General features: G+C 47.3%; 23 non-coding genes and 1 pseudogene across 23 annotated transcripts; 15 read left to right on the forward strand and 9 right to left on the reverse strand.

Moving 5' to 3' along the window:
- Positions 1–829: 829 nt before the first annotated feature.
- Positions 830–903, reverse strand: trnat-agu (transfer RNA threonine (anticodon AGU)). The gene has a single exon. It is a non-coding gene; the product is annotated as a tRNA-Thr (tRNA).
- Positions 904–2,581: 1,678 nt separating this feature from the next.
- trnal-aag (transfer RNA leucine (anticodon AAG)) lies at positions 2,582–2,663 on the forward strand. The gene has a single exon. It is a non-coding gene; the product is annotated as a tRNA-Leu (tRNA).
- A 1,011-nt stretch (positions 2,664–3,674) lies between these two features.
- Positions 3,675–3,748, reverse strand: trnat-agu (transfer RNA threonine (anticodon AGU)). Its single transcript has one exon. It is a non-coding gene; the product is annotated as a tRNA-Thr (tRNA).
- Positions 3,749–5,426: 1,678 nt separating this feature from the next.
- trnal-aag (transfer RNA leucine (anticodon AAG)) lies at positions 5,427–5,508 on the forward strand. Its single transcript has one exon. It is a non-coding gene; the product is annotated as a tRNA-Leu (tRNA).
- Positions 5,509–6,520: 1,012 nt separating this feature from the next.
- On the reverse strand, positions 6,521–6,594 carry trnat-agu (transfer RNA threonine (anticodon AGU)). Its single transcript has one exon. It is a non-coding gene; the product is annotated as a tRNA-Thr (tRNA).
- Positions 6,595–8,271: 1,677 nt separating this feature from the next.
- On the forward strand, positions 8,272–8,353 carry trnal-aag (transfer RNA leucine (anticodon AAG)). Its single transcript has one exon. It is a non-coding gene; the product is annotated as a tRNA-Leu (tRNA).
- A 1,012-nt stretch (positions 8,354–9,365) lies between these two features.
- trnat-agu (transfer RNA threonine (anticodon AGU)) lies at positions 9,366–9,439 on the reverse strand. The gene has a single exon. It is a non-coding gene; the product is annotated as a tRNA-Thr (tRNA).
- Positions 9,440–16,324: 6,885 nt separating this feature from the next.
- trnae-uuc (transfer RNA glutamic acid (anticodon UUC)) lies at positions 16,325–16,396 on the forward strand. The gene has a single exon. It is a non-coding gene; the product is annotated as a tRNA-Glu (tRNA).
- A 445-nt stretch (positions 16,397–16,841) lies between these two features.
- Positions 16,842–16,914, forward strand: trnav-cac (transfer RNA valine (anticodon CAC)). The gene has a single exon. It is a non-coding gene; the product is annotated as a tRNA-Val (tRNA).
- Positions 16,915–18,620: 1,706 nt separating this feature from the next.
- trnaf-gaa (transfer RNA phenylalanine (anticodon GAA)) lies at positions 18,621–18,693 on the forward strand. Its single transcript has one exon. It is a non-coding gene; the product is annotated as a tRNA-Phe (tRNA).
- Positions 18,694–18,802: 109 nt separating this feature from the next.
- Positions 18,803–18,875, forward strand: trnav-aac (transfer RNA valine (anticodon AAC)). The gene has a single exon. It is a non-coding gene; the product is annotated as a tRNA-Val (tRNA).
- A 458-nt stretch (positions 18,876–19,333) lies between these two features.
- Positions 19,334–19,405, reverse strand: trnad-guc (transfer RNA aspartic acid (anticodon GUC)). Its single transcript has one exon. It is a non-coding gene; the product is annotated as a tRNA-Asp (tRNA).
- Positions 19,406–30,263: 10,858 nt separating this feature from the next.
- Positions 30,264–30,336, forward strand: trnav-cac (transfer RNA valine (anticodon CAC)). The gene has a single exon. It is a non-coding gene; the product is annotated as a tRNA-Val (tRNA).
- A 3,447-nt stretch (positions 30,337–33,783) lies between these two features.
- On the forward strand, positions 33,784–33,855 carry trnap-agg (transfer RNA proline (anticodon AGG)). The gene has a single exon. It is a non-coding gene; the product is annotated as a tRNA-Pro (tRNA).
- A 758-nt stretch (positions 33,856–34,613) lies between these two features.
- On the reverse strand, positions 34,614–34,686 carry trnaa-agc (transfer RNA alanine (anticodon AGC)). Its single transcript has one exon. It is a non-coding gene; the product is annotated as a tRNA-Ala (tRNA).
- A 1,286-nt stretch (positions 34,687–35,972) lies between these two features.
- Positions 35,973–36,044, forward strand: trnap-agg (transfer RNA proline (anticodon AGG)). Its single transcript has one exon. It is a non-coding gene; the product is annotated as a tRNA-Pro (tRNA).
- A 758-nt stretch (positions 36,045–36,802) lies between these two features.
- Positions 36,803–36,875, reverse strand: trnaa-agc (transfer RNA alanine (anticodon AGC)). The gene has a single exon. It is a non-coding gene; the product is annotated as a tRNA-Ala (tRNA).
- A 1,286-nt stretch (positions 36,876–38,161) lies between these two features.
- Positions 38,162–38,233, forward strand: trnap-agg (transfer RNA proline (anticodon AGG)). The gene has a single exon. It is a non-coding gene; the product is annotated as a tRNA-Pro (tRNA).
- A 2,109-nt stretch (positions 38,234–40,342) lies between these two features.
- On the forward strand, positions 40,343–40,414 carry trnap-agg (transfer RNA proline (anticodon AGG)). The gene has a single exon. It is a non-coding gene; the product is annotated as a tRNA-Pro (tRNA).
- A 2,117-nt stretch (positions 40,415–42,531) lies between these two features.
- Positions 42,532–42,603, forward strand: trnap-agg (transfer RNA proline (anticodon AGG)). The gene has a single exon. It is a non-coding gene; the product is annotated as a tRNA-Pro (tRNA).
- Positions 42,604–44,720: 2,117 nt separating this feature from the next.
- On the forward strand, positions 44,721–44,792 carry trnap-agg (transfer RNA proline (anticodon AGG)). Its single transcript has one exon. It is a non-coding gene; the product is annotated as a tRNA-Pro (tRNA).
- A 2,116-nt stretch (positions 44,793–46,908) lies between these two features.
- Positions 46,909–46,980, forward strand: trnap-agg (transfer RNA proline (anticodon AGG)). The gene has a single exon. It is a non-coding gene; the product is annotated as a tRNA-Pro (tRNA).
- A 758-nt stretch (positions 46,981–47,738) lies between these two features.
- On the reverse strand, positions 47,739–47,811 carry trnaa-agc (transfer RNA alanine (anticodon AGC)). The gene has a single exon. It is a non-coding gene; the product is annotated as a tRNA-Ala (tRNA).
- A 5,941-nt stretch (positions 47,812–53,752) lies between these two features.
- On the reverse strand, positions 53,753–53,871 carry LOC148638329 (5S ribosomal RNA; annotated as a pseudogene).
- Positions 53,872–62,363: the final 8,492 nt, after the last annotated feature.

Here is a 62,363-nt window from a genome sequence, read left to right on the forward strand (position 1 = left end):
TGCAGGGAACGATGTCTGCCCAGATCACTTTTGTGTCAATGCAAATCGTAGTGTGCCCTCCGTTTTAATGTTGGCTGTGCTGGCGTGCTGCTTCTGTCTGTGAAACTTGAATGTTCTGCTTCTTCACACCAAATCGTCGGCGGGGGTTGAGCTTGTTAAATCTTTGCGCATAGCGCTCCCTTGGAAGTACTTTGTCCAAGTTCAAAAGCAATCGTGGGATTTACTTCATGCGTGCAAAAAGCATGCCTCGCACGACAGATTTAAATGGGGAATGGAGCCTGCTTCTTGCTGTTTTTCCTGTGGTTGCAGTTACAAAGTTGATCGTGCTTTCACATTCTGTTAACAGTATGCACTGGCTGAGCTTTATCAGTTGGTTCGTAAAGGAATCTCTGCTTCGGTTCCAGAAAAGTCATCTGTAGTGTGTTTTTTTCCGTGCCCATGGCAGTCTTTTAAAGCTGGTAGTAATGGCGGCGAAGTTAATTTTTTATCCTCTTTAAAAGAATAAGGACGGGCTGGGGCGAGCTCCATTTACCACTCTTTCAGCTAACCGCCGAACTCACGAACTGATTACACTGCAGAGCCACAGGCGCCTCGCTTTTCTCCATTCTCTGGGTTAGGGTGAAAAAAATTTTTTCCTGGTATTAGCTGGCCTGCTGGGAGTACCTCTTCTTCACTGATAAGCAAGATTTGTGTTTCATCTTTCGCAAGCTGTATAGATTTCTTTCAAAACAAGTTGTTCCAGAAAGGAAACGGACACTTGCATTCACCTGAATTAAAAGGCATGGGATTTGCCCATAAGGATAAATTCTGTACAGTAAGACAGGAAGAAAGGCACCGCTGGGAATCGGACCCAGGATCTCCTGTTTACTAGACAGGCGCTTTAGCCAACTAAGCCACGGCGCCGGCAAAGTGCTGTCCTTTGACAGCCACTTGGACACGTCTCTACTGCTCTGAGACATCTGCGTTCGGTGTGCACCGAGCCTGCTCGCCTTGCAAGTTGCCTCATTTACATGCGATAGTTCCACCACTAAGAGAAAGGATGAGAAATGGCTTTTATCTGTCACTTTTCATGTCAGAGGATCTTAATCTGCTTTCCCTGTACAAGAGGATGTCCAACTCATGTAGCTAAAGACGTAGACGACAGTGCTCCACTGAAATCTTGATCTCACAACCCTCGGCATGACTCCGCTGTGTTCCGCTTTAGACAAAGGGGGGAAAAGACTTCTTTCATCACACGTTTTGCACTGTTTACGGTGTTTGCAGTGCTCTTTCTTAAATGAAAACCAGGAATCGGCACCATATGAGGTGAGACTAGATAATATTGGAACAAGTAGCCTCGCCATTCCATGCGTGACGTGAGCAAAGTGTAATTCCTGTCTTTATAGTGTGCTTGTTAGAGACATAGCTGGCACCCAGAGCGCTTTAAATCCGGGAGTCAGCAGCCCAAGACAAGAGACTTTCCTTCGTCTATGTTTTTTGCGTGAAGGGGGAAACCATGCGTGTGCTGCAAACGATCTTAGTATCGAAGTGCCGTCCCACATAACCGATCCGAACAATCTGCTTTACAGAGGAGCACTGCCGGAGCTTATCGTTGGCAAACTGAAGACCAGGCTGACCTCTTCTGTGACTCTTGAACACTGAGTCTCAAGGTTGTGAATTCAAGCTCCACGCTGGCGGGAAATTCCATAGGTAATGATCACATTTTCTTGCATGCTAATCAAAAGAAATATTAAGAAACTTTTCCCGATACCAGTTTTTTACAAAAGTAAAGGCACACGGCACATGTGTGCCACATCACGTCCGAGTTTAGTGACAACTACCACAGAGATTGTAAGCTGGGTAGTCTCAGATCAGATCACTTTTTTTATCAAAGGTTCAAGCAAACCCAAATACTTTTGCAAGAGACATTTCAGAATCCCAGACAAATCCGGTACGATTGCTGGATCCCTTGAATTCGACTGAACTATAGCACAGATCTGCAGTCCACCATTAGAATACTGTGGGTGTGCTGTATAAGCCATACCGCCCAAAATAGTTCTAAAACAGGAGAAGCATCCTCGTTTAGGAATGTGGTATAAAGTGAAATGGTCTGGGAAGAGTCCTACATTTGAACAGTTCAAAATAGACGTAAAGGGGTATTTACGGACTCTTTCGAAATGTAAGAACAAGCTGTGCGGACCTTATCTTTATTTACTTTGTGTAATCATTTTTCATAAAGTGTCATTGTATTATAGCATGTGCCCCTGACGATTTTCTTGATACGTTATATGTGCTCTTGTTTGTATTGTAAGTAGTTTTGTTGTTCAAATAAAACGTAAAAGACACAACTTTCCGGATGCAGCTGCTGTAAAAATAAAATGACATCAAGGGTGCTGTACGCAGAGGTCTGAAACCTGCTCAACAGAAGATCTTTATCAAGAGGTGTTAAAGAAGTAGAGATCTCGCCATGAGAGGGGAAGCATCTCAGAAAAAGCAGGTGCAGTCGGTTCCACGGTCATAACGCCACTAATTCGGGCGACAAGAGCAAAACCCACCCGGCTTCCTCCGGGCAAGTAATGAGACAAAGAGACAGTGCACAGCGGGTAGCGTGGCCGAGCGGTCTAAGGCGCTGGATTAAGGCTCCAGTCTCTGCAGGGGCGTGGGTTCAAATCCCACCGCTGCCAGGTTCTTCTGTCGAGACCCCCTTTCAGCTGGCTTCAGACGAAAGGGAGGGAACTGCTTTTTGGCAGTCTCTCGAGAAACTAAGCAAAGTGTTTAAAGATACTTTCTCAGCTTGACATCAAGGCACAAAACAAAAACCTTCTTGCGTCCTCTCAACCCAAAAGCGCTTTGGCACTTTTTGCGTTATGCAGGGAACGATGTCTGCCCAGATCACTTTTGTGTCAATGCAAATCGTAGTGTGCCCTCCGTTTTAATGTTGGCTGTGCTGGCGTGCTGCTTCTGTCTGTGAAACTTGAATGTTCTGCTTCTTCACACCAAATCGTCGGCGGGGGTTGAGCTTGTTAAATCTTTGCGCATAGCGCTCCCTTGGAAGTACTTTGTCCAAGTTCAAAAGCAATCGTGGGATTTACTTCATGCGTGCAAAAAGCATGCCTCGCACGACAGATTTAAATGGGGAATGGAGCCTGCTTCTTGCTGTTTTTCCTGTGGTTGCAGTTACAAAGTTGATCGTGCTTTCACATTCTGTTAACAGTATTCACTGGCTGAGCTTTATCAGTTGGTTCGTAAAGGAATCTCTGCTTCGGTTCCAGAAAAGTCATCTGTGGTGTGTTTTTTTCCGTGCCCATGGCAGTCTTTTAAAGCTGGTAGTAGTGGCGGCGAAGTTAATTTTTTATCCTCTTTAAAAGAATAAGGACGGGCTGGGGCGAGCTCCATTTACCACTCTTTCAGCTAACCGCCGAACTCCCGAACTGATTACACTGCAGAGCCACAGGCGCCTCGCTTTTCTCCATTCTCTGGGTCAGGGTGAAAAAAAACTTGCTGGTATTAGCTGGCCTGCTGGGAGCACCTCTTCTTCACTGATAAGCAAGATTTGTGTTTCATCTTTCTCAAGCTGTATAGATTTCTTTCAAAACAAGTTGTTCCAGAAAGGAAACGAACACTTGCATTCACCTGAATTAAAAGGCATGGGATTTGCCCGTAAGGATAAATTCTGTACAGTAAGACAGGAAGAAAGGCACCGCTGGGAATCGGACCCAGGATCTCCTGTTTACTAGACAGGCGCTTTAGCCAACTAAGCCACGGCGCCGGCAAAGTGCTGTCCTTTGACAGCCACATGGACACGTCTCAACTGCTCTGAGACATCTGCATTCGGTGTGCACCGAGCCTGCTCGCCTTGCAAGTTTCCTCATTTACATGCGATAGCTCCACCACTAAGAGAAAGGATGAGAAATGGCTTTTATCTGGCACTTTTCATGTCAGAGGATCTCAATCTGCTTTCCGTGTACAAGAGGATGTCCAACTCATGTAGCTAAAGACGTAGACGACAGTGCTCCACTGAAATCTTGATCTCACAACCCTCGGCATGACTCCTCTGTGTTCTGCTTTAGACAAAGGGGGGAAAAGACTACTTTCATCACACGTTTTGCACTGTTTACGGTGTTTGCAGTGCTCTTTCTTAAATGAAAACCAGGAATCGGCACCATATGAGGTGAGACTAGATAATATTGGATCAAGTAGCCTCGCCATTCCATGCGTGACGTGCGCAAAGTGTAATTCCTGTCTTTATAGTGTGCTTGGTAGAGACTTAGCTGGCACATAGAGCGCTTTAAATCCGGGAGTCAGCAGCTCAAGACAATAGAGCTTCCTTCGTCTATGTTTTTTGCTTGAAGGGGGAAACCATGCGTGTGCTGCAAACGATCTTAGTATCGAAGTGCCGTCCCACATAACCGATCCGAACAATCTGCTTTACAGAGGAGCACTGCCGGAGCTTATCGTTGGCAAACTGAAGACCAGGCTGACCTCTTCTGTGACTCTTGAACACTGAGTCTCAAGGTTGTGAATTCAAGCTCCACGCTGGCGGGAAATTCCATAGGTAATGATCACATTTTCTTGCATGCTAATCAAAAGAAATATTAAGAAACTTTTCCCGATACCAGTTTTTTACAAAAGTAAAGGCACACGGCACATGTGTGCCACATCACGTCCGAGTTTAGTGACAACTACCTCAGAGATTGTAAGCTGGGTAGTTTCAGATCAGATCACTTTTTGTATCAAAGGTTCAAGCAAACCCGAATACTTTTGCAAGAGACATTTCAGAATCCCAGTCAAATCCAGTACGATTGCTGGATCCTTTGAATTCGACTGAACTATAGCACAGATCTGCAGTCCACCATTAGAATACTGTGGGTGTGCTGTATAAGCCATACCGCCCAAAATAGTTCTAAAACAGGAGAAGCATCCTCGTTTAGGAATGTGGTATAAAGTGAAATGGTCTGGGAAGAGTCCTACGTTTGAACAGTTCAAAATAGACGTCAAGGGGTATTTACGGACTCTTTCGAAATGTAAGAACAAGCTGTGCGGACCTTATCTTTATTTACCTTGTGTAATCGTTTTTCATAAAGTGTAATTGTATTATAGCATGTGCCCCTGACGATTTTCTTGATACGTTATATGTGCTCTTGTTTGTATTGTATGTAGTTTTGTTGTTCAAATAAAACGTAAAAGACACAACTTTCCGGATGCGGCTGCTGTAAAAATAAAATGACATCAAGGGTGCTGTACGCAGAGGTCTGAAACCTGCTCCACAGAAGATCTTTATCCAGAGGTGTTAAAGAAGTCGAGATCTCGCCATGAGAGGGGAAGCATCTCAGAAAAAGCAGGTGCAGTCTGTTCCACGGTCATAACGCCACTAAGTCGGGCGACAAGAGCAAAACCCACCCGGCTTCCTCCGGGCAAGTAATGAGACAAAGAAACAACGCACAGCAGGTAGCGTGGCCGAGCGGTCTAAGACGCTGGATTAAGGCTCCAGTCTCTTCGGGGGCGTGGGTTTGAATCCCACCGCTGCCAGGTGCTTCTGTCGAGACCCCCTTTCAGCTGGCTTCAGACGAAAGGGAGGGAACTGCTTTTTGGCAGTCTCTCGAGAAACTAAGCAAAGTGTTTAAAGATACTTTCTCAGCTTGACATCAAGGCACAAAACAAAAACCTTCTTGCGTCCTCTCAACCCAAAAGCGCTTTGCCACTTTTTGCGTTATGCAGGGAACGACGTCTGCCCAGATCACTTTTATGTCAATGCAAATCGTAGTGTGCCCTCCGTTTTAATGTTGGCTGTGCTGGCGTGCTGCTTCTGTCTGTGAAACTTGAATGTTCTGCTTCTTCACACCAAATCATCGGCGGGGGTTGAGCTTGTTAAATCTTTGCGCATAGCGCTCCTTTGGAAGTACTTTGTCCAAGTTCAAAAGCGATCGTGGGATTTACTTCATGCGTGCCAAAAAGCATGCCTCGCACGACAGATTTAAATGGGGAATGGAGCCTGCTTCTTGCTGTTTTTCCTGTGGTTGCAGTTACAAAGTTGATCGTGCTTTCACATTCTGTTAACAGTATTCACTGGCTGAGCTTTATCAGTTGGTTCGTAAAGGAATCTCTGCTTCGGTTCCAGAAAAGTCATCTGTGGTGTGTTTTTTTCCGTGCCCATGGCAGTCTTTTAAAGCTGGTAGTAGTGGCGGCGAAGTTAATTTTTTATCCTCTTTAAAAGAATAAGGACGGGCTGGGGCGAGCTCCATTTACCACTCTTTCAGCTAACCGCCGAACTCCCGAACTGATTACACTGCAGAGCCACAGGCGCCTCGCTTTTCTCCATTCTCTGGGTCAGGGTGAAAAAAAACTTGCTGGTATTAGCTGGCCTGCTGGGAGCACCTCTTCTTCACTGATAAGCAAGATTTGTGTTTCATCTTTCTCAAGCTGTATAGATTTCTTTCAAAACAAGTTGTTCCAGAAAGGAAACGAACACTTGCATTCACCTGAATTAAAAGGCATGGGATTTGCCCGTAAGGATAAATTCTGTACAGTAAGACAGGAAGAAAGGCACCGCTGGGAATCGGACCCAGGATCTCCTGTTTACTAGACAGGCGCTTTAGCCAACTAAGCCACGGCGCCGGCAAAGTGCTGTCCTTTGACAGCCACATGGACACGTCTCAACTGCTCTGAGACATCTGCATTCGGTGTGCACCGAGCCTGCTCGCCTTGCAAGTTTCCTCATTTACATGCGATAGCTCCACCACTAAGAGAAAGGATGAGAAATGGCTTTTATCTGGCACTTTTCATGTCAGAGGATCTCAATCTGCTTTCCGTGTACAAGAGGATGTCCAACTCATGTAGCTAAAGATGTAGACGACAGTGCTCCACTGAAATCTTGATCTCACAACCCTCGGCATGACTCCTCTGTGTTCTGCTTTAGACAAAGGGGGGAAAAGACTACTTTCATCACACGTTTTGCACTGTTTACGGTGTTTGCAGTGCTCTTTCTTAAATGAAAACCAGGAATCGGCACCATATGAGGTGAGACTAGATAATATTGGATCAAGTAGCCTCGCCATTCCATGCGTGACGTGCGCAAAGTGTAATTCCTGTCTTTATAGTGTGCTTGGTAGAGACTTAGCTGGCACATAGAGCGCTTTAAATCCGGGAGTCAGCAGCTCAAGACAATAGAGCTTCCTTCGTCTATGTTTTTTGCGTGAAGGGGGAAACCATGCGTGTGCTGCAAACGATCTTAGTATCAAAGTGCCGTCCCACATAACCGATCCGAACAATCTGCTTTACAGAGGAGCACTGCCGGAGCTTATCGTTGGCAAACTGAAGACCAGGCTGACCTCTTCTGTGACTCTTGAACACTGAGTCTCAAGGTTGTGAATTCAAGCTCCAGGCTGGCGGGAAATTCCATAGGTAATGATCACATTTTCTTGCATGCTAATCAAAAGAAATATTAAGAAACTTTTCCCGATACCAGTTTTTTACAAAAGTAAAGGCACACGGCACATGTGTGCCACATCACGTCCGAGTTTAGTGACAACTACCTCAGAGATTGTAAGCTGGGTAGTTTCAGATCAGATCACTTTTTGTATCAAAGGTTCAAGCAAACCCGAATACTTTTGCAAGAGACATTTCAGAATCCCAGTCAAATCCAGTACGATTGCTGGATCCTTTGAATTCGACTGAACTATAGCACAGATCTGCAGTCCACCATTAGAATACTGTGGGTGTGTTGTATAAGCCAAACCGCCCAAAATAGTTCTAAAACAGGAGAAGCATCCTCGTTTAGGAATGTGGTATAAAGTGAAATGGTCTGGGAAGAGTCCTACGTTTGAACAGTTCAAAATAGACGTCAAGGGTATTTACGGACTCTTTTGAAATGTAAGAACAAGCTGTGCGGACCTTATCTTTATTTACCTTGTGTAATCGTTTTTCATAAAGTGTAATTGTATTATAGCATGTGCCCCTGACGATTTTCTTGATACGTTATATGTGCTCTTGTTTGTATTGTATGTAGTTTTGTTGTTCAAATAAAACGTAAAAGACACAACTTTCCGGATGCGGCTGCTGTAAAAATAAAATGACATCAAGGGTGCTGTACGCAGAGGTCTGAAACCTGCTCCACAGAAGATCTTTATCCAGAGGTGTTAAAGAAGTCGAGATCTCGCCATGAGAGGGGAAGCATCTCAGAAAAAGCAGGTGCAGTCGGTTCCACGGTCATAACGCCACTAAGTCGGGCGACAAGAGCAAAACCCACCCGGCTTCCTCCGGGCAAGTAATGAGACAAAGAGACAACACACAGCGGGTAGCATGGCCGAGCGGTCTAAGGCGCTGGATTAAGGCTCCAGTCTCTTCGGGGGCGTGGGTTCAAATCCCACTGCTGCCAGGTGCTTCTGTCAAGACCCCCTTTCAGCTGGCTTCAGACGAAAGGGAGGGAACTGCTTTTTGGCAGTCTCTCGAGAAACTAAGCAAAGTGTTTAAAGATACTTTCTCAGCTTGACATCAAGGCACAAAACAAAAACCTTCTTGCGTCCTCTCAACCCAAAAGCGCTTTGCCACTTTTTGCGTTATGCAGGGAACGACGTCTGCCCAGATCACTTTTGTGTCAATGCAAATCGTAGTGTGCCCTCCGTTTTAATGTTGGCTGTGCTGGCGTGCTGCTTCTGTCTGGGAAACTTGAATGTTCTGCTTCTTCACACCAAATCATCGGTGGGGGTTGAGCTTGTTAAATCTTTGTGCATAGCGCTCCTTTGGAAGTACTTTGTCCAAGTTCAAAAGCGATCGTGGGATTTACTTCATGCGTGCCAAAAAGCATGCCTCGCACGACAGATTTAAATGGGGAATGGAGCCTGCTTCTTGCTGTTTTTCCTGTGGTTGCAGTTACAAAGTTGATCGTGCTTTCACATTCTGTTAATAGTATTCACTGGCTGAGCTTTATCAGTTGGTTCGTAAAGGAATCTCTGCTTCGGTTCCAGAAAAGTCATCTGTGGTGTGTTTTTTTCCGTGCCCATGGCAGTCTTTTAAAGCTGGTAGTAGTGGCGGCGAAGTTAATTTTTTATCCTCTTTAAAAGAATAAGGACGGGCTGGGGCGAGCTCCATTTACCACTCTTTCAGCTAACCGCCGAACTCCCAAACTGATTACACTGCAGAGCCACAGGCGCCTCGCTTTTCTCCATTCTCTGGGTCAGGGTGAAAAAAAACTTGCTGGTATTAGCTGGCCTGCTGGGAGCACCTCTTCTTCACTGATAAGCAAGATTTGTGTTTCATCTTTCTCAAGCTGTATAGATTTCTTTCAAAACAAGTTGTTCCAGAAAGGAAACGAACACTTGCATTCACCTGAATTAAAAGGCATGGGATTTGCCCGTAAGGATAAATTCTGTACAGTAAGACAGGAAGAAAGGCACCGCTGGGAATCGGACCCAGGATCTCCTGTTTACTAGACAGGCGCTTTAGCCAACTAAGCCACGGCGCCGGCAAAGTGCTGTCCTTTGACAGCCACATGGACACGTCTCAACTGCTCTGAGACATCTGCATTCGGTGTGCACCGAGCCTGCTCGCCTTGCAAGTTTCCTCATTTACATGCGATAGCTCCACCACTAAGAGAAAGGATGAGAAATGGCTTTTATCTGGCACTTTTCATGTCAGAGGATCTCAATCTGCTTTCCATGTACAAGAGGATGTCCAACTCATGTAGCTAAAGACGTAGACGACAGTGCTCCACTGAAATCTTGATCTCACAACCCTCGGCATGACTCCTCTGTGTTCTGCTTTAGACAAAGGGGGGAAAAGACTACTTTCATCACACGTTTTGCACTGTTTACGGTGTTTGCAGTGCTCTTTCTTAAATGAAAACCAGGAATCGGCACCATATGAGGTGAGACTAGATAATATTGGATCAAGTAGCCTCGCCATTCCATGCGTGACGTGCGCAAAGTGTAATTCCTGTCTTTATAGTGTGCTTGGTAGAGACTTAGCTGGCACATAGAGCGCTTTAAATCCGGGAGTCAGCAGCTCAAGACAATAGAGCTTCCTTCGTCTATGTTTTTTGCTTGAAGGGGGAAACCATGCGTGTGCTGCAAACGATCTTAGTATCGAAGTGCCGTCCCACATAACCGATCCGAACAATCTGCTTTACAGAGGAGCACTGCCGGAGCTTATCGTTGGCAAACTGAAGACCAGGCTGACCTCTTCTGTGACTCTTGAACACTGAGTCTCAAGGTTGTGAATTCAAGCTCCACGCTGGCGGGAAATTCCACCTCTACATACCCGACCACCACTGCATCACACAGCTGCCAGCGCACCTCACCGTGCCAGACCACCACTGCGTCACATAGCTGCAAGCGCACCTCACCGTGCCAAGCCACCACTGCATCATACAGCTGCCAGGGCACCTCACCGTGTCAGGCCACCACTGCGTCACACATATTTCAGCGCCATATATTTCATGGATATTATGGAATATAATGGATGGATATCTTAGTTATCTTTCTAGTTCACAGGTTTGCATGCATAATTTAATTTTGAAAGCCACTGAGACATCAAGTACTACTTTTGTATTTATGAAAAAGAAACAAAACAAAAAACATACTAACAACTGTGCCATCCTACTCCTTAGTTAATACATTTTATTATTCATAAACAGTTAACATTGTTAGCAAAATATTTTGAATTATATTTAACCCTATTTTTTCTTTAGTTTTGTATTTAACTTATTATATGATAGTCAGACTTAATGTATATTGGAACAATGAAAATATATTTTTACAAGATTTTACATTAAGCACTTAAAATTAATATGGTTAATAATAGTAAACTGTAACATGCTGTAACAAGATCGGTTAAACTGCGAAGAAAATGCTTTCAGAGAAAATGTTTCAGGTGTGAAGAACATAGATTTCCAATGCAATTTCAACCAAACCTGTTCCCACACACCCTGCCCCCACTACCATTAGAATATACACAAACATTTTAGCGTTTCATTCTGAGCAGAAGACCCTCACACCTGAAGAGTGCTGGCTGTGACGAATTAAACCGGTTTTACAGGTCTCAATCACAGACCATGTGACATGGGAGTCAGTAAACTAACACACAGCGCCACCGGATTTGATAACACTATAAAAACGCTATAAAATAATGTGACTTGGCACAGAACAAGTTTACAGCACAGTACAAAAATAAATGCTGACCATGACTTTAGAAGCATAAATTGCCTTACACTCAATTTAAACACAAGCTGTCTTTAGCCCTCTAAACTGGTTCATACAGAAATGTAGAGATCCAGGCTCAGAACACACAGCTTCATTAGCGAATACATATGCAGGACAACTAGAGAAGACGTTTTACAGAGAATGGATTTTTAGAAACATCCCATCAGTGACATCACTGAAGTCAACTCCTAGGTACTGTAACTGTCGTGTGGATAGTTTCACAAGAATCAGACAAAGGTTTAAGCATCGCTTGTTCTAGATAAAACTGCAAAAAAAAAACCAACAACCAATAATTAACTTCTTTGCGGCTCTGTTTGCCCAAATCATATATTCACAACGTGAAATCTAGAAAATAATATTACGTAACCAAAATCCGCAATATGGAAACAGAACCTGTGTAATTGTTGATAGATGATGTACTCGTAACATTTTTTTCAAGACGAACTACAACATTTAAAAAATGACTTGTATGTACTTGATATCTCTAATCAATCCACGGGTCCCAGCACAAAATGAAACTAAAACACATACCGTTTCGCGCTTCTTATTAGTTGCTCAAAAGTAATTTGACCGTATGGAATGCATAATATAAACCTAGAAACATGAGCAGTGTTTGTGAGCAGTATTTAAGCAGTATTTGAGCAGTATTTAAGCACTGTAGTATCGGTGTTAAGACATACCGTTCAAATACTGTAAATCAAGTTAAAAATATCTCAAGACCGATTTTTGTCATAATGAAACCATGTTTCGTGTATGTTTTCTTTTTCATCTTGAAATAACTCATTTCTAAATAGCTTTTTCACTGTTAACATCTTGCAGCAACTCTGCAACAAAATATACACTCTGACAGTTCATCCTGCTACCAACATTAAATAAGATTTAAATAAGATTTCTATATTTATGTCTTTATTTAGTGGTTTCATTAGTGACAAAGGCTAAACTTTCTTCGAAAAATGTATTTTATGTGTTGCGGAAAAAACTGACTTGCTTTAACAAAATATGTTTACAAATCCTTTCACCTGGCATTTTCGTAGTTAGAAATTATGCAACGCTCTGTTAAAAGCAAGGGAGTTTTTATGTCCATTGCAGTTCTTTTGCAACATGAATTTAATTATATCGTTATTAATTTCTTGAGATACGCGATTCCATATTATATTCCCTTTTAATCAAATTCTAAAAGTATGCTTGTTGTCTCCGGTATCACGTTAGTTAAAGACTTCGAAGCTTACAATGTTTAGGGAGAAATGGAATACTGGTGTGTATTTTTTTCTTTAAAGTACCGAGACCAGCCATATACTGTATGTTTATGTTCCAAAATTAATATAGTTTATGGCCTTCACACGCGTTACAGTATGCTCCTATTCTTTTTATGCTCAGCTACTAAGATTTCCCTTCAGTGGTAAAATTAGATATGAATATTCAATACTTAACCGGGCACAGTTAAGACATTAAATATACATATACATACTGTATACAGTACAGTTTGCATACGGTAATATGTTTATGTTACGTGATTAAAAAATAAATAAATACAAATGAAAAGTCCAGCACCAGCTGGATTTGAACACACAACCTGCCAGTTGGTAGTCACGCACCTAGACCAGTAGGTTACAAGACAGCGCGCATGAACAGCCAGGCGAAACAGCCCTACAGAGCCCTGTCGCAGTACATGGATATAATCATACCGTTATTAAATTCTTGAGATACGCGATTCCATATTATATTCCCTTTTAATCAAATTCTAAAAGTATGCTTGTTGACTCCGGTATCACGTTAGTTAAAGACTTCGAAGCTTACAATGTTTAGGGAGGAATGGAATACTGGTGTGTATTTTTTTCTTTAAAGTACCAAGACCAGCTATATACTGTATGTTTATGTTCCAAAATTAATATCGTTTATGGCCTTCACACGTGTTACAGTATGCTCCTATTCTTTTTATGCTCAGCTACTAAGATTTCCCTTCAGTGGTAAAATTCAATATCTACAACGGGCACAGTAAAGACGTTTACAGTAAGTCTTTCTACGACAGACCAACGGACCACGAGTGCCCCTGTCGGTCAACCAATCACGCACCGCGGTATTTTGCGTCATCGCGTGTCACGATGCACGAAGCCGTAGCCAATTACCTCCGGTACATGTCTGTACCGCGCACTTTGAATGGCTGCATCTGTAAGGAGATTGGAAAATATAAGAGTGTCTGAAACGTATAAGTACAGTACAGGTGGACGTAAAAGTAGTTAGATAAACAGTTTTTGTATTTTTATACAATTAGTTGCAATAGTGGAAACAATTTGGATTTTTTCGAATGTCTCGAAACCAGACATGCTGAAACGCTGTAGGTTTAGAATCGAGACTGGGGAGAATAACGTCTTGTGAGAAGATCTGTTTACCTAACGATTAGATCCTGTAAATCCCTTGTAGCCTCCCAGTCCCAGTGTCTGTCCCAGTCCAGTGGATAAAAATGTACTGTTAATGGAGTGTTGGTTTCTCTGTTAGGGGATACTGGAGCACTACTGTCATGCTTGTTTCACTCCTCTGTTCAACAGTGTGCTATAGAGTAATGTATATGGGGAGACGGCAGGAGGCCACAGGAGTATTGGGGCAGCAAGTTTTACTTGCCGAGTACCAGATTTTAATGGGTGGTTTTATCCCAGATCTATTGGGTTGGAATATTATGCATTACAAAGAATGACTATCCAGAACAGGGTATCACATGGCTTCAACTGACTGTGATCACGCAGTATGTTGATAGTATTCTGAGTTCTTCCCCTGACGAGGAAACCCACAAGTCTGAGTTGCTTCAGCTTTAGAGTGTCTAATATTAAGCAGTTATAATAAGGCCCTTTTGTGTCGAGCATTGTGGAATATTAACAGGGCCAGGGTGCAATGTTTTTACGGGGTGAGCACAACTTTTAACAGATCTGCTTAAGGGGGGAGTGCAGTACAAGGACAAGATTGCCTTGGTTCCAGCAGCAAAAGCCGCCTGTAATAATTTGAAACAAGCTCTCTTACAGGTGCTGAGACTGGGGTTTCCTCAGATGGATCAACCATTCCTTTATATGTAAGTGTGGACAAAGGGTTACTGTATATGTATATAATGTATGTATTTGTTGCATGTAGGCAACAATTCTGGATGGCTATGGAGAAATAGGATTCTCTCACAACGGCAGGGACTCCAGTTAAGAATACTGGGCTTGTCTCTGAACTGATTTGTAGTTTTACAGCTGCCGACAGAAGCAGCTTGAGTAAGGTGTAAATAACACAATAAATAAAGAATTCCAGTAACTCAAGGTAACAACCATGCAGATGCAGATGCCAGACGAGCGGCACTGGGAGAGCGAGAGTCTGAGACCCCTGTGAAACCTCTATTGGGGAAAGGGGAGAATTCAGGTTGAGGGCTTTAATAGATGTTTAATAGTGGTTAGAACAAATGTGTAAAAATGTGGGGTTGTATAATGATGGGATGTGGGCTGGCACATACCCAAGTGTATGACAAAGATGATCCCGTGGTACGGACTGCCCTTCCCCTTGGATACTGATCTAGGGGCATACTACACTGGGAAGGTGTGCCAGGCTGTAATTGCCTCACTAGGGGTAAGTTAGAAGTCACATTGCCCCCATCACCCACAGTCTGAAAGACCAACTAAGGAAATATCAACTGAAGGAACACCGTGGGTAGATGCTCTACCTGCAGTCCTGTGCGGTTTGCGGGCTGGAGCAAACAGAACTGTGAGACTGAGCCCATTTGAGATCATCACAGGCAGCCAAAGAAACTCCCTGGAGGCCAAGTTTGGCTAACGCACTGATGAATTAACTAACTCTCTATTAAAGTATTTTAGGTTTGTTAACTGAAGCAGTGCACAGGGCTCGTGAACAGGTGCCGGACGCTTGGGGACCTCCAGTAGAGGGGAGACACGACCGGATACCTGGCGAGTGGGTGTAGGTGAAGAAGAGATACCCTGCCAGACGTTGCAATCCTGCTGGGAGGGACCATATCAAGTGCCACCAACTACTGACTGTGCCATCTGAGTGACAGGATGAGATCGCTGGATCCGCGTATCGCACTTTCACCGACCCACGGCACCAGAGACTGAGTGAACAGAAAGAAGGATGTTGTTACCGTTTCTGTGTCTGATGTTTCCTAAGACCAACAGTGTGCTTGTTAGGCCTGAGGAGCATTTCTGGGGATATGGTATCAATACATTCCGGGTGTTGGCATATCAATAAGCCAAAAAATTATAATCGGAGTTGGATCAGTATTGCTGTTCCAAGATCCTGACGATAGATCTCCACATGGCTGAGGTCTGCGTTTGGGTCCTGGAGTAGGACTTTATGTATTTGTAGGATTAGGGTTGTTTTATATGTATAATTGTAACTATCACTTGTACAAAAACATCAATAACATCTTGTTGTAACTGTGGAACACACAATGTCATGGTAATGCATGCCTGTACATTTTAAAAAGGAAAGATCTGCCCTGACATTGTATGTGTAAAAATAGGCAGTCCTGACGTATGCCTTAAGTCAGTTCTGCCTGAAAATTAGACTTCTAAGCAACAGGGGTTTATGGCACGAAAGGGGGTTAACTGATAAGGATTCCAGATGCGAACAAGGAACCCCCTGGGGGCATAATCTTAAACTGACCATTTGGGCCTCTTAACTGGCCAAATACCATTACCCCCCCCCTTACCATAACATTGAATGACGTCTGAAGCAGCAAGCAAGGACTATATAACCTAAAAGTTTGTACCGGCACATCGAACAATACTTCGGTTTTGTTGTTTCTTGCGGGAAACAAGACTTCAGCTTTATTGTTCCTTGCATGCAATAAACTCATCTGTTTTACTTCATCTTGGGATCAAGAACCTTATTCCTTCTGTTACAACAGTACCAAATGCACGTTTCTTCTGTAACCGGAGCCGATCATTTGCAATTGGGCTGTGCCGACAGACCAGGACGAGCTCTGTCGGCTCAAAAGCAGCGCAGGACCTGCAAGTACAACAGACATAATTCGGAAAAGTCCTGACGTTGCATTTCAACTGAGCCCCAGTATACATCGACCCTTCGACACTCTGAGTGACAACTCTCTTGCGTGTTCTCATATTTATGTAGTTTGCTTGCATGATGCCCGGAACAGCAGGGTTGTGTGCTCCCATATGGTTTAGTGGTTAGGATTCCTGGTTTTCACCCAGGCAGCCCGGGTTCGACTCCCAGTATGGGAATGTGTCAGTTTTGCCACCTGCTTTCCAAAAGATCAGCACCTTGTACGAAGGAGCCGCATTAAAACTACTCGAACGTGCAAAACGTGCGAGAAGAGGGGGAGCTTGTTTACAGCCGAAACTTCTCGCGTGTGAGACGAGCTGATCATCGCTGTGGGAGGGTTACTCTGGTAGACAGGGCTGAACTTCGGCAATAGGATTTATAGTCTCCAAGATGATATTTGCACTTTCTGGAGAGGCGATTTTCTCCACTTCAGTAGCCCAATTTCGTCGATTGCGTGGAGAGGGCTGTAGAATGTGGCGCCGCCTTTCCTGCTCCGTCCATGACAGGCGTGCTGGTCTCTGGAGAGAGAGCACGGTCCATCAGCGCACTCCAATAAAGGCACTGGAAGCAGCTGAATCGCATTGGCGAAGCTCAGCGCTGGGCCGCTGGGCATGTCTTACCACTGTTTCCGTAGTGTAGTGGTTATCACGTTTGCCTCACACGCGAAAGGTCCCCGGTTCGAAACCGGGCGGAAACAGACATCTTTTGTCGCCAGGCACAAAAGGGGATTGGGGATTCGTCTAGCGCTGTGATCGAACAGACCCACTCACCTCTTAGTGTGGCGAGATCTGCACAGTGCATGTCACAGCGCATCCTGCTTTCACTTCAATGCGCGTCCTGATGTACCCCAGTCTCCCGCGTGACAGGTGGGGACAGGTGACAGGTCCTAACGAGGAAGACATTGCTCTCTCCGACCCCCAGCATCGTGTCCCGACCCACCGTGCTGGAAGCCGACGCGTGCTGTGATTCCTTTACGGAGCAGAAATGACAACCGAGGAGCAGAGAGATCATTTCAGCATTTCGCGTCTGAACTGAAAACACAAACGACCAACTCGGAATGACTTGCCTTTGACGCTTCTCAAAGCGTTCTTTGTGCATCGAACAGACCCACTCACCTCTTAGTGTGGCGGGATCTGCACAGTGCATGTCGCAGCGCTTCCTGCTTTCACTTCAATGTGCTTCCTGATGTCGAGTCGTGTGCCGTGCGGAGGCTCTGAAAGCGAGAGCAATGAAAAGGTGCACGACGCTGTGAAAGAAAACAGAGAAGTGAAAGGCAGTCATTTCTCTAAGAAGGTGAAAGAAATGCTACTCCCCGTCGGGGAATCAAACCCCGGTCTCCCACGTGACAGGCAGGGATACTTGCCACTATACTAACGAGGAAGACATCGCTCTCTCCAACCCCCGGCATCGTGTCTCGACCCAGCATGCTGGAAGCCGACGCGTGCTGTGATCCCTTTACGGAGCAGAAATGACAACCGAGGAGCCGAGAGATCATTTCAGCATTTCGCGTCTGAACGGAAAACACAAACGACCAACTCAGAATGACTTGCCTTTGACGCTTTTCAAAGCGTTCTTTGTGCACGACGACTGCGCCGCCTAGCAGATACAAATGGGTTGTACAACTTTGAACTAGCAAATGGAAGAGGGCTAAGCCCCCTCTCTTTTAGCCCAGGTTCGATCTGTCTCCCAGAATCACCAGGGCGCACACACACACACACCCGTGCCGTTGAAGTGCTCTGCTTCATTTCTATGGCAACTCAACATTCACTCCTACCCCGAGTGCAGAAAAGACAGCATCCACAGCAACAACAGCTCAGGTCTCTGCACAGGAGCTAAGCTGCCCTCATCTCCTCTGCTCTGCGGCTCCTGCGGAGTGGAGTCCTGCCTGGAGCCGTGTTTGCAGGCGGCGGCTCCCCGCGCCCTGTCTGTGCGTCGTGTCCAAGAGCTCCTGGGAGGAAGAGAGAGCCCTCCCACTTGGGGGCTTTTCCACGGTCTGTGTGAGGAGGGGCGGGTGTGTCCAGTAGCTTATCGAGCGGAAGCCTGGGGCGGCGGAGAGCTGTGATCGTGCAGACCTTGAGGTGTCACCTCTTTGTCTGCTTTCCCGCCCCCCCTCCGCCCAAGCTCTGCTCCAAAGTAGCCCGGCAACCCCTCACACCTGCACGTGTCACAACCTAAGGTGCGGTCATGAGACACCCATGGGGTGCCGTTCTGTTCTTGCTAATTGTTTCCTGCCTGTCGCAGGCAGGAGTCCATGCGAGGAAGATGCGCTGGACAGAGCTCAGAGGGCGCAGCTGGGTGGCTTTCCTTCTGAGTGACATTCCTGCAACACTCTCCCGCTACTCTTGGTGCGCTCATGCCACAAAACAGGAAGGCTGGAGCAGGTGGCTGGGGGCTTTGTGCACAGCCGAAATAGCTCAGTTGGGAGAGCGTTAGACTGAAGATCTAAAGGTCCCTGGTTCGATCCCGGGTTTCGGCATTTTGTTTCATCGCGCCCTTTGTTCCTCTCTCCAGCGCCCCCTGCCTAAAGTGACGCGTCCCTTTCTCAGCCCGAAACGCAAGCGAGACACCAGCAGCGGTCCCTGCAGGTTTCCGTAGTGTAGCGGCTATCACGTTCGCCTAACACGCGAAAGGTCCCCGGTTCGAGACCGGGCGGAAACAGCCTCGTTTTGCACGCTCCTGTACTTCACAGAGGTCTTGAGCGACCGGTCATTTGTTCCCAATGTATTTCCGGTGCCTTCGTGCACTCTTGTACCAAACGCACGTTCCTTCTGTACGCGGAGCCGATCATTTGCAATTGGGCTGTGCCGACAGACCAGGACGAGCTCTGTCGGCTCAAAAGCAGCGCAGGACCTGCAAGAACTCGGAATGACTTGCCTTTGACGCTTCTCAAAGCGTTCTTTGTGCATCGAACAGACCCACTCACCTCTTAGTGTGGCGGGATCTGCACAGTGCATGTCGCAGCGCTTCCTGCTTTCACTTCAATGTGCTTCCTGATGTCGAGTCGTGTGCCGTGCGGAGGCTCTGAAAGCGAGAGCAATGAAAAGGTGCACGACGCTGTGAAAGAAAACAGAGAAGTGAAAGGCAGTCATTTCTCTAAGGAGGTGAAAGAAAAGCTACTCCCCGTCGGGGAATCGAACCCCGGTCTCCCGCGTGACAGGCGGGGATACTTGCCACTATACTAACGAGGAAGACATCGCTGTCTCCAAGCCCCGGCATCGTGTCCCGACCCAGCATGCTGGAAGCCGACGCGTGCTGTGATCCCTTTACGGAGCAGAAATGACAACCGAGGAACCGAGAGATCATTTCAGCATTTCGCGTCTGAACGGAAAACACAAACGACCAACTCGGAATGACTTGCCTTTGACGCTTTTCAAAGCGTTCTTTGTGCACGACGACTGCGCCGCCTAGCAGATACAAATGGGTTGTACAACTTTGAACTAGCAAATGGAAGAGGGCTAAGCCCCCTCTCTTTTAGCCCAGGTTCGATCTGTCTCCCAGAATCACCAGGGCGCACACACACACACACCCGTGCCGTTGAAGTGCTCTGCTTCATTTCTATGGCAACTCAACATTCACTCCTACCCCGAGTGCAGAAAAGACAGCATCCACAGCAACAACAGCTCAGGTCTCTGCACAGGAGCTAAGCTGCCCTCATCTCCTCTGCTCTGCGGCTGCGGCGGAGTGGAGTCCTGCCTGGAGCCGTGTTTGCAGGCGGCGGCTCCCCGCGCCCTGTCTGTGCGTCATGTCCAAGAGCTCCTGGGAGGAAGAGAGAGCCCTCCCACTCGGGGGCTTTTCCACGGTCTGTGTGAGGAGGGGCGGGTGTGTCCAGTAGCTTATCGAGCGGAAGCCTGGGGCGGCGGAGAGCTGTGATCGTGCAGACCTTGAGGTGTCACCTCTTTGTCTGCTTTCCCGCCCCCCCTCCGCCCAAGCTCTGCTCCAAAGTAGCCCGGCAACCCCTCACACCTGCACGTGTCACAACCTAAGGTGCGGTCATGAGACACCCATGGGGTGTCGTTCTGTTCTTGCTAATTGTTTCCTGCCCGTCGCAGGCAGGAGTCCATGCGAGGAAGATGCGCTGGACAGAGCTCAGAGGGCGCAGCTGGGTGGCTTTCCTTCTGAGTGACGTTCCTGCAACACTCTCCCGCTACTCTTGGTGCGCTCATGCCACAACACAGGAAGGCTGGAGCAGGTGGCTGTGGGCTTTGCGCACCGCCGAAATAGCTCAGTTGGGAGAGCGTTAGACTGAAGATTTAAAGGTCCCTGGTTCGATCCCGGATTTTGGCATTTTGTTTCATCGCGCCCTTTGTTCCTCTCTCCAGCGCCCCCTGCCTAAAGTGACGCGTCCCTTTCTCAGCCCGAAACGCAAGCGAGACACCAGCAGCAGCCCCTGCAGGTTTCCGTAGTGTAGCGGCTATCACGTTTGCCTAACACGCGAAAGGTCCCCAGTTCGAGACCGGGCGGAAACAGGTTAGTTTAGAAAACAATGTACCAAAACAATATATGCTGTCTGGGTCATTAGAATTAGCTGAAAGTAACTGATTAGCTTTGAATAACAAATCTAGTTTTTCTTCTCTCGCTCTATGATGTAATCTGTTTTCTCTTAGAGAAAGGGGAAGTTTTAGAAGGGACCAAGTGCTGAACTTTTTTACAGCGCAACGTCTTATAAAAACCCTGTACTGCTTGTAACAAATTGAGTCTCTGATGCACTTGGCGAAGTGGCAGCAGGGCTCCCAATATTGCAATATTGAAATAAAGACCTTACTCAGGTGAGAACTCTCTCTTGTGGCTTCCTTGACAGTTATATTTCCATGACAGTTTGGGGGCTCGTCCGGGATCACAAACCTGAACGCGAACGGCTGCTGAAACTCCATCCGGACCCGGACAATTTTAGCAAATTGGACGAACCTCGGAGGATAAACTGTTTATCCTTCCAGAGACGCGTCTGGAGAATTGGCAGCTGTCTGACGTCAGTAAGTGATCCTTTAAAATTAATAGTTTGAGAAGCGAGCCACAGGGGTGTTCTCACGCGGGTTTGATGAGTCTGGGACTCATATAAAGAACTTATCTTAACACAGACGTGTGGTTTCTGCTCTGCGGAGTAGTTGATGTGATAAGGTTCTAAGTAAGGCACCGATCGGTAAAAATGGGAAATTAAAATTCAAAGACGAAAATGGGACCGAGCAGTCCAGCAAAAGTACATGTACGACAAATTCGGAGAAACAATTATAGCCTGGGTTAGGGAAAAAAATTATGTTCATGAACTGTAAAGCTAGGGTAATAGGTGTAAGGGAACTTGCACATAATTTATATATGATAATTAGGGGCCCATAACTATGAAGGATCTTTGTAAGTGAATCAGAATGGACAGAGGAAAGTTGAATTAGGAAAAAGAAGTTTCCTGAAGAAGGGGAAACTTAGAAGAGAAGGAGAAGAAATGAAAGAAAATGAATTGGAAAACTTATTTAATGGAAAGAGGAATCACAGAAATAATGGGAAGCTTAAAAAAAAAGACTAGTCTTGAAACTAAAGAACAGCAAGCTGCAGCTAAAGTCATGGCCATGCGTACTAAAAAGAAAAAGTCTCCACCGAAATTAGAAAGCGGTCCGGAGCCACTTGTTTGTGAAATACCAATGTGCATTTTTCCAGGTCCAGAAGGAACTCCAGCATATGTACAGTACATTGACATTGGTCTCCTAGTGAATTATTTGCATTAGTTAAGTCTTTTCCTTAATTGCCTGATGATCGTAAAGAATTTAGAAGAAAGGCAAGCGCCTTGTTCTTGATTGTCTTAAGCCTAACTACAGTGATATAACCTTGTTGCTAGATCATATTGTTCCTAAAGGCTTACAACGTCCTCTAAAAAGGAGGAGGCAGATTGGCGGATACGTGACCCAAATGATGAAGAAGTATCCATCTAAATTAAACCACACGGACATGGAGAGGAAAAGTTAGGCGGCCGCTTCTAAAAAGAGGTAAGGACTCCTCTTTTCTAAAAAGTCCCTTGTCCTCTCCATGTTGCTGTGGTGGGTTCAGGGTTTTCCTGAAGCTGAAGCGAGTACAACAGAAAAATGAGTTAATGGTGTATGTGTCTTAGATGCCTGTTTTGTGAAGGTGGGGTAGAAAAGGAGGGATTGCTGAAGGAATAGCATCTCGCCCTGCCCGTGCGAAAAAATCCAGGTGTTGCATCCTGGTACACGACTGCAGTACGGCTGAAGGTAGTAACTAGAACTGTACTTGCAGAAGAGCCGAAAATGGTAACTCGATTCAACTGTGTGTTTAAAGCCAGGATTTGGAACCTGGTCCGTGTTCCCGTATTGTGATAGTTTGTCAGTTTGTCTTGACTGGGGGATTCCGCGGGGCGCGTGGGAGACGTGAAAATGGTTAGGTGTGAAGGGAAAAAAAAAGTTTGATTAATCCAAAGTGAAATTTAAAAGAAATATTGACTGTCAGACGGAATTTAGGCTGAACAGGAATGTAGAAAAGTGTATGAACCTTTGGATAAAAATATTTAGAGGAATATTTGAGAATTCAACAGAATATCATAGATGAGACGGAAAAATCCCTGATGGAAAAGCTAAAAGCAATGGCTGAACGAAACGAAGTTGTATATGTAGAAAAAGAAAAAGCAAAAGAAGAAATAGAACGCCTTGAGAGAGAATCTGGGAGAAGGGTGGGAATTAGTGTGGAGATTTTTGAAAGAGCATTACCCACCGAAAACTGATTAGAGAAAAGTAACAGCATGTCAGCAGAAGGAAGTGAGGATGTTTTCAGATTTTACAGAAAGGTTTTTAGCTTTATGGATAGTATACTCGGGGTTAGCCGTTGAAAAGGAAGTGAATGAAGATACTTCCACAGTAATAAAACAAATTTACTTGAGTGGGTTAAAACCTGATGTTGCCAAGAATGTACAACTATGCTTTCCTGATATTACGGACAGCGGAGACAGATTTGATTTAATAACTCGCGAAGCATGCATGCAGAAGTGCGAGCGCTGCAAATGGGAGGTAAAAAGACACCCAAGGAGGAGAAAAGGGAGCCGCCAGTTTTTAGAAATTATTGTGTGACTTTAATGTTATACCGAGATATAAAACCTCAAAGACAAAACTACTAATAAACTGGTGTGCAGTTACTAAAAAAAAATGTGTTTTTTGGAGAAATTGGAAGAAAGAGGCTTGATTTCACAATTAAAGACCATGTCAGAAGCTGAAACGAGAGCCGTGTGTGAACTAACAGTTTTAATCTAGTAAACACCTCTGTAGCCTTCCTAAATTTATCTCAGGATTGAAATAATCTTACAGTGTGCAGTAACTGGGGGACACAGGAGCACAGCTGTCCTGTTTTTAGACTAAAACAGCATAAAGATGTGATATAAAGTTTTCTAACGGGTAACAGGAGGCTACAGGAGAAGGGGTGCAAGGGTTGTGTTTAAAGCAAATATAAGCTGTCACAGTCTGCTTGGGAAAATATGTACAGTTTCAACTACTGATGTGGGTGGGGGACACCCCAGACCTATTTTAGGCCCAGACTGCAGCATTTTATAAGGAATTACTGCATGAAATAGCATTTATGTAAACTAACTCAATAGAGTTATGTGATATTGTGATTGTTTTACCTAATGAGGGAATCCATAAGGCCGGGCTACTCCAAGTATTGGATCTTGAGAGGAAAAAAAAGGAGTATAAAACCAACTACATGATAAAGCCAGGGTGAATGCCTTCTCAGAACGAGCTTGTCTAGTGACGTATTGGTTTAAGGGGGGTAGTGCAGTCTAAAGACAAAATTGCCTTGACCCCTGCAGCAGAAACCGTTTTTGATGTTTTGAAACAAGCTTTCTTGCAGGCACTGGCCCTGGACTGGATTCCCTCAGACTGATCATCTGTATGTAATCTGTATGTAAGTGAAAGAAATGGGTTGTGAGCCGTTGTGCTGGTGCAGGAGCATGGAGATAGGCATCGTCTAGTGGGTTATTATTATTCAGGACCCCTTGATGCGGTGGCCAAGGGGCCGTGTTTATGTGTTGTGCAGGCTACCTGCCTGGCTGTATAAACTGTGAATAATCTGGTGTAGAACTAGCAGACCGAATGAAAAGATTTAATTGAAACTTGTAAATATGCTAAATGGAAAACTGTAGCAATTTATATAGACTGTATATATACATTTGGTGTATGCCACAATTTTGGATGGCAGTGAAGGAATAGGGATTTCCCCAACATGGCAGGGACTCCAGTTAAGAATGCTGGGTTTGTCTCTGAACTGTTAGAAGCTTTGCAGCTGCTGACTGAAGTAGCTGTGGTAAAGTGTAAATCACATAATAAAGAAATGTTTCCAGTAACTCGAGGGAACAACTTTGCAGATGTAGCTGTCAGGTGCGCAGTCCTGGTAGAACAGGAGTCTGAGACCCCTGTGAGACCTCTGTTGGTGAAAAGGGGACAGCTACAGGATATTCAGGCTGAGGCCTCTAAAGCAGAGAAAAGGACATGGTTAGAAAAGTGTGTGGTGCTGCCAGCACACTGGACGCCCTGCATGCCCTCACAGCCTAATGCCCTTTGTAGCTCGACAAATGCACTCAGTTGGACACCTGGGTGCGAGTCAAATGGTGTGCTGGTTACCCAAACCTGGGTGGGGACCGTGTTTGAAGCAGTAGCCACTTATGTGGTATCTCAATGTGATGCTTATCAAAGGAACTCAACTACAGTTCAGGTGCAGGTGCTACAGCTCAAACGGCCTGCTCCTGAGAAACCTTTCATGCAGTAGCAAATGTTTACAATTTACATTTGTAAAGGGAAACCTTGGCTCTTATAATCTGTTTTCCCAGTGGGTTGCTGTCACTGCCTCTGTGTCTACCAAACACTTGATGATGGAGATAAGCCCTCGGTGGGCACTGACCTACCGCTTGTATTATGATCAAGGGACAGGCTGTGGCTGGATTATTCGGGGTGAGACGGACTGAGATCACCCTCAGTCTGCTGGAACAGTGGAATGAAGGAACAGAACTCTAAAAGATCGACTAGACATCAGACTGAAGGAACGCCATGGGATGCGGGCTGGATCAAACAGAACTGTGTAATAGAGCCTGTTTGATATCATCACAGGCCAATCAACGAAACTTCCTGGAGGGATGAATTTGGCTAATGGATTGTTGAATTTGCTAATTCTCTATTGTAGTATTGTAGGTTGTTAATTGAAGTGGTGCACGGGGCTGGTGAACAGGTGCTGGACACTTGGAGACCTCCAGTAGAGGGAAGACACGACCTGATACCTGGCGAGTGGGTGTGGTGAGGGAGATATACCCTGCCAGATGTTGCAACCCTGCTGGGAAGGACCATATCAAGTGCAACTGACTACCGACTCTGCCATCTGAGTGACAGGATGAGATCGCTGGATCTACGCATTGCGCCGACACCGAACCACTGCACCAGAGACTGAGTGAACATTAATTATTATATTGTCACTGTTTCTGTGTTTGTTGAGCTTCCTGAGGGGGGGCGACAGTGTACCTGTTAAGTGTAAGGAGCTTTACTTTACATAAAATGGGGATATGGAATCAATACTTTATCAGTCAGCCACAAATAATAACCAGAGCTCATGTTGGGATTGTAATGCTATAAAAGATGCTCATGGGAGTAATCCCCTTTGATAGAGGTGATTATTTAGGTTTATTGGCATGGGTAAATAGCCCTGCTTTCAGTCTGAGTGTAACTCAGATGTATTAGAATGGAAATAACTGTATGCTCCTCGCTATAATCACAGTTTTAGGCCATTCTCTATTAGGGTGATAGACAGCTGTTTAGGTGACCCAGCTGTTGACCAATCTTGTAAAAAAACCCTAAGAAAAATGCTGGGCTCCAGCCCACAGGGATTTACCTGTGCTGTAGGAACTAATGCATGAATAAGGAGACTGGATTCTGGTGAAAGACAGGAAAAAGAGGTGGTGTTCGCTCAGGTGGAGGGGGTGCCAGGTGTCCTGAATTCATGCTTCCCACTGTAAAAAGGTCACAAACGAATTGAGCAAAGAGCAGGAGTGATGTCTCCACAGGGCTCCCAATATTGCAATATTGAAATAAAGACCTTACTCAGGTGAGAACTCTCTTTTGTGTCTTCCTTGATAGTTATATTTCCATGACAGAACACACAGCTTCATTACCGAATACATATGCAGGACAACTAGAGAAGACGTTTTACAGAGGAAGGATTTTTAGAAACATCCCATCAGTGACATCACTGAAGTCAACTCCTAGGTACTGTAACTGTCGTGTGGATAGTTTCACAAGAATCAGACAAAGGTTTAAGCATAGCTTGTTCTAGATAAAACTGCAAAAAAAAAACAACAACCCATAATGTACTTCTTTGCGGCTCTGTTTGCCCAAATCATATATTCACAACGTGAAATTTAGAAAATCATATTACGTAACCAAAATCCGCAATATGGAAACAGAACCTGTGTAATTGTTGATAGATGATGTACTCGTAACATTTTTTCAAGACGAACTACAACATTTAAAAAATTACTTGTATGTACTTGATATCTCTAATCAATCCACGGCGACATTGTTAAAGCAGAGTTCCAGTAAAAATAAACTAAAACGCCCTGGGCATACCGTTTCGCGCTTCTTATTAGTTTCTCAAAAGTAATTTGACCGTATGAAATGCATAATATAAACCTAGAAACATACGTGAGCAGTATTTACGTACTGTAGAATCGGTGTTAAGACATACCTCTCAAATACTGTAAATCAAGTTAAAAATATCTCAAGACCGATTCTGGTCATAATGAAACCATCTTTCGTGTATGTTTTCTTTAAAGTACCGAGACCAGCCATATACTGTATGTTTATGTTCCAAAATTAATATCGTTTATGGCCTTCACACGCGTTGAAGTATGCTCCTATTCTTTTTATGCTCAGCTACTAAGATTTCCCTTCAGTGGTAAAATTAGATATGAATATTCAATACTTAAACGGGCACAGTTAAGACATTAAATATACATATACATACTGTATACAGTACAGTTTTCATACAGTAATATGTTTATGTTCCTAAATCAATCTCTTTTATGAGCATGTGAAAGGCATGGTGAATCGATTCTCAAAAATTACTGTACTTTGCATGATTGGAAACAAATGCGTGATTGCGAAATGCTGTGGTGTTACTTTTACAAAGACGGTCAATGAAAAAAAGAATGTTGACCAGGGCAATACTTTGAGTTTACACTTACAGCTTGTCCAAGGTCATTCATTATTAATACTTTTAGTAATACCTTCGTTAAAGACTTTGATGGCCACAGCTCAAACATGAGAGGTTGAGTTTATTAGCTCCACCTTGCCGAAATTCCGGATACTATTATTTTGCTTGTCATATTATAGGAGAATTTACGGTAACTAGCGGTATTTACCAGTAACTCGCGGTATTTAATGGTAACTTGCGGTAGACTGCGTACAGCGTACCGGAAAATAATGCGGTATCGCCCACGCATTTTGAATGGCTGCATCTGTATGTCCCCCAGCTCTGAGCCCATTGGGCCTGCTGGTGTAACCAGAGCTGCAGCGTCGCCATGCTGGTGGGGGTCAGTTCGGCTTTTCTGTTGGAATGAACAGGGGGGTTACATGATGGTGCTGTCTGTGGTATGGCTGTCCTGCTGGTCTGGATGAGGGGTGCGTAGTGTGGTGCAGGTACTTGTCCCATCCTGCTCTTGGTCCAGGTTGGAGGGTTGCACCGATTCTGAGTCTTGTTAGCTGGTATGGATGGGTTTTGGGGTGTTGATACCAGAGTGGTCCGGGGGGGGTGCAGGTGTCTCGGGGGCATTCTTGTTTTTCTGTGAGTTCAGGTTGATTCTGTTGGTTTTGCCACGAATCTCCCTCACGCAGGCAAGCGCTCCCGCATTCCCTCGAGCTCTCTCCGTACCAAACGTCCATGCGTCAATCAGTCCTCTACTTAAACCCTCATCTGTCCCCCGGTCATTGCTCACGATTGAGATTCTCTCCCGGAGCTTATGTACTAACTACACCTTTGCCTTACTACGACTTCTCCCCTGGACCTCGACCCCGCTTTTCCGACTACCGCTTTAGCCACTCGATTTTGTACCTTCGCCTGTTTTACGCTTTCTCGGATCCTGACCCAAGCCTGTCTCTTCGTTTACACCTCTGTCTACCGACGCAACTTCTACGCCTTCCCGGACTCCGACCCCTGCCAGTACCTCGACTACGCCTTCGCCTGTCGATTCTGTGCCTATGCCTGTACTACGCCTTCCCGGACTCGGACCCCTGCCTGTTTACTCCGATTATGCCTGTGTCTCACGCCAACCCTACCAAGGGCACCGCATTGGATCCCTATCCTCAGCAGTCAGCCCCTGCGTGACAGGTTCTGAGTGTCTTGGTTACATCCATTTGTGTGTATAGATGAAAAAGCTATTGAAGAGCACCCCGACACCCCCCACCCATCTCGGTGGAAGTTGCCATGTTCAAAAAAATCCTAAAAAGATAATTAAAGTTGCACACAACAAAGCATGACTGTGAAAGGTCAGGAGGCCTGACTAGTGAGCACAACACTTGATTACAGTAAAAAAAAATAAAGAAATGTTCTACAACTCAAAGCGAGGTTGTATAAGGTTAGGTGAAATGTCTGGTGTAAAACACCTGGTTGCAGCACTGTGGCTGTTGTGCTTGAAGAGCTATTGACTCGTGAATAGCACCCCCCTATCCCCATGTACCGCCTGTCTAATGGTGCCATATTGAAAACCTCATAAAAAAATAAAGAAAGGGGCCACAGCCACAGCAAGGTTGCATAAGGTTAGGGGGCCTGTGTGGTGTGTAAAACACTTAGTTTCAGCAGTGTGGCTGTTGTATTTGAAATTCTATTGAGCCATGAAGACGACCCACCTGTCCCAGTGTATTACCTGTAGTGTTATCTTAAAAAAATCATAAAAAAATAAAGAAAGGTGCCACAGCCACAGCAAGGTTGTATAAGGTTAGGGGGCTAGACTGGTGTGTAAAACACTTGGTTTCAGCAGTGTGGCTGTTGTATTTGAAATGCTATTGAGCCATGAAGACGACCCCCCTATCCCAGTGTCTTACCTGTACTGTTATCTTAAAAAAACCAAAACAAAGCTGGGAAAAGTCAGAGGACCTGCTTAGTGTGCAAAACACTTACTTGCAGCATTGTGGGTGCTGTGGTTTAAATGCTATTGGTTTGTTAACAAAATACCCCTATACCAGTGCATTGTGCCACATTAAATAAAAGCACGAGAAAAAGAGATTCAGAACACAAAGCTGTGTCAGTGTTCTGTGTAAAAAGTCGGTTTGAACATCATGGGAGCTGTTTTTAATAAGCTGCTGAGAAAAGAATATTTTAAACTTCCTGCTGTCAGTAGTATTGTCAATATAGTTGAACCACACCTGAATGAAAATAGAACGTAAAGGAAGGGTTTCAGAAATCAAACAAAGCTTTATTCCCGTGCTTACAGTCTGGCTAATTGGAGACTGCGCTGTTCTGCTTCCTATGGTCATATATGGGTTTTTCGCACGAAGCCGTATTGAACAGTATTTCTCGCGTTGTGAACGTGTGCACACAGCAGTCCCCGGGTTCCAGTTAGTGTGTAATTACGCATCGATGAAAAACTGGAGGTTTTAAAAAAGATGATTAGCTCACTGATAGTTTGGTGTAGAGGCTGTTGAAATATCCACAAGTTGTGGTCTTTAAAATGCATTTGGTTTGAAGCCGTTCTGTGCTTCTATTGCAAAGATATGGACAAGAGAAAATGTGAGCATGGTCAAAAAAATGTCATAAAAATGACAAAGTGAAGGCTGAGAAAGCATTCACAATGTATTTTATACACAAAGCATGTGTTTTTGTAACTCTAAGAGATTTCGCGAAAGCGCTACAGGCATGCCAAAATCGTTTTCGAACTTCAAGCTAACTTTACCCCGGTACAGGTGTACTGGTCTCTGGAGAGAGAGCACGGTCCATCAGCGCACTCCAATAAAGGCAATGGAAGCAGCTGAATCGCATTGGCGAAGCTCAGCACTGGGCCGCTGGGCACGGTTTACAACCGTTTCCGTAGTGTAGTGGTTATCACGTTCGCTTCACATGCGAATGGTCCCCAGTTCGAGACTGGGCGGAAACAGCTGCTTCTTGCAAGCTCCTGTACTTCACAGAGGTCTTGAGCGACCGGTCATTTGTTCCCAATGTATTTCCGGTGCCTTCATGCACTCTTGTACCAAATGCACGTTCCTTCCGTATGCGGAGCTGATCATTTGCAATTGGGCTGTGCCGACAGACCAGGACGAGCTCTGTCGGCTCAAAAGCAGCGCAGGACCTGCAAGAACAACAGAAAGAATAGCATCCAGAGGGGGCCTCTTAGTGAGCCCAAGATCTCATCAAGAATCGGCTCCAGCAACAGGGCTGGGCACATTGTTCCATTCTCCACCCACTCTCAGTGTAAACAAGTCCCTCCTGGTCTCTGCTTCAAATGCACTTTCCTGCGTTTGCTTTGGTGTAACTGGCTTCCCCTGCATGGGCGAATGTGAAGAAGATCCTTAGTAAGTCATTGAAGAAAACCAAGAAGGGGTCGGAGTGGCCTCTGTCGCTCATCAACGATCCAGTCAGGCAGTACTCCTCTGTAAAGCGCCGTTCGTTCACATCGATTGGCTTTTTTTTGCCTTCATTCGTGCAAGTAGTAAAAGCAGACGCCCCTATTCTGCCGTGACCTGGATTCGAACCGGGGTTGTTGCGGCCACAACGCAAAGTACTGACCACTATACGATCACGGGGAGTTACCGATACACGCATGGCAGGGTGGAAAAGGCTGTGCTCTCTTCGTGTGACATAATTTGGAAAAGTCCTGACGTTGCATTTCAACTGAGCCCCAGTATACATCGACCCTTCGACACTCTGAGTGACAACTCTCTTGCGTGTTTTCTCATATTTACGTAGTTTGCTCGGATGATGCCGGGAACAGCATGGCTGTTCGCTGCCATATGGTCTAGCGGTTAGGGTTCCTGGTTTTTACCCAGGCGGCCCGGGTTCGACTCGGTTTTGCCTCCTGCTTTCCAAAAGATCAGCACCGTGTACGAAAGAGCCGCATTAAAACTACTCGAACGTGCAAAACGTGCGAGAAGAGGGGGCGCTTGTTTCCAACCGAAACTTCTCGCGTGTGAGACGAGCTGATCATCGCTGTGGGAGGGTTACTCTGGTAGACAGGGCTGACCTTCGGCAATAGGATTTATAGTCTCCAAGATGATATTTGCACTTTCTGGAGAGGCGATTTTCTCCACTTCAGTAGCCCGATTTCATCGATTGCGTGGAGAGGGCTGTAGAATGTGGCGCCGCCTTTCCTGCTCCGTCCATGACAGGCGTGCTGGTCTCTGGAGAGAGAGCACGGTCCATCAGCGCACTCCAATAAAGGCACTGGAAGCAGCTGAATCACATTGGCGAAGCTCAGTGCTGGGCCGCTGCACCACAGAGATGAACAGAGATGGGGCCTCATTTGGGAAGGCTCAGAACACTTAATTCTTTCTTATTAATAAGCCTCGCTGCTACAACACATATGCAGTTTGAGCACACATAAGACGATAACCAAGTACCACAAACTACCAGGCATCTAGTATCATTAGCAGTTCAGGTGGGGAGCTGCATCACCATGTGTAGGCTGCAAAGGAACAAGTAATAGGTCTATTCCATGCTTAAAAGAAAAGAAAGAAAATACAACATTTCAGCCGTGGAGCCCTCACACCTGAAGAAGCCTCCACGGCTGAAACGTTGTGTTTTCTTTTTTCTCTTTTCATCTAGTGTCATTAGCCTTTTAACAGTTCCTGTCAAAATAAAATCGAAATGGATAACATTCTAGAGAGAGTTTGAAATACCAAGGTACAATTTAAAACATATCTCTTCCACTACAACCACAATATTTTGGAGAGATCGTTGAACCTCACTGTTCTGACATGTCCGTTAGCCTTCGTCCTGCTTCAGCAATGAATGTGGCGGGGCACATTCTGAGGGAGATGAGGTCAATCAGGTGGCAGGAAAACCAAGCTAAGCTTTTTTTTGAGATCCTGAAAACGAAAGAAGGGCCATGTATATGTGTGCAGCTGGATATGTAATTGCAGGTGGCGTAGCAAATTCTGCTGAAGCCCCACTGCCTGGTGTGGACGGTAGCTGTGCATGTTGCAGCACGTGAGATCAAGGGGGCATGTCATGTGTTTCAGCACTTCACTCCGTTCAGTAGCACATGATTCCCTGAGTTCTTTGGATGACCTGTGGACCGATCTTTCACGATGAAGAATTCCTTAAGAAGAATAGATCTCGGCCCACCATCCCAATGCCTCCGTCTCAAAACAGCAACCTCCAACTGCCCTTAGTCTGCAAGGCAGTCCTTTCAAATGCGATGACAACGCCGGGACCTTCGTTGCCTATTGTACGAGCTGAACTTTTGTGCTCATCAATTCAACGCTCTTTCCATCAACTCATCTTGTCTTTTGACGCTTCGTGTTTTGCGCTCCTTTGACTATCGGCATATCGGGTGACTGCAAACACTGAAGTTCTTGCTTACGGAGTGTGGAACATTGTTTTCAAGTGATCGCTGTTCTGTCATGTTGACGCCGAGTGAATCTTTCTTTGGCAACATGGGCAGGCTGACAGCAGTGCGAGCGAAAGTAATGGCAAATTTCTTGACTTATTTCTGAATGTGAATGTTATTTAGAAAAGGGATGCGGCGTTGCTTCTCGCCCGTGTAAAGGTCACGCATTCCAGACGTGGTTATGAGCGAACAGTAGCCGCAAGTGTTTGAAAAGAGCAAGAGAGGAAGCAGCCCTGCCCCGTGTGAGGATCAAACTCAGGCCTTTCAGATGACGAGACTGACGCACTACCAATTGCGCCAACAAGCCCAGCTGCAGTACACACACCGGAAAGTTTGCCTCACATGGATTTCAGTCGCCCGTTCCCTAATCTTTAGACGCCCTCTGCTGAATGTTGCATTTGCCTTTTGATCTCACCGATACATTTTTGGTCTGTTTCTGTTGCGAGTCCGTCTTTCAGATCTCACCTAGCACAAGTCTCTGTGGCTGAAGTGGCCCCTCTGCTTCAGCATCGTGCCCTCACTCAGCCATTAAAAATGTCACTCGGACTTCTGACATGCTGACATGAAATGTCAAGAGAGAGGGGCGGAGTGACGCTTAAGCCAGAGAGAAGATGAAAAGGGGGCGTGGCTGCGAAACGCTTGACAGCTGCACGATGCTCTCCATGCAAGGCGGGACCACAGGCTAAAGGACACCTTTCGGCACATCAAGCTCTAAGCACACACCTGGAGGATGCAGGAATTGATCCTGCTATCTCCCACATGTAAAGCAAGCGCTGTACCATACAAGCCAACCCCCCTCGCTGGGACTTATGCCTCGGCGTCACCTAGTGCCGCTTGTTCCCCTCTTACCGGGCACAGTTCACTGCCCTTCGTCTGCAAGGCAGTCGTGTAATTGCAGCTTTCTTGACTTATTGATGAAGGTCTGACTGGACGAGCGAATGGCGCCTCTCCCCATCCTCAAGCTCGCTGACAGATTGAAATGGAAAGTGCTGCTGTGGCTCGTTGGTCTAGTGGTATGATTCTCGCTTAGGGTGCGAGAGGTCCCGGGTTCAACTCCCGGACGAGCCCTCGTGTGCTCTTTTCCTCCTCTTCCACAAGACTGGGAACTGATATCCACATCACTTCGCAGCGTCTGCTTATGGCAAACGATGGAATGTGACTAATGACTGAACGAGCCTGGTGAATTCTCATCACGTGGCACAATGAGAGCGTGCAGTCAGCTGTCCAAGGCGGCAACCTCATTGCTCGTTCAAAAGAACACGTACTGAAAACTCATCACCACTGTGTCGTAGATGAGCACCGCGATCGCTCGTTGTCATGCGTCCTTACTTGGGAAATGCAGAAGCAAAAACTGCCCTCTCTCAGCCACCGAAACGTGTGCGGCTCGCCTTGCGCTCTCTGCGCCTCACATATTTGTCGAGCTGTCTGCTCTTCTTTCTGTTGAAGTAATCAAGTTACGGGGCGTCCTGCAGCCTATGATGTTCTCACTGAGAGCTTTCAAGATTTGAAGGAAAACTACGAGCTTGATGGCTCAAGTCGAACGAATGTGATTGTTAAGCAATCGATGATCAAAAGCACGTCTTCTAACAATTCGTGAGAGTATTATCAGCACTGTTTTCACTCGGATATACTTTTCACTTGCTAAGCTGACAAATTGGACGAGAAAATGCCGGAGACGCACTCAGTGCAGACTGAGGTTGGGAAGGAGGTGTGGCCCTTCAACGCTTGACAACTGAAGGACATTCTCTCCGCAACGGAGGAGCACCTGTCAGAAGTCGCAGAAGCTAAACAAGAGCACCGGGTTTCCGGAGATCCAAACTCAGACCTGGAGGATGCGGGCATCGATCCCGCTACCTCTTGCATGCTAAGCAAGAGCTCTACCATTTGAGCTAATCCCCCTCGCTTCATGCTTCTCGGCATCATGTCTTACCGCCTCTGCCCCTCTTACCGGGCACCGCCCACTGCCCTTGGTCTGCAAGGCAGTCCTTTCAAGTGCGATGACGACGCTGAGACCTTCGTTGCCTATTGTACGAGCTGAACTTTTGTGCTCATCAATTCAACGCTCTTTCCATCAACTCATCTTGTCTTTTGACGCTTCGTGTTTTGCGCTCCTTTGACTATCGGCATATCGGGTGACTGCAAACACTGAAGTTCTTGCTTACGGAGTGTGGAACATTGTTTTCAAGTGATCGCTGTTCTGTCATGTTGACGCCGAGTGAATCTTTCTTTGGCAACATGGGCAGGCTGACAGCAGTGCGAGCGAAAGTAAAGGCAAATTTCTTGACTTATTTCTGAATGTGAATGTTCTTTAGAAAAGGGATGCGGCGTTGCTTCTCGCCCGTGTAAAGGTCACGCATTCCAGACGTGGTTATGAGCGAACAGTTGCCGCAAGTGTTTGAAAAGAGCAAGAGAGGAAGCAGCCCTGCCCCGTGTGAGGATCAAACTCAGGCCTTTCAGATGACGAGACTGACGCACTACCAATTACGCCAACAAGCCCAGCTGCAGAACACACACCGGAAAGTTTGCCTCACATGGATTTCAGTCGCCCGTTCCCTAATCTTTAGACGCCCTCTGCTGAATGTTGCATTTGCCTTTTGATCTCACCGATACATTTTTGGTCTGTTTCTGTTGCGAGTCCGTCTTTCAGATCTCACCTAGCACAAGTCTCTGTGGCTGAAGTGGCCTCTCTGCTTCAGCATCGTGTCCTCACTCAGCCATTAAAAATGTCACTCGGACTTCTGACATGCTGACATGAAATGTCAAGAGAGAGGGGCGGAGTGACGCTTAAGCCAGAGAGAAGATGAAAAGGGGGCGTGGCTGCGAAACGCTTGACAGCTGCACGATGCTCTCCATGTAAGGCGGGACCACAGGCTAAAGGACACCTTTCGGCACATCAAGCTCTAAGCACACACCTGGAGGATGCAGGAATTGATCCTGCTATCTCCCACATGCAAAGCAAGCGCTGTACCATACAAGCCAACCCCCCTCGCTGGGACTTATGCCTCGGCGTCACCTAGTGCCGCTTGTTCCCCTCTTACTGGGCACAGTTCACTGCCCTTCGTCTGCAAGGCAGTCGTGTAATTGCAGCTTTCTTGACTTATTGATGAAGGTCTGACTGGACGAGCGAATGGCGCCTCTCCCCATCCTCAAGCTCACTGACAGATTGAAATGGAAAGTGCTGCTGTGGCTCGTTGGTCTAGTGGTATGATTCTCGCTTAGGGTGCGAGAGGTCCCGGGTTCAACTCCCGGACGAGCCCTCGTGTGCTCTTTTCCTCCTCTTCCACAAGACTGGGAACTGATATCCACATCACTTCGCAGCGTCTGCTTATGGCAAACGATGAAATGTGACTAATGACTGAACGAGCCTGGTGAATTCTCATCACGTGGCACAATGAGAGCGTGCAGTCAGCTGTCCAAGGCGGCAACCTCATTGCTCGTTCAAAAGAACACGTACTGAAAACTCATCACCACTGTGTCGTAGATGAGCACCGCGATCGCTCGTTGTCATGCGTCCTTACTTGGGAAATGCAGAAGCAAAAACTGCCCTCTCTCAGCCACCGAAACGTGTGCGGCTCGCCTTGCGCTCTCTGCGCCTCACATATTTGTCGAGCTGTCTGCTCTTCTTTCTGTTGAAGTAATCAAGTTACGGGGCGTCCTGCAGCCTATGATGTTCTCACTGAGAGCTTTCAAGATTTGAAGGAAAACTACGAGCTTGATGGCTCAAGTCGAACGAATGTGATTGTTAAGCAATCGATGATCAAAAGCACGTCTTCTAACAATTCGTGAGAGTATTATCAGCACTGTTTTCACTCGGATATACTTTTCACTTGCTAAGCTGACAAATTGGACGAGAAAATGCCGGAGACGCACTCAGTGCAGACTGAGGTTGGGAAGGAGGTGTGGCCCTTCAACGCTTGACAACTGAAGGACATTCTCTCCGCAACGGAGGAGCACCTGTCAGAAGTCGCAGAAGCTAAACAAGAGCACCGGGTTTCCGGAGATCCAAACTCAGACCTGGAGGATGCGGGCATCGATCCCGCTACCTCTTGCATGCTAAGCAAGCGCTCTACCATTTGAGCTAATCCCCCTCGCTTCATGCTTCTCGGCATCATGTCTTACCGCCTCTGCCCCTCTTACCGGGCACCGCCCACTGCCCTTGGTCTGCAAGGCAGTCCTTTCAAGTGCGATGACGACGCTGAGACCTTCGTTGCCTATTGTACGAGCTGAACTTTTGTGCTCATCAATTCAACGCTCTTTCCATCAACTCATCTTGTCTTTTGACGCTTCGTGTTTTGCGCTCCTTTGACTATCGGCATATCGGGTGACTGCAAACACTGAAGTTCTTGCTTACGGAGTGTGGAACATTGTTTTCAAGTGATCGCTGTTCTGTCATGTTGACGCCGAGTGAATCTTTCTTTGGCAACATGGGCAGGCTGACAGCAGTGCGAGCGAAAGTAAAGGCAAATTTCTTGACTTATTTCTGAATGTGAATGTTCTTTAGAAAAGGGATGCGGCGTTGCTTCTCGCCCGTGTAAAGGTCACGCATTCCAGACGTGGTTATGAGCGAACAGTTGCCGCAAGTGTTTGAAAAGAGCAAGAGAGGAAGCAGCCCTGCCCCGTGTGAGGATCAAACTCAGGCCTTTCAGATGACGAGACTGACGCACTACCAATTACGCCAACAAGCCCAGCTGCAGAACACACACCGGAAAGTTTGCCTCACATGGATTTCAGTCGCCCGTTCCCTAATCTTTAGACGCCCTCTGCTGAATGTTGCATTTGCCTTTTGATCTCACCGATACATTTTTGGTCTGTTTCTGTTGCGAGTCCGTCTTTCAGATCTCACCTAGCACAAGTCTCTGTGGCTGAAGTGGCCTCTCTGCTTCAGCATCGTGTCCTCACTCAGCCATTAAAAATGTCACTCGGACTTCTGACATGCTGACATGAAATGTCAAGAGAGAGGGGCGGAGTGACGCTTAAGCCAGAGAGAAGATGAAAAGGGGGCGTGGCTGCGAAACGCTTGACAGCTGCACGATGCTCTCCATGTAAGGCGGGACCACAGGCTAAAGGACACCTTTCGGCACATCAAGCTCTAAGCACACACCTGGAGGATGCAGGAATTGATCCTGCTATCTCCCACATGCAAAGCAAGCGCTGTACCATACAAGCCAACCCCCCTCGCTGGGACTTATGCCTCGGCGTCACCTAGTGCCGCTTGTTCCCCTCTTACTGGGCACAGTTCACTGCCCTTCGTCTGCAAGGCAGTCGTGTAATTGCAGCTTTCTTGACTTATTGATGAAGGTCTGACTGGACGAGCGAATGGCGCCTCTCCCCATCCTCAAGCTCACTGACAGATTGAAATGGAAAGTGCTGCTGTGGCTCGTTGGTCTAGTGGTATGATTCTCGCTTAGGGTGCGAGAGGTCCCGGGTTCAACTCCCGGACGAGCCCTCGTGTGCTCTTTTCCTCCTCTTCCACAAGACTGGGAACTGATATCCACATCACTTCGCAGCGTCTGCTTATGGCAAACGATGAAATGTGACTAATGACTGAACGAGCCTGGTGAATTCTCATCACGTGGCACAATGAGAGCGTGCAGTCAGCTGTCCAAGGCGGCAACCTCATTGCTCGTTCAAAAGAACACGTACTGAAAACTCATCACCACTGTGTCGTAGATGAGCACCGCGATCGCTTGTTGTCATGCGTCCTTACTTGGGAAATGCAGAAGCAAAAACTGCCCTCTCTCAGCCACCGAAACGTGTGCGGCTCGCCTTGCGCTCTCTGCGCCTCACATATTTGTCGAGCTGTCTGCTCTTCTTTCTGTTGAAGTAATCAAGTTACGGGGCGTCCTGCAGCCTATGATGTTCTCACTGAGAGCTTTCATGATTTGAAGGAAAACTACGAGCTTGATGGCTCAAGTCGAACGAATGTGATTGTTAAGCAATCGATGATCAAAAGCACGTCTTCTAACAATTCGTGAGAGTATTATCAGCACTGTTTTCACTCGGATATACTTTTCACTTGCTAAGCTGACAAATTGGACGAGAAAATGCCGGAGACGCACTCAGTGCAGACTGAGGTTGGGAAGGAGGTGTGGCCCTTCAACGCTTGATAACTGAAGGACATTCTCTCCGCAACGGAGGAGCACCTGTCAGAAGTCGCAGAAGCTAAACAAGAACACCGGGCTTCCGGAGATCCAAACTCAGACCTGGAGGATGCGGGCATCGATCCCGCTATCTCTTGCATGCTAAGCGAGCGCTCTACCATTTGAGCTAACCCCCCTCGCTTCATGCTTCTCAGCATCATGTCTTACCGCCTCTGCCCCTCTTACCGGGCACCGCCCACTGCCCTTGGTCTGCAAGGCAGTCCTTTCAAGTGCGATGACGACGCTGAGACCTTCGTTGCCTATTGTACGAGCTGAACTTTTGTGCTCATCAATTCAACGCTCTTTCCATCAACTCATCTTGTCTTTTGACGCTTCGTGTTTTGCGCTCCTTTGACTATCGGCATATCGGGTGACTGCAAACACTGAAGTTCTTGCTTACGGAGTGTGGAACATTGTTTTCAAGTGATCGCTGTTCTGTCATGTTGACGCCGAGTGAATCTTTCTTTGGCAACATGGGCAGGCTGACAGCAGTGCGAGCGAAAGTAATGGCAAATTTCTTGACTTATTTCTGAATGTGAATGTTATTTAGAAAAGGGATGCGGCGTTGCTTCTCGCCCGTGTAAAGGTCACGCATTCCAGACGTGGTTATGAGCGAACAGTTGCCGCAAGTGTTTGAAAAGAGCAAGCGGCCCTGCCCCGTGTGAGGATCAAACTCAGGCCCTTCAGATGACAAGACTGACGCACTACCAATTACGCCAACAAGCCCAGCTGCAGAACACACACCGGAAAGATTGCCTCACATGGATTTCAGTCGCCCGTTCCCTAATCTTTAGACGCCCTCTGCTGAATGTTGCATTTGCCTTTTGATCTCACCGATACATTTTTGGTCTGTTTCTGTTGCGAGTCCGTCTTTCAGATCTCACCTAGCACAAGTCTCTGTGGCTGAAGTGGCCTCTCTGCTTCAGCATCGTGCCCTCACTCAGCCATTAAAAATGTCACTCGGACTTCTGACATGCTGACATGAAATGTCAAGAGAGAGGGGCGGAGTGACGCTAAAGCCAGAGAGAAGATGAAAAGGGGGCGTGGCTGCGAAACGCTTGACAGCTGCACGATGCTCTCCATGTAAGGCGGGACCACAGGCTAAAGGACACCTTTCGGCACATCAAGCTCTAAGCACACACCTGGAGGATGCGGGAATTGATCCTGCTATCTCCCACATGCAAAGCAAGCGCTGTACCATACAAGCCAACCCCCCTCGCTGGGACTTATGCCTCGGCGTCACCTAGTGCCGCTTGTTCCCCTCTTACCGGGCACAGTTCACTGCCCTTCGTCTGCAAGGCAGTCGTGTAATTGCAGCTTTCTTGACTTATTGATGAAGGTCTGACAGGACGAGCGAATGGCGCCTCTCCCCATCCTCAAGCTCGCTGACAGATTGAAATGGAAAGTGCTGCTGTGGCTCGTTGGTCTAGTGGTATGATTCTCGCTTAGGGTGCGAGAGGTCCCGGGTTCAACTCCCGGACGAGCCCTCGTGTGCTCTTTTCCTCCTCTTCCACAAGACTGGGAACTGATATCCACATCACTTCGCAGCGTCTGCTTATGGCAAACGATGGAATGTGACTAATGACTGAACGAGCCTGGTGAATTCTCATCACGTGGCACAATGAGAGCGTGCAGTCAGCTGTCCAAGGCGGCAACCTCATTGCTCGTTCAAAAGAACACGTACTGAAAACTCATCACCACTGTGTCGTAGATGAGCACCGCGATCGCTTGTTGTCATGCGTCCTTACTTGGGAAATGCAGAAGCAAAAACTGCCCTCTCTCAGCCACCGAAACGTGTGCGGCTCGCCTTGCGCTCTCTGCGCCTCACATATTTGTCGAGCTGTCTGCTCTTCTTTCTGTTGAAGTAATCAAGTTACGGGGCGTCCTGCAGCCTATGATGTTCTCACTGAGAGCTTTCAAGATTTGAAGGAAAACTACGAGCTTGATGGCTCAAGTCGAACGAATGTGATTGTTAAGCAATCAATGATCAAAAGCACGTCTTCTAACAATTCGTGAGAGTATTATCAGCACTGTTTTCACTCGGATATACTTTTCACTTGCTAAGCTGACAAATTGGACGAGAAAATGCCGGAGACGCACTCAGTGCAGACTGAGGTTGGGAAGGAGGTGTGGCCCTTCAACGCTTGACAACTGAAGGACATTCTCTCCGCAACGGAGGAGCACCTGTCAGAAGTCGCAGAAGCTAAACAAGAGCACCAGGCTTCCGGAGATCCAAACTCAGACCTGGAGGATGCGGGCATCGATCCCGCTACCTCTTGCATGCTAAGCGAGCGCTCTACAATTTGAGCTAATCCCCCTCGCTTCATGCTTCTCGGCATCATGTCTTACCGCCTCTGCCCCTCTTACCGGGCACCGCCCACTGCCCTTGGTCTGCAAGGCAGTCCTTTCAAGTGCGATGACGACGCTGAGACCTTCGTTGCCTATTGTACGAGCTGAACTTTTGTGCTCATCAATTCAACGCTCTTTCCATCAACTCATCTTGTCTTTTGACGCTTCGTGTTTTGCGCTCCTTTGACTATCGGCATATCGGGTGACTGCAAACACTGAAGTTCTTGCTTACGGAGTGTGGAACATTGTTTTCAAGTGATCGCTGTTCTGTCATGTTGACGCCGAGTGAATCTTTCTTTGGCAACATGGGCAGGCTGACAGCAGTGCGAGCGAAAGTAATGGCAAATTTCTTGACTTATTTCTGAATGTGAATGTTCTTTAGAAAAGGGATGCGGCGTTGCTTCTCGCCCGTGTAAAGGTCACGCATTCCAGACGTGGTTATGAGCGAACAGTTGCCGCAAGTGTTTGAAAAGAGCAAGAGAGGAAGCAGCCCTGCCCCGTGTGAGGATCAAACTCAGGCCTTTCAGATGACGAGACTGACGCACTACCAATTATGCCAACAAGCCCAGCTGCAGTACACACACCGGAAAGTTTGCCTCACATGGATTTCAGTCGCCCGTTCCCTAATCTTTAGACGCCCTCTGCTGAATGTTGCATTTGCCTTTTGATCTCACCGATACATTTTTGGTCTGTTTCTGTTGCGAGTCCGTCTTTCAGATCTCACCTAGCACAAGTCTCTGTGGCTGAAGTGGCCTCTCTGCTTCAGCATCGTGCCCTCACTCAGCCATTAAAAATGTCACTCGGACTTCTGACATGCTGACATGAAATGTCAAGAGAGAGGGGCGGAGTGACGCTTAAGCCAGAGAGAAGATGAAAAGGGGGCGTGGCTGCGAAACGCTTGACAGCTGCACGATGCTCTCCATGTAAGGCGGGACCACAGGCTAAAGGACACCTTTCGGCACATCAAGCTCTAAGCACACACCTGGAGGATGCGGGAATTGATCCTGCTATCTCCCACATGCAAAGCAAGCGCTGTACCATACAAGCCAACCCCCCTCGCTGGGACTTATGCCTCGGCGTCACCTAGTGCCGCTTGTTCCCCTCTTACCGGGCACAGTTCACTGCCCTTCGTCTGCAAGGCAGTCGTGTAATTGCAGCTTTCTTGACTTATTGATGAAGGTCTGACTGGACGAGCGAATGGCGCCTCTCCCCATCCTCAAGCTCACTGACAGATTGAAATGGAAAGTGCTGCTGTGGCTCGTTGGTCTAGTGGTATGATTCTCGCTTAGGGTGCGAGAGGTCCCGGGTTCAACTCCCGGACGAGCCCTCGTGTGCTCTTTTCCTCCTCTTCCACAAGACTGGGAACTGATATCCACATCACTTCGCAGCGTCTGCTTATGGCAAACGATGAAATGTGACTAATGACTGAACGAGCCTGGTGAATTCTCATCACGTGGCACAATGAGAGCGTGCAGTCAGCTGTCCAAGGCGGCAACCTCATTGCTCGTTCAAAAGAACACGTACTGAAAACTCATCACCACTGTGTCGTAGATGAGCACCGCGATCGCTTGTTGTCATGCGTCCTTACTTGGGAAATGCAGAAGCAAAAACTGCCCTCTCTCAGCCACCGAAACGTGTGCGGCTCGCCTTGCGCTCTCTGCGCCTCACATATTTGTCGAGCTGTCTGCTCTTCTTTCTGTTGAAGTAATCAAGTTACGGGGCGTCCTGCAGCCTATGATGTTCTCACTGAGAGCTTTCAAGATTTGAAGGAAAACTACGAGCTTGATGGCTCAAGTCGAACGAATGTGATTGTTAAGCAATCGATGATCAAAAGCACGTCTTCTAACAATTCGTGAGAGTATTATCAGCACTGTTTTCACTCGGATATACTTTTCACTTGCTAAGCTGACAAATTGGACGAGAAAATGCCGGAGACGCACTCAGTGCAGACTGAGGTTGGGAAGGAGGTGTGGCCCTTCAACGCTTGACAATTGAAGGACATTCTCTCCGCAACGGAGGAGCACCTGTCAGAAGTCGCAGAAGCTAAACAAGAGCACCGGGCTTCCGGAGATCCAAACTCAGACCTGGAGGATGCGGGCATCGATCCCGCTACCTCTTGCATGCTAAGCGAGCGCTCTACCATTTGAGCTAATCCCCCTCGCTTCATGCGTCTCGGCATCATGTCTTACCGCCTCTGCCCCTCTTACCGGGCACCGCCCACTGCCCTTGGTCTGCAAGGCAGTCCTTTCAAGTGCGATGACGACGCTGAGACCTTCGTTGCCTATTGTACGCGCTGAACTTTTGTGCTCATCAATTCAACGCTCTTTCCATCAACTCATCTTGTCTTTTGACGCTTCGTGTTTTGCGCTCCTTTGACTATCGGCATATCGGGTGACTGCAAACACTGAAGTTCTTGCTTACGAAGTGTGGAACATTGTTTTCAAGTGATCGCTGTTCTGTCATGTTGACGCCGAGTGAATCTTTCTTTGGCAACATGGGCAGGCTGACAGCAGTGCGAGCGAAAGTAATGGCAAATTTCTTGACTTATTTCTGAATGTGAATGTTCTTTAGAAAAGGGATGCGGCGTTGCTTCTCGCCCGTGTAAAGGTCACGCATTCCAGACGTGGTTATGAGCGAACAGTTGCCGCAAGTGTTTGAAAAGAGCAAGAGAGGAAGCAGCCCTGCCCCGTGTGAGGATCAAACTCAGGCCCTTCAGATGACGAGACTGACGCACTACCAATTACGCCAACAAGCCCAGCTGCAGTACACACACCGGAAAGTTTGCCTCACATGGATTTCAGTCGCCCGTTCCCTAATCTTTAGACGCCCTCTGCTGAATATTGCATTTGCCTTTTGATCTCACCGATACATTTTTGGTCTGTTTCTGTTGCGAGTCCGTCTTTCAGATCTCACCTAGCACAAGTCTCTGTGGCTGAAGTGGCCTCTCTGCTTCAGCATCGTGCCCTCACTCAGCCATTAAAAATGTCACTCGGACTTCTGACATGCTGACATGAAATGTCAAGAGAGAGGGGCGGAGTGACGCTTAAGCCAGAGAGAAGATGAAAAGGGGGCGTGGCTGCGAAACGCTTGACAGCTGCACGATGCTCTCCATGTAAGGCGGGACCACAGGCTAAAGGACACCTTTCGGCACATCAAGCTCTAAGCACAAACCTGGAGGATGCGGGAAATGATCCTGCTATCTCCCACATGCAAAGCAAGCGCTGTACCATACAAGCCAACCCCCCTTGCTGGGACTTATGCCTCGGCGTCACCTAGTTCCGCTTGTTCCCCTCTTACCGGGCACAGTTCACTGCCCTTCGTCTGCAAGGCAGTCGTGTAATTGCAGCTTTCTTGACTTATTGATGAAGGTCTGACTGGACGAGCGAATGGCGCCTCTCCCCATCCTCAAGCTCGCTGACAGATTGAAATGGAAAGTGTTGCTGTGGCTCGTTGGTCTAGTGGTATGATTCTCGCTTAGGGTGCGAGAGGTCCCGGGTTCAACTCCCGGACGAGCCCTCGTGTGCTCTTTTCCTCCTCTTCCACAAGACTGGGAACTGATATCCACATCACTTCGCAGCGTCTGCTTATGGCAAACGATGGAATGTGACTAATGACTGAACGAGCCTGGTGAATTCTCATCACGTGGCACAATGAGAGCGTGCAGTCAGCTGTCCAAGGCGGCAACCTCATTGCTCGTTCAAAAGAACACGTACTGAAAACTCATCACCACTGTGTCGTAGATGAGCACCGCGATCGCTTGTTGTCATGCGTCCTTACTTGGGAAATGCAGAAGAAAAACTGCCCTCTCTCAGCCACCGAAACGTGTGCGGCTCGCCTTGCGCTCTCTGCGCCTCACATATTTGTCGAGCTGTCTGCTCTTCTTTCTGTTGAAGTAATCAAGTTACGGGGCGTCCTGCAGCCTATGATGTTCTCACTGAGAGCTTTCAAGATTTGAAGGAAAACTACGAGCTTGATGGCTCAAGTCGAACGAATGTGATTGTTAAGCAATCGATGATCAAAAGCACGTCTTCTAACAATTCGTGAGAGTATTATCAGCACTGTTTTCACTCGGATATACTTTTCACTTGCTAAGCTGACAAATTGGACGAGAAAATGCCGGAGACGCACTCAGTGCAGACTGAGGTTGGGAAGGAGGTGTGGCCCTTCAACGCTTGACAACTGAAGGACATTCTCTCCGCAACGGAGGAGCACCTGTCAGAAGTCGCAGAAGCTAAACAAGAGCACCGGGCTTCTGGAGATCCAAACTCAGACCTGGAGGATGCGGGCATCGATCCCGCTACCTCTTGCATGCTAAGCGAGCGCTCTACCATTTGAGCTAATCCCCCTCGCTTCATGCGTCTCGGCATCATGTCTTACCGCCTCTGCCCCTCTTACCGGGCACCGCCCACTGCCCTTGGTCTGCAAGGCAGTCCTTTCAAGTGCGATGACGACGCTGAGACCTTCGTTGCCTATTGTACGAGCTGAACTTTTGTGCTCATCAATTCAACGCTCTTTCCATCAACTCATCTTGTCTTTTGACGCTTCGTGTTTTGCGCTCCTTTGACTATCGGCATATCGGGTGACTGCAAACACTGAAGTTCTTGCTTACGGAGTGTGGAACATTGTTTTCAAGTGATCGCTGTTCTGTCATGTTGACGCCGAGTGAATCTTTCTTTGGCAACATGGGCAGGCTGACAGCAGTGCGAGCGAAAGTAATGGCAAATTTCTTGACTTATTTCTGAATGTGAATGTTCTTTAGAAAAGGGATGCGGCGTTGCTTCTCGCCCGTGTAAAGGTCACGCATTCCAAACGTGGTTATGAGCGAACAGTTGCCGCAAGTGTTTGAAAAGAGCAAGAGAGGAAGCAGCCCTGCCCCGTGTGAGGATCAAACTCAGGCCCTTCAGATGACGAGACTGACGCACTACCAATTACGCCAACAAGCCCAGCTGCAGTACACACACCGGAAAGTTTGCCTCACATGGATTTCAGTCGCCCGTTCCCTAATCTTTAGACGCCCTCTGCTGAATGTTGCATTTGCCTTTTGATCTCACCGATACATTTTTGGTCTGTTTCTGTTGCGAGTCCGTCTTTCAGATCTCACCTAGCACAAGTCTCTGTGGCTGAAGTGGCCTCTCTGCTTCAGCATCGTGCCCTCACTCAGCCATTAAAAATGTCACTCGGACTTCTGACATGCTGACATGAAATGTCAAGAGAGAGGGGCGGAGTGACGCTTAAGCCAGAGAGAAGATGAAAAGGGGGCGTGGCTGCGAAACGCTTGACAGCTGCACGATTCTCGCCATGTAAGGCGGGACCACAGGCTAAAGGACACCTTTCGGCACATCAAGCTCTAAGCACACACCTGGAGGATGCGGGAATTGATCCTGCTATCTCCCACATGCAAAGCAAGCGCTGTACCATACAAGCCAACCCCCCTCGCTGGGACTTATGCCTCGGCGTCACCTAGTGCCGCTTGTTCCCCTCTTACCGGGCACAGTTCACTGCCCTTCGTCTGCAAGGCAGTCGTGTAATTGCAGCTTTCTTGACTTATTGATGAAGGTCTGACTGGACGAGCGAATGGCGCCTCTCCCCATCCTCAAGCTCGCTGACAGATTGAAATGGAAAGTGCTGCTGTGGCTCGTTGGTCTAGTGGTATGATTCTCGCTTAGGGTGCGAGAGGTCCCGGGTTCAACTCCCGGACGAGCCCTCGTGTGCTCTTTTCCTCCTCTTCCACAAGACTGGGAACTGATATCCACATCACTTCGCAGCGTCTGCTTATGGCAAACGATGGAATGTGACTAATGACTGAACGAGCCTGGTGAATTCTCATCACGTGGCACAATGAGAGCGTGCAGTCAGCTGTCCAAGGCGGCAACCTCATTGCTCGTTCAAAAGAACACGTACTGAAAACTCATCACCACTGTGTCGTAGATGAGCACCGCGATCGCTTGTTGTCATGCGTCCTTACTTGGGAAATGCAGAAGCAAAAACTGCCCTCTCTCAGCCACCGAAACGTGTGCGGCTCGCCTTGCGCTCTCTGCGCCTCACATATTTGTCGAGCTGTCTGCTCTTCTTTCTGTTGAAGTAATCAAGTTACGGGGCGTCCTGCAGCCTATGATGTTCTCACGGAGAGCTTTCAAGATTTGAAGGAAAACTACGAGCTTGATGGCTCAAGTCGAACGAATGTGATTGTTAAGCAATCGATGATCAAAAGCACGTCTTCTAACAATTCGTGAGAGTATTATCAGCACTGTTTTCACTCGGATATACTTTTCACTTGCTAAGCTGACAAATTGGACGAGAAAATGCCGGAGACGCACTCAGTGCAGACTGAGGTTGGGAAGGAGGTGTGGCCCTTCAACGCTTGACAACTGAAGGACATTCTCTCCGCAACGGAGGAGCACCTGTCAGAAGTCGCAGAAGCTAAACAAGAGCACCGGGCTTCCGGAGATCCAAACTCAGACCTGGAGAATGCGGGCATCGATCCCGCTACCTCTTGCATGCTAAGCAAGCGCTCTACCATTTGAGCTAATCCCCCTCGCTTCATGCTTCTTGGCATCATGTCTTACAGTATTTGTCGCATTTTGAACATGTGCACACAGCGGTCCCCCGGGTTCCAGTTAGTGCGTAATTACGCATCGATGAAAAACGAAATTAGCTCACTGAAAGTTTGATGTAGAGAATTTGGAAATTTCCACAAGTTGTGGTCTTTAAAATGCATTTGGTTTGAAGACGTTCTGTGCTTCCATTGTGAAGATATGGACAAAACAATATTTGAGCGTGGTAAAAAAAAGTCATAAAAATGACAAAGTGAATGCTGAGAAAGCATTCACAATGCATTTTATACACAAATCAAGTGTTTTTGTAACTCGCGGAATTTCGCGGAAGCACTACAGGCGTGCCAAAATCGTTTTCGAACTTCAAGCTAATTTTACCCCGGTCTTAGAGAATGGACTGCCTTTCACTTCTCTGTGTTTTCTTTCACAGCGCTGTGCACTTTTTCATTGCTCTCACTTTCAGAGCCTCTGCACAGCACACGACTCGACATCAGGAAGCACATTGAAGTGAAAGCAGAAAGCACTGCGACATGCACTGTGCAGATCCCGCCACACTAAGAGGTGAGTGGGTCTGTTCGATCACAGCGCTAGGCGAATCCCCAAACAGTGTGCGTGGTAACAAAAAAAGCTGCTTTGTTTTGAACTGGGGACATTCCACGTGTGAAGCTAACGTGATAACCACTACACTATGGAAACGGTGGGAAATTGTGCCCAGTGGCCCAGTGCTGAGCTTCGCCAATGCTATTCAGGGGCTATTCAGGGGCCAATGCTATTCGATGTGAATTGAATGCTATTCAACTCGCCAATGCTATTCAGGGGTGGAAAAGGGTGGAGCCGTGTGTGTCTTTTGTTCAAAGACACCCCCATCTCAGAGCCGGAAGTACAGGCCTTCCTCCCGCAGGTCCACAAAGATGTTATTTTTTAAGAAGATCCTGTGAAAGTCTGCCATCTGCCTCTCAGCCCTGCAGTAGGCCAGGCTGAGAGAAAAGCAGTCCTTCACCCTGGCAATGTACAGCCTGACAAGGTCTGGCTTCAGGCCATTGTACATCATGAGGTTCCTCCTCTCCCAGACAGCTGTCCTCGCTAGGCTGAGGAGGAGGTTCACTAAAATGGCGTTAACCCCAACCCTCAGACCCGCGGTACCCAAAGAGGAACAGCTCTTTCCAGGGCACCCCGTCAAGAACAGCTCCTCGAACAGAGCGAAACAGGCCATCCAGCAGATACGTCAAGTACGCCCTGGCTCGAGCTGGGGGAAGATCTTACCCCAGAACACCTCTGAGACCGGCACTCTGAAGCGTTTCGCCACCATCAGCCTGTAGAACATGCTGGTGGTGCACCCCAGGAGGTCCACCCCATGGTCCCCCCACTTCACCCTCAGCTCTGGCCAGGCCGGGCCTGCTGCCCCGTCTTGTAGATGGAGCTTCTCCAGCCAACTGTCCGGGAGACCGAGTTTGAGCTGCTCATAATCCTGACGGATCTTACTGACAGGCAGCTCGTCGTCGACCTCTCGCACAGCGTCGACAATAGCCTGGGTGGGACAGAAATCCGTCCTTTACTTCATAAAAAGATCCTTGACCTTGGATATGCCAGCCTCGTAGAGCTGCCAATTTAATTGGCCCTCATCTTAATGAGCTTCTCCTTCCACAGGAGAAGCCCAGTGGCCTGCTCATCAGCGTTAATGTAGATGCCAAGGACCTTCAGGTGACCCGTCTCAACCCTGAAAGGGTAACCGAAGAGCGGGGCAAGGTCTGCCCTCCCCACCGGCATGACCTCAGACTTCTCCAAGTTTACCTTGGCGCCCGAGGCAGCGCAGTAGGCCTGCACCACCTCCAAAATGGCTGAGATCTCCGCCACCTCTGCCAACGTCAGTGTGGTGTCGTCAGCATATTGGTATATCAACGAGGTGCCGGTGCCCCCAGGCAAGGTCACTGGAAAGAAGCTCGTGAGGGAACCATTCACCTTGACACAGCTCACGATCCCCTTGTACACGAGCCTCACCCTGGAGATGAAGGCCTCGCCAAAGCCAAAGCTCTTCAAGACCTCAAACAGGAAGGAATGCTCCACCCTGTCGAAGGCCTTCTCCTGGTCCAGTTTCAGGATGTATCCACCCCTCGGCTGCTCCCGCATAAGGTCCACAACATCTCTGATGGAGCACACCGTGTCCGCAATGTCTCTCCACTTGAGGCAGTAGGTCTGCGAAGGCGACAGGATCCTGGGCAGAACCTTCCCGAGCCTGAGGGAGAGAACACGAGTTAGGATCTTATAGTCCGTGTTCAACAGGCTGATCGGGCGAAAGTTTTTCAAAAGGGAGGGATCCCCCTGCTTTTTGTAGACAAGAGAGATCACCCCCCTTCTCATAGATGGGGTCAGAGCGCCGGTCCTGGCAATCTCCTGGAACAACTCCAGAAGGAGGGGCCCCAGGGACTGCTGGAAGTGTCTGTAGAGCTTGGAGGAGAGCCCGTCCCACCCAGGGCTCTTGTTAGGAGACGAGCCCCGAAGTGCTTCAAGCACTTCCTCCAAGCTCAGTGCACTGTCACAGAGCTCACGATCGCTCTGTGACAGGCGGGTACTCACTTCAGCCAGCATGGCCCGGGTCTGCTGCTCATCCACCCCTTCGGACCAGAACAAGGCACTATAAAAAGAAAACACCTCATTCCTAACGGCCTCGGGGGCAGGGAGCCGCACACCGTCCTCTCCCACCAGCTCCTCAATGAAGGAGCTGCGCTGCCTCTCCTGCTCCAGGCCGAAAAAGAACCTCGTGCTCTTCTCGCCCTCGGCCAGATACTGGGCTCTGCTGCGCACCCTGGCTCCTCTCCACTTCTCCTCCTCCAGGGCTTGCAGCTCACCCCTCAGCTCCAGCAAGAGCTCGCAGCCCCCGCCGTGATCTGCCAGGAGCCCGAGCTCTGAGGTGATCCGAGCCTGAAGCTCTCTCTCCCGCCTGGCCTTCTCCCGCCCCTGGGACAGGCCATACGAGATACTGAACTCTTTGATCCCGTACTTGAGATTATCCCACCTGACCAGCTTTTCTGACCTATACAGGGGACACTGCAGCTGCTGCCGGATAAGGTCTTCTATGCCCTGACAGAATGAAGCCTCCCCAGGAGCGCCTTATTAAAGCACCAGAGGCCGGGGCCCCGGTCCTCCTGTGCCCCTGCTACAGAGAAGTGAAGCACAGCATGGTCGCTCAGGGTCGTGAACACATAGCGCATACGGCTCAGGCACGGGAAGAGACTCATGTGCCCCAGCAACAGGTCGATCCGGCTCTGTCTCAAGACACCTTCAACGACCTGCCGCCGAAAAAAGTCCCTCCGCGCACCATAAGCCTGACACCACGCATCCACGAACCCGTGAGCCTCCGCACTGTGCTCCAGGAAGCTGCGAGCAGCGCTGCTCTTAAAGGTCATCCCAACCTCGACATTGAGCGCACTCAGTGCACAGTTAAAATCTCCGACGACCAGCCCTGGCTGCTTGAAGAAGGCGAGCCGCTCAGCTTCCCCATTGGGGGCGTAGATGTTGCTCAGCAGCACGGACTGTCCCAGAAACCCGAGACAGACCTGCAGGAGCCGGCCGTCCGTGTCGCGGTGCAGGAGCCTTACGCTCTCGTACACTCCCCTCCTCACCAGCACGGCCACCCCCCTCCTGCACAGGCTGGAGGCGTTGCTGTAAAACAGCTCCCAGTCCCACTGTGCTCGCACCTCTTGGACACACTCCTCGTCCCAGAAGGTCTCCTGGAGGCAGACAACATCCGTCCGCCCCAGCAGAGCTAACACTGCCCCGAGCTTTGCTCTGTCCCTCAGCCCGTTGGCATTTAAAGAGGCGAAAGATGCCATCACGTATATGGCCAGGAAAGAGTGAAGTTAATTCTCCGGCCCGCACAACAGTTTCCCCGCCCTTTCTGCCACATTCTCATTGCCAACACTTGCTGCTTCCTCCCCACCTCCTGTCTCCGCCACCGCAGAGACATCAAGGATGGGTCTGCGGACAACTCTTGAACTGGGATTGAGGTTGGGCTGAGGCCTGACGTGGTGCCACTGGATCCCGGCCTTCGAGGGCCCAGGCGGTTGTACCCCGGCTCGCCCACTCCTCTCCCCCTCCTCCCTCTCCACCCCATCCATCTCCACCACCTCTCCTTCCCCCTCCATCTTCATGCCCTGTAATTCCCCCTCCTCTGTCCCTGCCCCATCCATCTCCAGACACCCATCCTCCATTCCTTCTTCCACCACTTCCCCTACCTCTCCTCCCACGACCATATCCAACTCCCCTTCCACAGTCTCTGCCAACGGTGCCTGACCGAGTATTGAAGAGGCTCCCTCACCAGGCAGGGCAGTGTCTTGTGGCCGCTGCAGGGCAACCGGGCGCTTCCCCTCAGGCTCCTCTGGTGGTGGTGGTGTCCGTAGGATCTCAGCTGCACCACGCTGCACTGCCGCCTGTTGTGGAGAAACCTTCCTCCGCTTCTCTTGCGGCACAGAGTGGGACGCAGCAGGTCTGTTAGGGCAACGGGGCGCCCCTGCTGGTGGAGATGCTGGCTGGTCCCCGGCTCCTTTCTGCTGCGCTGTACCCAGGATTGGAGAGGCCTCCCTCTGCCTCTCCCCCATCACCGGCTGGGGCGTTGCTGGCTCACTGGGGTCCTGGGGCACCGCTGCTGGCAACTCTCCATGCTCAGCTGCAGTGGCCACCCGTAGTCCATCTTCAACCCCTTCAGCGTTGCGGGCAGCTGCTCCTGCTCCGGCTGGATCTTCCGGCTCCGGCTCGCAGTTGCAGCTCATGAGCGCATGGAGGCAGTCCAGGCACTTGGCAGCGGTGCAGTTCCTGGCGCGGTGGCCGGGCTGTCTGCAGTCATAGCAGAGGAACTCAGGGCAGTCCTTGGCCATGTGCCCCGAGTCCAGGCAGACATGACACACCCTTTGTTGCTGGTCGTGGAGGACCCTGAAGTACTGCCCCCCCTCTGCCGTGGCGAAGCGGGTGCTGTATGGCAACGAGGCTACATGCTCGGGAAAGCGAATCCGAACAAACCTCGTGCCATCAGCAATGGTGGTCCCGGGGTAGTGGCGCATCCTGATGTCCGAAATCACTCTCGCCCCTCAGCTACTCAGCTTCTCCTTGATAGTCTAATCTGAGATATATGCCGGGAGGTGGAAGAAGGACACCACTACCTCCTTCCGCTCCAGCCAGCGGCAGTAGCAGGGTGTGGCCTGCACATCCAGCCCCACAGTCACCGTGTCTGCATGTTCCTTTGAGTCCAGAGTCAGTTCAAACTCTTTTGGCGTCTGGGGGCGGCAGGCAAAAAGAGAGCCCTCCCCACAGACGCCGTGCACCGCTGCGATAATAGCACCCGTTATTATCTCCACGCCACGGTTTCTCCACACCGCTCACATCCACCACAAAATTATGCACCCTTGCAAAAACCCGCCGGGGGAGTCGGTCCGAATTCCTCATCCTTCTCTTTCCTACACCACTCTCCTCCTCCACTACAATAACATTCTCTGCCTCCATGTTTTTTCCTTCCATTAAAACACAAACAGGACTCAGAAAGCAACAAAAAAGCAACAAAAAAACCCCAAAAGTCTCTCCCCTCCCCAAACAGAGCTAGGCTGAAGGGGAGGGCTTCAAAAATCAACCAAAAACCACAAAAATCAAAGTCTTACTTAAGACAAACAAATCCTCTGTTCCTCTTCTTCTTCTCCTTCTTATAGAGAGGACAACTCCGTCACCTCTTTTACGACGCTGCTTTTTTTCCCTTGCGTTTTTCTCTTCTTCCACGTTCTCTCTCTTCACTGAGAATAGAATAAAAAATGCTCACGCTAATACACAAGCACCCGTGTCTCGCCAAAGCTGACAAATAAACAGACGGACAAGCCGCACTGCACGTGTGAACAAGGGAATGAGCGAGCGAGCGGGGATAGGGCGCCTCCTACGCTTAAAAGCTTACAGCACCTGGTATTCCAAGGACGTCTCTCATCCAAGTACTAACCAGGCCCATCCCTGTTTAGCTTCCGAGATCAGACAAGATCAGGTGTGCTCAAGGGGTTGTGGCCGTAAGCGAGAGCAAGGCTTGCCTGCACCCTTCTTATTGAGAGGACAGCTCCGTCACCTCTTTTATGACGCTGCTTTTTTTCCCTTGCGTTTTTCTCTTCTTCCCACATTCTCTCTCTTCACTGCCTTCGTCCCCGCTCTGTTTCACTTCAGCCTTTCACTCTTGCTTCCTTCCAATGAGGACGGAGCTGCGGGAGAAAGGGCGCTATAGAGGATCGCTGTGGAGAGCTGCTTTGACATCTGAGCTCGGTGGAAAACGATCTCAATACAATTCTGAAAAACGCGACTCCCCGAACGCCAGCCGAACAAGTCTTGAAGTGGAAATCTAATAAGTAAATTGTTTCTTAAAACGTAGAGAGCTTTGCAAGAAATATATTGGTGCTTTAATATAATATATTTCAAGGATGTAAATGCTGTGCTACAGTACGTGCAGAATTTTAGAAAACAGTGCATCAACAAAGTACACTGTTTAGGTTACTTTAGAAGACAATGTACCAAAACAATATATGCTGTCTGGGTCGTTAGAATTAGCTGAAAGTAACTGATTAGCTTTGAATAACAAATCTAGTGCTTCTTCTCTCGCTTTTTGATGTAATCTGTTTTCTCTTAGGGAAAGGGGAACTTTTAGAAGGGACAAAGCGCTGAGCTTTTTTACAGCGCAGGGTTTTAAAAACCCTGTATTGCTTGTAACAAATTGAGTCTCTGGTTGCACTTTGCTAAGTGGCAGCAGGGCTTGCAATATTGAAATAAAGACCTTACTCAGGTGAGAACTCTCTCTTGTGGCTTCCTTGATAGTTCCATGACAATTTGGGGGCTCGTCCGGGATCAGAAACCTGAACGCGAACGGCTGCTGAAACTCCATCCGGACCCTGACAATTTTAGCAAAATTGGACGAACCTCGGAGGATAAATTGTTTATCCTTCCAGAGACGCGTCTGGAGAATTGGCAGCTGTCTGACGCCAGTAAGTGATCCATAAAAATTAATAGTTTGAGAAGCGAGCCACAGGGGTGTTCTCACGCGGGTTTGATGAGTCTGGGACTCATATAAAGAACTTATCTTAACACAGACGTGTGGTTTTTGCTCTGCGGAGTAGTTGATGTGATAAGGTTCTAAGTAAGGCACCGATCGGTAAAAATGGGAAATTAAAATTCAAAGATGAAAATGGGACCGAGCAGTCCAGCAAAAGTACATGTACGACAAATTCAGAGAAACAATTATAGCCTGGGTTAGAGTAAAAAAAATGTTTTATGTTCATGAACTGTAAAGCTAGGGTAATAGGTGTAAGGGAACTTGCACATAATTTATATATGATAATTAGGGGCCCATAACTATGAAGGATCTTTGTAAGTGAATCAGAATGGACAGAGGAAAGTTGAATTAGGAAAAAGAAGTTTCCTGAAGAAGGGGAAACTTAGAAGAGAAGGAGAAGAAAGGAAAGAAAGTGAATTGGAAAACTTATGTAATGGAAAGAGGAATCACAGAAATAATGGGAAGCTTCAAAAAAGACTAGTCTTGAAACTAAAGAACAGCAAGCTGCAGCTAAAGTCATGGCCATGCCTTCTAAAAAGAAAAAGTCTCCACAGAAACTAGAAAGCGGTCCGGAGCCAAAGCCTTTTCACTTGTTCGTGAAATGCTAATGTGCACTTTTACAGGTCCAAAAGGAACTCCAGCATATGTACATTGACATTGGTCTCCTAGTGAATTATTTGCATTAGTTAAGTCTTTTCCTAAATTGCCTGATGACCGTAAAGAATTTCGAAGAAAGGCAAGCCTTGTTCTTGATTGTCTTAAGCCTAATTACAGTGACATAACCTTGTTGCTAGATTATATTGTTCCTAAAGGTTTACAACGTCCTCTAAAAAGGAGGAGGCAGATTGGCGGATACGTGACCCAAATGATGAAGAAGTATCCATCTAAATTAAACCACACGGACATGGAGAGGAAAAGTTAGGCGGCCGCTTCTAAAAAGAGGTAAGGACTCCTCTTTTCTAAAAAGTCCCTTGTCCTCTCCATGTTGCTGTGGTGGGTTCAGGGTTTTCCTGAAGCTGAAGCGAGTACAACAGAAAAATGAGTTAATGGTGTATGTGTTTTTAGATGCCTGTATTGTGAAGGTGGGGTAGAAAAAAAGGAATAGCGTCTCGCCCTGCCCGTGCGAAACAATCCAGGTGTTGCATCCTGGTACACGACTGCAGTACGGCTGAAGGTAGTAACTAGAACTGTACTCGCAGAAGAGCCGAAAATGGTAACTCGATTCAACTGCGTGTTTAAAGCCAGGATTTGGAACCTGGTCCGTGTTCCCGAATTGTGATAGTTCGTCAGTTTGTCTCGACTGGGGGGTTCCGCGGGGCGCGTGGGAGACGTGAAAATGGTTTGGTGTGAAGAAAAAAAGTTTGATTAATCCAAAGTGAAACTTAAAAGAAATATTGACTGTCAGACGGAATTTAGGCTGAACAGGAATGTAGAAAAGTGTATGAATATTTGGATAAAAATAAACAATAGAGGAATATTTGAGAATTCAACAGAATATCATAGATGAGACGCAAAAATCCCTGATGGAAAAGCTAAAAGCAATGGCTGAACGAAACGAAGTTATATATGCAGAAAAAGAAACAGCAAAAGAAGAAATAGAACGCCTTAAGAGAGAATCTGGGAGAAGGATGGGAATTAGTGTGGAGATTTTTGAAAGAGCATTACCCACCGAAAACTGATTAGAGAAAAGTAACAGCATGTCAGCAGAAGGAAGTGAGGATGTTTTCAGATTTTACAGAAAGGTTTATAGCTTTATGGATAGTATACTCGGGGTTAGCCGATGAGAAGGAAGTGAATGAAGATACTTCCACAGTAATAAAACAAATTTACTTGAGTGGGTTAAAACCTGATGTTGCCAAGAATGTACAACTATGCTTTCCTGATATTACGGACAGCGGAGACAGATTTGATTTAATAACTCGCGAAGCATGCATGCAGAAGTGCGAGCGCTGCAAATGGGAGGTAAAAAGACTCCCAAGGAGGAGAAAAGGGAGCCGCCAGTTTGTCTAAATTATTGTGCGACTTTAATGTTATACCGAGATATAAAACCCCAAAGACAAAACTACTAATAAGCTGGTGTGCAGTTACTAAAAAAAAAGGTGTTTTTTGGAGAAATTGTAAGAAAGAGGCTTGATTTCACAATTAAAGAACATGTCAGAAGCTGAAACGAGAGCCGTGCGTGAACTAACAGTTTTAATCTAGTAAACCCCTCTGTAGCCTTCCTAAATTTATCTCAGGATTTAAATAAAAGTGAAATAATCTTACAGTGTGCAGTAACTGGGGGACACAGGAGCACAGCTGTCCTGTTTTTAGACTAAAACAGCATAAAGATGTGATATAAAGTTTTCTAACGGGTCACAGGAGGCTACAGGAGAAGGGGTGCAAGGGTTGTGTTTAAAGCAAATATAAGCTGTCACAGTCTGCTTGGGAAAAGATGTACAGTTTCAACTACTGATGTGGGTGGGGGACACCCCAGACCTATTTTAGGCCCAGACTGCAGCATTTTATAAGGAATTACTGCATGAAATAGCATTTATGTAAACTAACTCAATAGAGTTATGTGATATTGTGATTGTTTTACCGAATGAGGGAATCCATAAGGCCGGGCTACTCCAAGTATTGGATCTAAAGAGGAAAAAAAGGAGTATAAAACCAACTACATGATAAAGCCAGGGTGAATGCCTTCTCAGAACGAGCTTGTCCAGTGACGTATTGGTTTAAGGGGGGTAGTGCAGTCTAAAGACAAAATTGCCTTGACCCCTGCAGCAGAAACCGTTTTTGATGTTTTGAAACAATCTTTCTTGCAGACACTGGCCCTGGACTGTATTCCCTCTGTTGTAACAGAAGAAATAAGGTTCTTGATCCCGAGATGAAGTGAAACAGATGAGTTTATTGCATGCAAGGAACAATAAAGCCGAAGTCTTGTTTCCCGCAAGAAACAACAAAACCGAAGTATTGTTCCACGTACTGTTACAAACTTTTGGGTTATATAGTGTTTTCTTCTCCGTTTCTGACGTCACTCGGTCTGATGGTAAAGAGGGGGGTTCATGGTATTTGGCCAGTTTACGATGTTCTGGGCAAATGGTCAGTTTAACATTACACCCAGGGGGGTTCCTAGTTTAACATTACACCCAGGGGGGTTCCTAGCTTGCATCTGCAATCCTTATCAGTTAACCCCCTTTCCTGCCATAAACCCCAGCTTGTGACTTAGAAGTCTAAACCCCCTACAGAAAGGATTAAATTCAAACCCCCGTCTTCACATCTTTCTTCATTCCCCCCTTATAAAATATGGCATACGTCAGTGTAGCCTATTTTTATACATACAATGTCAGGGCAGATCTTTCCTTTCTTGGCGAACAGGTATGTATTGCCATGTCATTGTACGTTCCACGGTTATAGCAAGATGTGATACATGTTTTTGTGAATGTGATGATTACAATTATACATATAAACAATACTACTCCTACAGATAAACACTATAAAAAGGTTCCACCCCAGGCCCCAAACACAGACTTTACCCAAGGCCCAATTCCCCAATTTTCAGTATAATAGTCCTGATATTTCTGTCCCTCATTGTAAATGTGTTGGGCCAGATCTGAGATGTGCTCAGAATTATCAGGAATATATGTGCAGCATTCAGTGCCAATTACTGCACAAGTTCCTCCTTGGGCCGCCAGTACATAATCTAAAGCTAGTCGGGCCTGCATGGCCACTGTTCTGAGGGCTACCATCTCATCATTAACAGCCTTCAGACTAGATGAGGTAGACTTTGCTAATTCTTCTAAAGTCGAGGCCATTTCAATTAACTCTCGACTCAGAAAGTTCATGCCGGCTTGTGGAAATATTATACCTAAATAATATTCCCAATCAGCCAATTTTCTTTGTGGTCTGTGGTTAGGTCCGAAGGGGCTGTGGATTTGAACATGGATATGAGGAACCACATATCCTAAATAACATGAGCCAGACCACTGGGCTGGCAACCATGGGTAGGCTCGTTTTCCACAAATGAAAGATGTTCCGTTTGGCGCTCCCCATGCCTCTGAAAATAAGAAGCTTATACCGAATTGTGGGGTGTGCCGATCCCATCCTGGAATTTGGAAGGTAGAGGTGGATATATTTGCAGCGATGGTAAGGTTGCACCAATTAGTGTGCTGAAAACATACGTTTCCCCTCACGTTCCTTATTGAGAGTCAGGTATGGTGGTGTATGGCTTCTGTTATATTTAGGAGCATAAGAGCCTGTGAAACTCGTGGGCTCTAAGCCTCGCTCCTGTAGATATTGTAATGTTTTGCAGGTTAAAGTCGTGTTATGGCAACCCCCATAGTTTGTCATATTAAAATCTCCTAAATTATCCCTCCAAATGATCATGCCTATGACTTCCTCGAGACGCCAAGGAATGGCTCCCATAGGAAGTCCTCCCTGTACATATTTGGGTAATGCGGCACACACCCAGCAGGCACTTTGGTTGGTTTTCTTAGCTGTCAGATAGGAGAGGCCTAAAAAGGAATTAATTCCATGTTCTCCTTTGTGGGAGAGATGATCATTAATTCCTGCGGAACATAGTCCTACAGCAACAATTATTGTTATAAACAGAAATGATTTCATTCTGAGTCTGTAAATGGGGATGAGGCTCGTCGGCAGTGTGGCGCGTGGATCCAGCGATCTTTTCCTTCCACTCGAACCGCAGACTCGGTTGTCAACAGGATCTGGTAGGGTCCGTCCCACCTGGGCTGGAGAACCTGTGAAGGAAATTTCCTGATCCACACCCACTCTCCTGGGATGAGGTTGTGCCCTCCTTCAGGTGGTGGTCCCCACGCCTCCAGGACCTGCTCGCGGGCTCCTTGGGTGGCCTCTGTCAGCTACTTGCAATAATACAAAGGAATGGTTGATCCATCTGAGGAAACCCCAGTCTCAGCACCTGTAAGAGAACTTGTTTCAAATTATTACAGGTGGCTTTTGCTGCGGGAACCAAGGCAATCTTGTCCTTGTACTGCACTCCCCCCCTTAAGCAGATCTGTTAAGAGTTGTGCTCACCCTGTAAAAAACATTGCACCCAGGCCCTGTTAAAATTTCACAATGCTAGACACAAAAGGACCTTATCATAACTGCTTCTATTAGACACTCTAAAGCTGAAGCAACTCAGACTTGTGGGTTTCCTTGTCAGGGGAAGCACTCAGAATACCATCAACATACTGAGTGATCACAGCCAGTTGAAGCCACGTGATACCCTGTTCTGCATAGTCCAACCCAATAGATCTGGGATAAAACCACCCATTAAAATCTGGTACTCAGCAAGTAAAACTTGCTGTCCCAATACTCCTGTGGCCTCCTGCCATCTTCCCATATACATTGCTCTATAGTACACTGTTGAACAGAGGAGTGAAACAAGCAGGACAGTAGTGCTCCAGTATCCCCTAACAGAGAAACCAACACTCCATTAACAGTACATTTTTATCCACTGGACTGGGACAGACTTAGGGAGGCTACAAGGGATTTACAGGATCTAATCGTTAGGTAAACAGATTTTCTCACAAGACGTTATTCTCCCCAGTCTCGATTCTAAACCTACAGCGTTTCAGCATGTCTGGTTTCGAGACATTCGAATAAAACAAAATTGTTTCCACTATTGCAACTAATTGTATAAATTACAATTTATAATAATTTCTAATAATACAAAAACTGTTTAACTACTTTTACGTCCACCTGTACTGTACTTATACGTTTCAGACGCTCTTATATTTTCCAATCTCCTTAAGTTGATTTTCGTCAAGTCTCTTTAGTTACGTCTCTAGCCAGTCCCGCTGGCTAAACACACTCACACCGTCATTTAGTAGACCAAAACTCACAGTTACACACATACATGCCGGCACACAAATTCATAAAACACACATACACATCGAGAATATATTTTTCTCTTCGTAATACAATGTGCTGTATTCTTGTTTTACTTCTACATGAATCATTTTAATTCCTGAAGCGCACTCCAGGTTCGCTGCATTTCTAATTTCGGGTGCGGTACTTTAGCCCACCGGTCAATATCTTACGGTTTTGGATTTGATCGTATGGGGGAAATCAGGGAAGGTAGGTGCGATTGCAGACCCCCCTCGACGGGGTGCGAGACAGTGTTAGAGTGGCGCTGTCATCAACGGCGCCAGCCCCTGCTACATCAAGTCCTTTCCCACTTCGAGTGAGAGTACAGATCTGCGGGCGCCCTCCCTCTAACAGGGGAGACCCTGATCCGTCTTTATCACACTCATACCAAGTGTTATCCCAATCAGACCCCCCTTCTCCATATGGCCACTGAGGGAATTGATCCCAATTATTTTCGTTTCCTGCCTGTTTGTTCCCCTGTGGGAGAGCAGGATATAACTTAGTCGCTGGCTGCAGCACATTAACCAGTGCAGCGTGACCAGGAGTTAATTCCTAATTCGTTTCTCATTCTCCTGTACTGCCTCTTTTAGCTTTTTTTTTTCCTATACTCTTTCGTAGCGAGTAAAGTATATTTTCTTCCGGGTTTTATTTTCCCCGTAAACACACTTTTAAGTCACATCCCAATTTCTTTTTTTTTTCTCATGTATCTGCCACCACTGGTGCCGGCCGTGCACCAGGGTGGGAGCTACATGCTTGTGCTTTTGCCAATCAATACTCATATATGCTTTCTTTACAGGCGTCTTCGCCCCAAATTCCCTCTGACAAACTCAGCTTTTTCCATATTTTTCTCCTTCTTTTCCGTCAACTTACACTTTTCCGATATTTAAACGGACCCTTCCACCACTTTCTCAAACCATCAGTTAGCGCACATGTTCGGTCTCTTTAAGATTTACTTTTGTCGTGTGTGAGGTAACAGCTCATTCAGTAGGGGGATGTTTTCACTTGGAAAAACCTGTGCATTCCTGCACTCATTCAGCTAAGGGCGTCTGTTACCTCCAGATCTAAATGCCTCTCCGAGACTTTAGAGAGGACTTACACCGCACTGTTCACAGGTAAGAAACGAGACCTCGAAAACCCCCTTTCTTGATCAGTAATTCACCATCCCCAGAACGCCAGCATCGCTGCTTTTGCCCCGGGGTGGACTTACGCACTGAGCTCAATCAGGGCGATTCTCGGGTCTCAACGTCCCCCAAATCCTGCCACTAAATGCCCCGCTCCCCACTATGAGGTGCGCCCATGCCAGTGTCGCGCGTGTGTATATGTATTTCACAAACAAGGAAAACACCAAAAACATACATACATATATCTCTTCTACTCCTGTTTCCTTTAAAACAAAAAAAAAACCACGCCACGCCAATCTGTGCACGATCAAGGCGTAGCTAATCTCAGGACCCCGGGCGTAATTAAAGCCCACACCAATCCTGGATTATACGTGCATTTAATGCACCACTCAGCTCCAGAACCCCGGGCGCAATTAAGGCCCACACCGATCCCGAGCCACAGAACTCCGGGTGCAATTAAGACCCACACCAGTTCTGA

The sequence above is a fragment of the Lepisosteus platostomus genome (genome assembly GCF_059453375.1).
Source record: "Lepisosteus platostomus isolate fLepPlt1 chromosome 5 unlocalized genomic scaffold, fLepPlt1.hap1 SUPER_5_unloc_2, whole genome shotgun sequence".
In the NCBI taxonomy this organism is placed as follows: Eukaryota; Metazoa; Chordata; class Actinopteri; order Semionotiformes; family Lepisosteidae; genus Lepisosteus; species Lepisosteus platostomus.